Source organism: Phyllobates terribilis, unplaced genomic scaffold, assembly GCF_046119375.1.
Source record: "Phyllobates terribilis strain yellow unplaced genomic scaffold, ASM4611937v1 Scaffold_8__6_contigs__length_399053987, whole genome shotgun sequence".
NCBI classification, from domain to species: Eukaryota; Metazoa; Chordata; class Amphibia; order Anura; family Dendrobatidae; genus Phyllobates; species Phyllobates terribilis.
Window position 1 is genome coordinate 112,273,981 of NW_027362768.1, and position 72,089 is coordinate 112,346,069.

Sequence of the window (72,089 nt, forward strand, 5' to 3'; positions counted from 1 at the left end):
TGGCGACTTTGCCAATACTGGTGTTCTGTGGCAAACGCAAAGTGATCTGCACGGTGTTGGGCTGTGAGCACAACCCCCATCTGTGGATGTTGGGCCCTCATACCACCCTCATGGAGTTGGTTTCTAACCGTTTGTCCAGACACATGCACATTTGTGGCCTGCTGGAGGTCATTTTGCAGGGCTCTGGCAGTGCTCCTCCTGTTCCTCCTTGCACAAAGGCGGAGGTAGCGGTCCTGCTGCTGGTTTGTTGCCCTCCTACGGCTTCCTCCACGTCTCCTGGTGTACTGGCCTGTCTCCTGGTAGCGCCTCCAGCCTCTGGACACAACGTTGACAGACACAGCAAACCTTCTTGCCACAGCTCGCATTGTTGTGCCATCATGGATGAGCTTCTGTGTCACCCCTGCGGATGATTACCACAGGATCCATAGGTGCAGGGAGAGATGTACACTTGGGCACACACAACACCTTCCACCCCAGGTCTGAGGGGAGGAGTCAGTTTCCAGGGAGACAGCAAAAGCGGCAGTTAGTCTTGTGAGGGATGAAGGAGGAGAGAGACACAGAGAGCTATTGGCTAAGGACCAGTTAAGCCCTGAACTAGGAAACAGGTCTGTGTTGTGAAGCGCCCTAGAGAGAGGGACAGAGGCTAGAAGGAGAAAGAAAGAGATAAAACTATTATCCCTTTAGCTCACCCGGACTCCGGAGTCCGAGATTGCTATTAATTCAGGAATAGCATAGAAAACCCAGACAGATCAGGAGGATCTACTCCCCCTGAAGAAGAAGGGGAAAGAGTTGCCAAACTTGACCAAGTATAGGACCAGGGGCCCAGAAAGAGAATTGGTAGCCCCAAGGAAAGGTCCTCATTGTCAGTTGTGGAGAAGGACCCCAAAGAAAGTAAAAGGTGGCAGGTTCAGCTTAAGGCTGGACTGATCCCAAACAACGCACACATTGTTGGAGGAGGCCTCACAAATCTCCAGAGTGAATATCCCTACCTGCACCGAAAACCTGGTTGCCCTCCTGAACTGTACCTGTTACCGGACATCAGTAAAAGAAAGGTACTGAAACAAAGACTTAATGTGTGTGTGTGCCTACTTTGACATTACTGTCTATAGCGTTTGTACAAGCCGTATGCCGATCACCTCAGAAACCATACACAGCGCTGGTAACCGATTTTACCAGTGACAACAGGAGGTGTCAGGACACAATACTCCCATCATCCTGACCCCCATCCCTTTACTGATGGTCCAGGGCACGGAACCGGGAACCGACCAACCGTGATCCCCACAGAAGTAACCCAACCATCCCGGAATCCGAGTACCCCTACCCCTGTTGACCGAATCACTTCACTACCTGAGCAACTTCTGTGGGTTGTAGAGTCCATCTCATGCTACCACGAGTGTGAAAGCACAACCAACATTCAAAAGTGACCAAAACATCAGCCAGAAAGCATTGGTACTGAGATGTGGTCTGTGGTCCCCACCTGCAGAACCACTCCTTTATTGAGGGTGTCTTGATAATTGCCAATAATTTCCATCTATTGTCTATTCCATTTGCACAACAGCATGTGAAATTGATTGTCAATCAGTGTTGCTTCCTAAGTGGACAGTTTGATTTCACAGAAGTTTGATTTACTTGGAGTTATATTCTGTTGTTGAAGTGTTCCCTTTATTTTTTTGAGCAGTGTAAAACAAAACAGTAAAAAAAGGCAAATTGGACATAGTTTCACGCTAAACTCAAAAAATGAGCCGGACAAAATTATTGGCACTCTCCACATCAGGGCCGGCTCCAGGATTTTGTGGGCCCTCGGCGAAAGAGTGTCAGTGGGCCGCTTTAACACATACCATGATTCATGATGCACCCCTTCACTATGTAAGCCCCCCAACATGCTACCCTGTGCATGCAGCATCAGAGAAATTGCATGTGCAAGAGGAATGAAATGCAACATCACTCCCTTACAAATCCAAGGCCCCACAACATGCAACATTAACCCATTCCCTGTGCAAGCCCCCACAACATGCAGCACATGCATGTGACGCGCCCCTGGGCCTGTGTCGCGCTGCGTTGCGCAGGCGGGAGCTTACCCGGAGCCGGATCTGTTGAGGGTTGTAGTCTCGTGGCGGTGACCCGGTCCGTGCCCAGGGAGTCAGACTAAGTGGCGCTTTATCAGCGGTAGATGTTGGATGACTACGCCACCCGTTGAATGCAGCTTTGGAGCTGCTGCTGCAGAGCAGACCGCTGAGGCCGGTGGAAGGATGGTGCAGCGGGGATGGTATAACCCCCAACGGGAGGGGTATGGCCTCAGGGCTGCCGACGTGGATGATGGGGGTAGCAGGAACCACTCGGAGACGGTACGGTGTAGTTCAGGGTCTTTACTGGTGACAAAGATAGACCCTCCCGGAGTACTGGCTAGCGATTGGGGCCTGGTCAGTCCTTGAGCAGATGGGATCTCCCCTGGCCAGGCGGAGTTGTAGGCCTCCCAAACTAACTGTACTCTTCTGGCTACCTTGCTAGAGGCGGGTATAAGTAGCCCATGTCCCTGAGTGTACCGTGTGGTGCTCACCCGTATGGCCGGTGACTCGGGGCCTTCTAGTAGCTTCCACTCCACGACGGCGGTGCTGGTCCCATGCGTGTGACCGTGCCTTCAGGTTTCTTGGCCAGAGGACCTGAAATCCCCTGCCTGATGGATTCTGCTGCTGGGTAGGAGTTAGTCCCCACAGCCTCGGACTCCGGGTCCGGTAAGAAATCTTCTCAGTCAGGGCGAGCTCTGCAGCTGCCAGCCCCTGACTCCTTGTAACACTGCTCCCACAGAGCTCCTGTTGTTTCTTCTGCCACATTCCCCCGTAGTGAAATTTAGTACTCCGGGACTAAACATATTTTTCGAAAAACATAACAAGGTATAACAATAATAATACAATAAGAAAAACACATAAAGGTGGTCACGGCATGTCCGCAACCGGGTGCAGTCTTTGAAGGAAACAAAGGTGTCCATTTCACCAAAACAGGGAGACGTAACCAGGTAGGGGTCTGTCCTGCCCCGAGTCCTTAACAGTCTTTTAGTCCATCCTGGGTTACTCTCCACTAACTGTACAAAGGATTCCCGGTAAATCCACCAAGGACTCCTATAAATTACTAGAAACACATAATTATTTACAGGATATGGCCGCTCTCAGTCCTCGGCCAGTGGGGATAAGGATTGGCTGCTCACAGTCCTCAGCCTGGTAAGGGATAGGGGATGGCTGCTCACAGTCCTCAGCCTGGTAAGGGATAGGGACACACGGGGAACAATTCACTAATCCCAACGGGGACCATATTTTAATTAGCAGCTGTCCTTGTACCCTAACGGGTAACTATGTACAGCTCTTTATTCACGCTACTTCCCTTCAGTAGCTATGTCCTCTTTGTGCTCCCTCCTGAGGGTAGTCCTCAGACCCGTCCGGGTCCTCTTGGCTTTCCTCGCATTGGTAGTACTGCAGCTCCTCCTCGGTTAGCTGGGTTAGTATCTCTGCGACAGTCCTCCTCCCAGGTGGCCAGGACTTTACCCCCCTTTGGGCTGCCCCGGTTAATTGGGCCACCAGGATGCTCACTTTTTGCTCCTCTGTGAGGGGGTACACCTGGAAGAGGCTATCCAGCTTTTCTCTAAAGTCATGCAGGGTATGTGACTCCCCTGAGTACTGGGGTAGCCAGGCTGCCCCCGGGATATAGGGCATGGTGAAAGGCATGACCGCAACAGCGGTGGCGCTGGCGGGGGTTGAAGCGGTGAAGCTCTCCTCCGTATCCGACATCCTCCTCCCCCCTAGTGGACCGTGGCCTACCTTGCGATGATCCTCTTCCGTAGGCCGCGGCTCCGCAGTGGATCGTCAGGGTTGAGGACCTTCCGTCGCGCTCCTGTGACGTCAGCGTCTGCTGGGCTCCTTCCAGGACCTTACGCGACGTCTGGACGTGAGGCGGGGCTTCAGTTCTCGCACGCTTTTGGAGTCCACGCCCCTCTTCTTCCCGCGCGGCGTCCTCAAGATGGCGTCCAATGGCGGGAAAACTCCACGTGTGGCGGGAAGAAGGCTGAAGATGGCGCCGGATGGCGGGAAAACTCCACCGATGGCGGGAAGGAAGCGGAAGATGGCGCCGGATGGCGGGAATCTTCACCACAGGTAAGTTTGAACAGTCTTTTTCAGGCACGCAGTACCCGGTGGTTGCGGGCACGAAATCCTGCCGACTACGCCAAAAGTTGACGCGCCCCTGGGCCTGTGTCGCGCTGCGTTGCGCAGGCGGGAGCTTACCCGGAGCCGGATCTGTTGAGGGTTGTAGTCTCGTGGCGGTGACCCGGTCCGTGCCCAGGGAGTCAGACTAAGTGGCGCTGTATCAGCGGTAGATGTTGGATGACTACGCCACCCGTTGAATGCAGCTTTGGAGCTGCCGCTGCAGAGCAGACCGCTGAGGCCGGTGGAAGGATGGTGCAGTGGGGATGGTATAACCCCCAACGGGAGGGGTATGGCCTCAGGGCAGCCGACGTGGATGATGGGGGTAGCAGGAACCACTCGGAGACGGTACGGTGTAGTTCAGGGTCTTTACTGGTGACAAAGATAGACCCTCCCGGAGTACTGGCTAGCGATTGGGGCCTGGTCAGTCCTTGAGCAGATGGGATCTCCCCTGGCCAGGCGGAGTTGTAGGCCTCCCAAACTAACTGTACTCTTCTGGCTACCTTGCTAGAGGCGGGTATAAGTAGCCCATGTCCCTGAGTGTACCGTGTGGTGCTCACCCGTATGGCCGGTGACTCGGGGCCTTCTAGTAGCTTCCGCTCCACGACGGCGGTGCTGGTCCCATGCGTGTGACCGTGCCTTCGGGTTTCTTGGCCAGAGGACCTGAAATCCCCTGCCTGACGGATTCTGCTGCTGGGTAGGAGTTAGTCCCCACAGCCTCGGACTCCGGGTCCGGTAAGAAATCTTCTCAGTCAGGGCGAGCTCTGCAGCTGCCAGCCCCTGACTCCTTGTAACACTGCTCCCACAGAGCTCCTGTTGTTTCTTCCTATGCTGCTTCTTTTCTCTACTTCTGGCATGGCCCAGGAGCTGGGCCCAGCCGGAGCCACAGCTCCCTGTCAGCCCTCCTGGCTGAACTCTCCCTCTGAACTCTCTAACCCTGCCTCAGCCCCAGGTTTATATAGGGGAAGTCCTTCCCCTCCCAGGACTGGGCAGGAGGTGTGGCATGCATAGGATTCCTGACCAAGAGACCTCCCACCTGCTCTCAGACATAACATTGCATTACTGTGGAAACCAGACCCCTAGGGTGCCACACATGCATCACGCCCTTCCCTGTGCTAGACCCTCAACATCCCCCACTTACTTATTCAAGCCCCAACATGCAACATCACTCCCCTATGCAATTGCCCACAACATGAAGTACTATGGATGCATCACTCCCTTCACTGTGCAAGCCCCCTAACACTCAGCCCTCTGCATGAAGCATCAGCACATTTCCATGTGCAAGAGTAATGACATACATCACCCCCCTTCCCTGTGCAAGACCCACAACATGCTACATTAATCCCTTCTCTGTGAAAGGCCCCAGAACATGCAGCACCATGCATGCATCTTTACCTTCCCTGTACAAGACCCACAACATCACCCACTGACTTATGCAAAGCCCCAATGTACAACATTAACCCATTCCCTGTTCAAGCCCTCACAACATACAGCACATGCATGCATCACCTCCTTCCCTATGCAAGCATACAAAAACCACTGCAAGCCCCCAACATGCTACACTATCTCCTCCCCTGTACAAGCCCCCACAATATGCAGCACCATGCATGCATCAACCATTCCCTGTCCAAGACCTCCAACATCACCCCTTTACTCAGGGCCGGATCTAGGTTTTCGCGGGCCTCGGGCGAAAGAGTCTGTGGGCCCCTTTAACACATACCATGATTCATGGTGCACAGATATGGCAGAGAAATATAGGTATAGTAAAGTATAGAATAAATATGACCACCCATGCTGTGCCCTAAATAAGCCCTACATTGTGCACCAAAATAAATAATTGCCTCTCACTGTGCTCTTTGCACAAAAATAACCCACATTGTCTCTCTTATGTTATGTAGTGTCCACACTGTCCCCTATAAAATATTCCCATCATATTGTTCCACTTTTTTTACTATGAGTACCACCATACTGTACACCCTGGTGACCTACAACTGCCACGTTGTCCTCCATTATGAGATATACCCAAAATACCTTCCTTCTTTATGAACTATGACCTCCGCATTGTTTTGCCCCAATGCTGACCCCCCCACTAGGCCTTCACTACATATTGACCCCCCTCTTCACAGTGTCCCCCCACTCCTTAATGAGCCTCCTCTTTTAACTGTCCTTCTAATGCTGCCCCTTCTCAATTCTCATCCCCATATTGCCCCTCCTTCATAGACAGCCCCCCATACTGTCCCATCTCTAGTCACAGACTCCCCGAATTGACCCATCTGCACATCGAGCTCCCCCTATACTGCCCAATCTCCACACCGAATACTCACATACCTTCCCAACTCCTTTACAGAGCCATCCCCCCATTCTGTCCAATCTCCATACTGAGCCCCCCATACTATCTTATTTCCACACAGTGACTCCCAACTGTGCCCAATCTCCATATTGAGTCCCCTGTGCTGCCCCAACTCTATGCCTCAGCTCCACACAAATACCCCATCACTGACCCATCTTTATATAGAGCACCTTATACTGCCCAGTCGACATACTCAGCCCCCTATACTACCCTATCTCCACACAGAGTCCCCCTATACTTCCCACTCTCCATATAAAGCCCCCTATCCTGCTCCATCTCTATACATTGTCCCTCTATGCGGCCCCATCTTCATACATAGCAATGTATAATCCCCCATCTCCATACAGACCCCTCCTATGCTACCCCATCTCCATATAGAACCCCCTTACAGTGCCATTTCCATACAGAATACCTCTATACTGCCCCATCTTCATATTAAACTGCCCTATACTGCCATATCTCCATATTTATACTCTTATACTGCAACATCTTCATAAAGACCCAGCTGTACTACCTCATCCCCATAATAGCCCCTTTCCACATTAAGCCCCTCTGTGTATTATATGCCCATGTCTTCAGCTCTACGAGCACTTACCATCTCCTGGCTGCTGCACCCATAATGTTGGGTCCTTTGCGGCATTTTAATGACATCCGAAGCGTGATGAGATGACCTCATCACGCTGCACATCAGGCAGGGAGAAGATCCAGAAGTGTGCCGCTCGCATCTTCATTTGCATTCGTGTCCCCCCAATTTGTTCATTGTGGGGGCACTTGCTCAGGATCATTGGATGGTGACGCCGGCCCTGCAATTACTTATTAAAGACCCAAACATGCAACATCACCCCTTACTAATGCAAGCCCCTGCAACCTGCAGAACCGTGCATGCAGCTTCTGCACATTCCCTGTGCAAGATGAACGACACGCAACCCCCCATATAGTAACATGTTCCACTTTTTTGTGCCCCAAAAACTCAGTATCAGACCACAAATAAAATGTTAAAATACATAATTCCCATCTCCACACAGACCCATTATGCAGACCCTCAGTCCTTTAAGGATCATATGTAGAGAAGTCTCACCTCATCTCCGGCAGCCTCAGTCCGCACTGACTGGAGGATACCCCACCCCTTCCTGTTACATCATCCCCTCATAGGAAAAACTCGATTCTAGATGCTACCCAGAGGTGATACCAGGAAGCAGCATTGTACTGAGGCTGCTGGAGATTCCCCCAAGCAGGAACGGACCCAGCGGAAAATAGATGCCGGGACGAAACGACTAGAAAGCAATTTAATTATAAGTAAATTTAAATTGAATTATGAATTTAAAAATACACTGCAATTTAATTATTTAAAAATCATACAATGTGATTTTCTGGATTTGTTTTTAGATTCTGTCTCTCACAGTTGAAGTGTACCTACGATAAAAATTACAGACTTTTTTGTAGGTGGGAAAACTTGCAAAATCAGCAGTGTATCAAATACTTATTTTCACCACTATATATTAAAAAGTTTCTAATCTTCATGTTTACAAAAGATTTAATAAAATAAAAATGTTGGTTATTTTTAACACTAGCATATTTTTACAGTTGCCTACAGTCCTAGATATGCCATGATTGTCCTAAATGTTTGGGAACAAAGTTAGCAGATTTACCATATACCAGTCTTAAAAGGTGAGGTTAATGTATATTCCACCCCATTTATGGGCGGTCACGAGGTTAAAATATCACTACTAGCATATTACATATTGTAGAAGAACAGCAATATAACTATGCCGTGTGAATATGAGCCTAAATATTAGCTTCCTCAGTAAAAGTAATTGTTCTAGTGAAAAACCCCTTTAAATTATTGTACTTAGTGCTACCATGTTCTCCTGTAGATATTATTACTTGTGTTTTTTTAGTCAAATTATTGAATTTGTAGGAATAATTTTATTGTTTTACGTATACCTGCACCTTCTGCTCTGGGAACTTAATCTATACAATCTCCACCGTCCGCAAAGCAGCATCAGACACACAGAAAATTCTGTATTTTGCAGATTAACAATTCATGTAAAGATTAATCTCTTGCTGATTATTTCATTGTGTCGTACACTGAATTCTATGTATTGTATTTTTTTATTAATTCCTTCTGTGTCAGATAGCATCTTATGCAGCACTCAGCTGTGTCCTCTGGCAAAACTCCTTTTCAGTGTTTTCTTCTTGACTTCCAGACGTCCATATTTCCTTAAGACTGGTTCATGCAGTCATCACCCTAAATAGATGCCTTTATATTTTCTCTCTAAATATATTTTAGCACTGGATTAAATTCCATAACTTTAGTAGAAATATGACTCAAACATTGTTTTTTATGATGTTTTGACATATTTATCGTATTACTCATACCAAAGCAATTTTGGCAAAATTCTTCTCTGCGGTTCTGCTGGCAGGGCGTTTGACTTTAGCACACAAAGGTAGAAAGGTCACAAACAGGTCTATGAGCTGAAATAGTCTAAACTAGAAATTACTGATCCCACCACACTTCATGGCGAGCCAGGAAGAGGGGAGACTTCAACTACCGATCCCTTGTATTATTCTATCCAGAGGAACTTCCTGGTAATTGGACACCATATTTTTTAATAATTCGAAAACAGAGATCTGATTGACATGGAGAATTATTCCACGTTTTGCACTTTCTTTGATAGATCTCCCTCACTGCACCCATGTTGTTTCCTATACAGATAACTGCTTAGTCTGGAGGCATATCTATAATTGTCTATAGAAAAGGGCATAAGAAAAATGGATAGGTTTAAACAAGCCTATCTAACTTTGACTACACATGTGATAGAATATATCCATCATCTATCACTCCTGACTCCCCCGTACACACAAATGGTCAACTTACCCAAGTGATCATGTATTTTCAGTAGGAAGGGTAGAGGATTCTGCTGTCAATGAATGCTGATCAGCCATATTGGATTATTTTTGGCTGTTTGTTGTCATAAAGGGACTTACCGAGTTTCAGACACTAATCATCATCCATATCAAATTGTTGAGGGGGCTCAACACCCAGCAGGACCACCAATCAGCTTTTTTTTCATCCAGTGGTGGACGAATGGAAACAGTAAAAGGAGCTGCACAGCACGGCTCTATACACTGTGCAGTGGCCGTTGCAGAGTTGAGCTACTCTACCCAAAAACAGCCACTGCCGGGTGGCTCTGCTGTATTGGCTCTGCACTCTGCATACTTCTAGCTGACAACAGAGTTGACAACAGCTGATCAGTGACATTGCCGTTTGTGAAACCCCCACCGATCTGATGTTTATGACCTATTCTAAGGGCAGATGCAGACGACCGTACTTTCAGTCTGACTGCGATCTGAAAAAACATCGGATCACATTTGAATCAATGTTAGTTTATCGGGCTGTGCAAATGTATGATTTTTTTTTCCCTGACAGACACTGTCCAAAATCGCTGCATACTCTAGTTTGATTCAACCATGCAAGTCAATGAGGGCTTTGAAAACATTCGATCTCACTCGGGTGACATTTCAGTGCAGTTCGATTTACACAAACTGACTCAATGGTGAAGATGGAGAATTTTTTCACTCCATCTTCTCCTCATCCGAGAGAATCGGTTCACGCTATGATAACACTCTGAGCAAACTCAGAGTTTGATTATCTCGGATGAGAGAATCTACTTTCCTCTACACCTGACCTAAGGACAGGTCATCAATTTCTTAGGCCAATAAAACCCCTTTAATTATTAATGGTTACATTATTGTAGGGTCTTATTTGATACGTTGCAATTTATTGTCTGATCTTGAATGGATGAAAAAGTGATTTGTGAGGACTGTTATTATCTACTGTACATATAGTCAACCACGTGCTAAGTTATATTCAATCTAGTAGTGGGCCTAGCTAGGGTAAGTTGTACAATTAAAGTATAAAAATGAAATATAAAATTAAATTGTAAATCTAAAATTAAAGTGGATCAACAAGTAATAATAATAATAATAATAATAATAATAATAATAATAATAATATAAATTTCCCTAAACATGTATTTCTCTAAAAAATACTTGTTGGTCCACTTTAACTTTAGAATTAACATTTAACTTTTATTATTAATTGTAATACTTTAATTTTAATATATTACGTATGGCTTTCTTATGGAAAACTGTCAGCAGAATAACCAAGCATCTCACAACCAAGCACAGTTCTCCGGATAGATGCAATTTGAATCTCCTGGGCTCAAATGCAATATATATATATTAATATTATTATTATTATTATTAATAACAATTAACGGCCTTCGATTTGATCTAGAGCTATTTCAACTTAATGGATGAGCGATTTGTAGAAAGATTGATCTTGTGCAAGCCTAGATAGGTCCACCAGGGTATTCTCCACCGTTACCTACTGTATATAGTATCAAGCCATGAGGTTGCTGATCTTCCTCTTCGCCTTGTTCCTTCTCTTCTTCTGACCATGATGTCCTTCTCCAGTGATTGCTCTCTTCGTATGATGTGTCCAGAAAGTCGTAGCTTGGTGATCCTTGCTTCGAATGACATATCTGGCTTGATTTGCTCTAAAATTGATTTGTTTGTTCTTTTGCCATCCATGGTAGTGATAATATCCTTCTCCAGCCCCACATTTCGAAGGCGTTGATTCTTCTTCTGTCTATATCTATAATAGGACCTATTATAATATAAAATATATATAAACATATTAGACCTATTATAATATAAAATCTTTAATAGGACCTCCATTTTACCATGTGTCATTTATACTTTTGAAGTAGCAGAGAGATCTTAGACCTGGAGGAACTTCTGACCTCTGCTTACCCTATAGCTACACCCCTTGCGTCTTTACTAATATGTGGCCATTTTTTTTTATTTTGGGGGGAAACTTCTTATCATTTGCTGAACTTTTCTCCATGGCCACAAGAGTAAAAACAGCCATCCTCTAAATAATCTGCCTCAATATGGGTAAAGAAATGCAAACTTCTATTATTTCCTATTAGAGTTGGGAGGGTTATGCCTGTTATAACAAGCCTGTGAGAGTGTAACACTTGCATTGTTATCAGCTTTGCGTTGCAGCTGGAATAAGATTTAGGTCTAGGAGTCCAAATAAGGACAATCGCAAAAGCAGCTTCTGTACACCATCTGCGATGGGGAGGGCACCAGATAAGCCAAGAGAAAACAGAATGGAGGCGTCACTGACTCATTTATTTATTTTCTAAAATTTTGGAGCCGTTCGAGCTCCATTGATTAAATTCTAAGAGTGTGATCATAACAAAATTCTGCAGATCTCATGTTGAGTTGTCAATGTCACAGTATATAGAATATCACACTTCCAAGAAACACTGCTGATTATTTTCATCAAGAACATATCCCAGGTGTCACTGAGCGGGACATCCAGGCTTATACTACAAGTGTTCTTCTTTCACCTGGAAAGAAAATATATTGATTATTTTCAAAATGCAGATACATATACATCCCCATGTAATATAGCTAGTTAGTAGTACATAATGTTTTCACCATCCATCTGGGTAATTAAAACCCTGGGGATAAGACTGTACATTAGTGGTGAGCGAGTATGTTCTGTTAACCCTTTCGGCGAACATGCTCGGGTGCTCGCCGAGTATCTTCAGTGTGCTCATTAGAGATGAGCGGTGTTCGACTAGAACTGTTCGCCAATCTCAAATTCGAGCTGTTTTGGGTGGTGTTCGAGTTGTTCGACGAACCCGAACGATTTGCAAAAAATTCGGCTGTTCGAGGTTATGTTCGATAACTGTTCGTGCACCAAAAGCGTGTCCTGCATGTCTGGCGCTATTTAGAGCACCAATCATGCAGGGATTGTCTGCCACTCACTGTAATGCCACAGCCATGGTGGTTGTGGCATTACAGTGATTGCCCAAATCGATGGGAACAGTGCCAACAGTGAAACATGAAAAGCCGGCAATTCAGCAGCGGCATACACCGGTACCCGACAATTTAGAACCGAAAGAATAGAGCTTCACACATAGATTAGATAGATAGAAACATGTCAGCCACATATATATGAAGAACAGTGACAGTGTTGCTTACTGTACTTGTCATTTAGTGTAAAGGATTTATCAAAAAAAATAATAGTGTTTTCATGCACTGTCTCTTTAAAAAAGCCGGCCGGCAATTCAGCAGCGGTACCCGACAATTTGGAATAGAAAGAATAGAGAATCACACATAGATTAGATAGATAGAAACATGTCAGTCACATATATATGAAGTACAGTGACAGTGTTGCTTACTGTACTTGTCATTTAGTGTAAAGGATTTATTAAAAAAAATAATAGTGTTTTCATGCACTGTCTCTTTAAAAAAGCCGGCCGGCATTTCAGCAGCGGTACCCAACAATTTAGAATAGAAGGAATAGAGCATCACACATAGATTAGATAGAGAGAAACATGTCAGTCACATATATAAGAAGTACAGTGATAGTGTTGATTACTGTACTTGTCATTTAGTGTTAAAATAAAGGATTTATTTAAAAAAAAATTGGCGTGGGGTTCCCCGTAATTTTAGGCTCTAGCGGAGGTTAAGCAGACAGCTGGGGCAGATGTTTGAAGCCTGGGAAGGGGGTAGTACCCACGGAGCTTCCCAGGCTACTAATATCAGCCCCCAGCTGAATACCTAGCCTTTACTAACTATTAAAATGGGGGACCCCCCCAAAAAAAAATGACGTGGGGTCCCCCCTATTTTAATAGCTAGCAAAGGCTAGGCAGACAGCTGGGGGCTGATATTAATAGCCCAGGAAGGGTGCCATGAATATTGGCCCCCTCCCAGGCTAGAAACACCAGCCGTCAGCCGCCCCAGAAATGGCGCATTCATAGGATGCGCCAATTCTGGCACTTAGCCTCGCTCTTCCCACTGCCCTGTAGCGGTGGCAGTGGGGTAATAGGGCTGAGGTTGATGTCAGCTTATAATGCCAGCTGATATCAAGCCCAGGTTAGTAATGGAGAGGCGTCTATAAGACACCCCCATTACTAACCCCATAGTCAAAGTTAAAAGAAAACACAAACACCCAGAATAAAGTCCTTTAATTGAAATAAAGACACAATCCTTTATTGTTCTAAATTAAACCATACTTACCACCACGCCCATTCCAGCTGAAGCCAACGATCTCCTGCAATAAAAGTAAAATAATAAAGCAACATCATCCTTACCTTTCCATGGTTCCCACGACAGCTGCCATCCAGCCTGTCATCCCGCAGACACTGAGAAGCGCAGGCAATTTTTGCACTTCTCAGTGTCTCGCTGTGACGGCATCCAGATGAGCCGACAATGAACTCGGTTCACCTCATGCACGTCACTGACAGCGTGGGAGAATTCTCCTGCACTCAGTGCTTCAGCGTGAGAATTCTCCCACGCTGTCAGTGACGTACATGAGGTCAGCTGAGTTCAATGGACATGAATGAGCTCACCTCATGCACGTCACTGACAGCGTGGGAAAATTCTCACGCTGAAGCGCTGAGTGCAGGAGAATTTTCCCACGCTGTCAGTATCCCGACCAGCAGCGCCGCTCCCCGGTCCTCCCTTGACACCCTAGCCGCTGATGTCCTCACAGTATTCGCATGGTGTTACAAAGATCCGGACATTTGTGTTAAAAATCGCTGATTGGTCGCTGGCGCTGCCCGCGACCAATCACCGATTTGGGCGCCAAATTTAAATATCGTCCGCAACCAATCACCAATCTTGGCTCCACATTTAAACACCGCTGTGCTGATTGGTCGCCGACGCTGGGCGCGACCAATCACCGATTTTGGCGCCACATTTAAATAGCGTCCGCGACCAATCAGTACAGCGGTGTTTAAATGTGGAGCCAAGATGGGTGATTGGTCGCGGAGGATATTTAAATTTGGTGCCCAAATCGGTGATTGGTCGCGGCTGATATTTAAATTTGGCGCCCAAATCGGTGATTGGTCGCGGGCAGCGCCAGCGACCAATCAGCGATTTTTAACACAAATGTCCGGACCTTTGTAACACCATGCGGATACTGTGGGGACATCAGCGGCTAGGGTGTGAAGGGAGGACCGGGTAGCGGCGCTGCGGGTCGGGATACTTCTGCTGCGAGCGCCCGCTCATGTCCCGGCTTCTCGCAGCGGAAGTAGCCGCACAGGCAGCGCCGCTGACATCCATGCGGCTAGGGTGTCAAGGGAGGATCGGGGAGCAGCGCTGACATCCAATTGGTCGCGGCCGCTATTTAAATGTGCCGCACAAATCGGTGATTGGTCGCCGTCTTGACCGCGACCAATCACTGATCTTGCCGCCAAAGTTAAACACTACTGTGCTGATTGGTCGCGGACGCTGCCCGTGACCAATCACAGATTTGTGCGCCAAATTTAAATATCGGCCGCGACCAATCACCGATCTTGGATCCACATTTAAACAACGCTGTGCTGATTGGTCGCGGCTGATATTTAAATGTGGCGCCCAAATCGGTGATTGGTCGCGGACGCTGCCCGCGACCAATCACCGATTTGTGCGCCAAATTTAAATATCAGCCTCATGCACGTCACTGACAGCGTGGGAAAATTCTCCTGCACTCAGCGCTTCAGCGTGAGAATTCTACCACGCTGTCAGTGACGTACATGAGGTGAGCTGAGTTCATTGGACATGACCTCACCTTATGCACGTCACTGACAGCGTGGGAAAATTCTCACGCTGAAGCGCTGAGTGCAGGAGAATTCTCCCACGCTGTCAGTGACGTGCATGAGGTGAGCCGAGTTCATTGGACATGACCTCGGCTCATCTTTATGCCGTCACAGAGAGACACTGAGGAGCGCAAGCATGCCTGCGCTTCTCAGTGTCTGCGGGATGACAGGCTGGATGGCAGCGTTCTGCTGCGGTCCAGCCTGTCATCTCGATGTAGCAGAGCTGAAGCTGTCCTGGGAACCATGGAAAGGTAAGGATGAGGTTGCTTTATTATTTTATTTTTATTGCAGGAGATCGTTGGCTTCAGCTGGAATGGGCGTGATGGTAAGTATGGTTTAATTTAGAACAATAAAGGATTGTGTCTTTATTTCAATTAAAGTGCTTTATTCTGGGTGTTTGTGTTTTCTTTTAACTTTGACTATGGGGTTAGTAATGGGGGTGTCTTATAGACGTCTCTCCATTACTAACCTGGGCTTGATGTCAGCTGGCATTATAAGCTGACATCAACCCCAGCCCTATTACCCCACTGCCACCGCTACAGGGCAGTGGGAAGAGCGAGGCTAAGTGCCAGAATTGGCACATCCTATGGATGCGCCATTTCTGGGGCGGCTGACGGCTGGTGTTTTTAGCCTGGGAGGGGGCCAATATTCATGGCACCCTTCCTAGGCTGTTAATATCAGCCCCCAGCTGTCTGCCTAGCCTTTGCTAGCTATTAAAATAGGGGGGACCCCACGTCATTTTTTTTGGGGGGGGTCCCCCATTTTAATAGCCAGTAAAGGCTAGGTATTCCGCTGGGGGCTGATATTAGTAGCCTGGGAAGCTCCGTGGGTATTACCCCCTTCCCAGGCTTCAAACATCTGCCCCAGCTGTCTGCTTAACCTCCGCTAGAGCCTAAAATTACGGGGAACCCCATGCCAATTTTTTTTTAAACAAATCCTTTATTTTAACACTAAATGACAAGTACAGTAACCAACACTATCACTGTACTTCATATATATGTGACTGACATGTTTCTATCTATCTAATCTATGTGTGATGCTCTATCTTTCTGTTCTAAATTGTCGGGTACAGATGCTGAATTGCCGGCCGGCTTTTTTAAAGAGACGGTGCATGAAAACACTATTATTTTTTTTAATAAATCCTTTACACTAAATGACAAGTACAGTAAGCAACACTGTCACTGTACTTCATATATATGTGACTGACATGTTTCTATCTATCTAATCTATGTGTGATGCTCTATCTTTCTGTTCTAAATTGTCGGGTACAGATGCTGAATTGCCGGCCGGCTTTTTTAAAGAGACGGTGCATGAAAACACTATTATTTTTTTTAATAAATCCTTTACACTAAATGACAAGTACAGTAAGCAACACTGTCACTGTACTTCATATATATGTGACTGACATGTTTCTATCTATCTAATCTATGTGTGATTCTTTATTCTTTCTATTCTAAATTGTCGGGTACTAAATTGCCGGCCGGCTTTTTTAAAGAGATGGTGCATGAAAACACTATTATTTTTTTTAATAAATCCTTTACACTAAATGACAAGTACAGTAACCAACACTATCACTGTACTTATTATATATGTGATTGGCATGTTTATATCTATCTATGTGTGAAGCTCTATTCTTTCTGTTATAAATTGTCGGGTACCGCTGCTGAATTGCCGGCCGGCTTTTTTAAAGAGACGGTGCACGAAAACACTATTATTTTTTTAAATAAATCCTTTACACTAAATGACAAGTACAGTAAGCAACACTGTCACTGTGCTTCTTATATGTGTGACTGACATGTTTCTATCTATCTAATCTATGTGTGATGCTCTATTCCTTCTTGTCTAAATTGTCGGGTACCGGTGTATGCCGCTGCTGAATTGCCAACAGGCTTTTTTAAAGAGACGGTGCACGAAAACACTATTATTTTTTTAAATAAATCCTTTACACTAAATGACAAGTACAGTAAGCAACACTGTCATTGTGCTTCTTATATGTGTGACTGACATGTTTCTATCTATCTAATTTTTGTGTGATGCTCTATTCCTTCTTGTCTAAATTGTCGGGTACCGGTGTATGCCGCTGCTGAATTGCCGGCCGGCTTTTTTAAAGAGAGTGTCTTCTGAGCAGTTTGTCAGCTTTTGGACACCTTCTTGAAGGTGTTTTCTATGTGTTTCTATGTGTTTTTGTTTGCCTGCCATTGGTTTTAACGGTGTTCGACGGTGTTCTAAGGTGTTCGACGAACAGTTCGACGAACAGTTCCTCGAACATCCCGGTGTTCGACGAACCGAACCGAACCCGAACACTACGGGGGTGGCTCAACACTAGTGCTCGTGTGTTATATTTTAGTCATGCCGTGCGCATGTTTTGCGACTGTTTGACAGCTTTAATACATGTGAGGAATGACTAAGAAATAGCCATTCCTCACATGTATTAAAGCTGTCAAACAGTCGCAAATCATGTGCACCCGTGACTCAAACATAACACCCGAGCACGCTGAAGATACTCGGAAAACACCCGAGCATGCTCATAAATCTCGAGTAACGCGCATGCTCACTCATCACTACTGTACATATATTGGATAATTTACCATATTGGATTTGGAGATTTGATGCGCCTTGGGATGCTGAATAGCTCGTCCCAATAACTTCCATGGATTTTCCAGGAACAGGAAAAAGCATATTTATTTAAAAAAAGGATAAAAATATATATATAAAAGCAAAATATTGTTTTATTTATTTTACCTTAATAATTGGTTATGTCAGCCCTTCTCAAACGGAAGAAGAAAAATAAAATAGACGCTTGTAGGACACTAGACAGGCAGCTGCTCGTGGCTGCAGGAATCCATGAGCTTCTTCTTGACTCATGCTGTGAAGTCTTCTACATGAAGACACTGGCACAACATTGATGTCATTGCGCCGCCAAATTCATTCAGCCAACCATGAAGAGATTAGAGAGCTGAGCAGGAGCATCTTGTGCTGCAAGGGTTTATTTTATCTCCATTCTTTTTTATTTCAGACCCAGAGGGCGTAGAAGTCAAGGCCACTATATATGCAAAATATTTAGGTTCTGGATGCTCAGAGTTGTTTTTTTTTTTTTTCATTTTTCAAATATTCAGGGGGAGCAATTCATATTTTTTATTAAAAGCTCAGTGTTTGTTTAAAGGGAATCTATCACCAGGTTTTTGCTACCTCATCTGAGTGCATCATAATATAGGAAAAGAGACCCTGATTCCAGCGATGTGTCTCTTAGTTTACTGGGTGCAGCAGTTGTAACACAATCAGAATTTTTAGATGTAGCATGAAGCAAAGCTCAGAAAGCTGACCCCACCCACACCACAGCTTTCAGTGTACATTGTCAATAGATAGTGAGTTGCTTATTAGAGGAGGGGGCGTGGTCAGACTAAAGCTCATGTGCCATGTAGTCCAGGCCATGATAATCTCCTGGTGATAAAAAAGCCATTGTATTTAAACAACAGCACACAGCCTAATAAGTGACACATCCCTGAAATCAGTGTCCCTGCCCCTACCTCATGCTGTTCTCACATTGCATAGCAAAATCCTAATCACAGATTCCCTTTAATATTTAAGAGGTACAGTATTTTTTTTAATATTTAAGGATGAGAGTGAAATATTTTTAATATTTGGGGGCACGGTGTATTTTTTTATATTCAAGTGGCATGATATAGATTTTTATGTTAATGGGAAAATATATTTTGTATTCAGGGACTCATTATATTACTTGTATATTCTGGGGGCCCAGTATATTCATTTTATATTTTGAGACACGTTATACTATATATTCAAAGACTACAGAATATTGAAGGTAGAACAACAAGAGAAAAAATTGAGTTTTGTTGGAAAGATGGATAAAATCAATAATTTTAATAATCACATAAAAATTCATAAAAGTACAATATATGTAAATAACAGACATGTGTAGGGGGACGGGTAAGATAACCTGAGTATTGAACAGAAAACCCCCCACAGAGAGTTAATTAATATCTAAGCAAAATCCCATGGCCCAAGAGGGTAACAGTTAAGGTAAATGATATGCCGGGGTCTGGAATTGATGAGACATTTGAGAGGAAAGCCTGAAAGAATATCTCAAAATAGTGCAAAGGCTCACCCTGGGAGAGACTGAAGCCCACGATGGTGGGTAAGACCTGTGCCGCTTCCCGACGTGCGTGGAGCGTGTCCTTCTTTCTCAAGGGAAGATGAGAATATTAAAGGTAACCTGACACCAGAATATTGCTTCTTAAACTGATTCCAGGCTCCTGCGGGAAATAAAGTGATCGTGACAACGATGTTTTTATCTAAATTGTGTTTGTAGAGGGTGTGTTATAATTATCAAGTAAAAACTTGCCTCCGTGAGTGGAAAACTGTTACCTTGTGTCATCAAGGTGGTACAGTATACTGGCGGAGTCACCAAGTCATGGTTTGCAGAGACATCCCTTCCCTTTGATTGATCGCTCCACCCAGGTGACATCTTTGAAATCCAGCAAATAAACTTGAATGATCCGGGCTTAGAATGCCGCTGTGATCCCTGAATGATTTTTAATACTGTCGTGTGAACCTACCTAATGGTTTTCCTCTAACTTTGGGAAGTTCTTACTTAGAGGATATAGAACAACTTCTACAGTACACACAAAGTTTATCTAAAAACATCATTATGATGATCACAGAATATCCTGCATGGATTAGTTTAATTGGCAATTTTCTGATGTCAGGTTCCCTTTAGTTACATAATTAGGGGGCACACTATTTTAATGTTATATTCAGGGGGCACAGTATGTTAATTTCTGGTTTTCAAGTCAGACAGAATACCTTGCCATCATAGCAAACAAAGAAAATGTCTGCTTTCTGTTGAAGAAGAATCGAGAGGGCGTATTTCAAATATCAGGTCACAGACTCAAGTCTTATGCAAGAAGACGCAAGAACAGGTGTTACTGAGATGTTAGCTGCTTTTTTCCCAATTTTAAAGTAAAATTTCCTTCCAATACTGCTAATATATATTGTGTATTCATGTTTCTAGTCATTTTTGGACATTTGAAAAAAATTATTTGATATGGGTGACCCAAGGTAATATATTTTATCAGGGTGGCTTCCTTGCAGAAAAGGAGAAAAGGTTGGGAAACACTTTTAAATTTAGTGTAAATGCTGTTATTCTTAAGAATCTGTCATTGTTGTAACGGGTCTGGGAGGCGGAACCTCTGAGCAACTATACAAGGGGGCGGTCCTTGTAAGGAAGCGGGTGGCTCCCAGGGAAGACGGGCAGGTAATCACGGCAAGTGACAGGGACAGTCTCTGGGTAGAAGGGCAGGAAGTCACGGCAAGTGACAGGGACAGTCTCTGGGTAGAAGGGCAGGTAGTCACGGCAAGTGACAGGGACAGTCTCTGGGTAGAAGGACGGGTACTCACGGCAAGTGGCAGGGACAGTCTCTGGACAGGCAGGTGGTCACGGCTAGTGACGGCAGAGCCTCCAGGTAGGCTAGCAAGCAGGTAGCAGGTGAGCGCTCCTAGGTGATCAGGCGAGAGCCTCTGGACAGGCAGGTGGTCACGGCAAGTGACGGCGGAGCCTCCAGGTAGGCTAGCAGGCAGGTAGCAGATGAGCGCTCCCAGGTGAGCATACAAGAGTCTCTGGACAGGCAGGTGGTCACGGCAAGTGACGGCGGAGCCTCCAGGTAGGCTAGCAGGCAGGTAGCAGATGAGCGCTCCCAGGTGAGCAGACAAGAGTCTCTGGACAGGCAGGTGGTCACGGCAAGTGACGACGGAGCCTCCAGGTAGGCTACCAGGCAGGTAGCAGATGAGCGCTCCCAGGTGAGCAGACAAGAGTCTCTGGACAGGCAGGTGGTCACGGCAAGTGACGGCGGAGCCTCCAGGTAGGCTAGCAGGCAGGCAGCAGATGGGCACTCCCAGGTGAGCGGGCAGGCTGGTCCATAGACAGACTGACAGGTGTCGGAAGGCAGACCGTCGGACCGCAGGCTTGCAAGCAGGTAAACGGATATCTGGCAGGTATCAAGCAGGAATCTGGCAGGTGACTGGCAGGTGACAGGCAGGTAACTGGAAATGGGACCAGAGGGCTGAAGCAGAGTGAAGGCTTTGCAACAACATTGCTCGGGCTCCTCCATTTTGGAGGAGGTGCCTTATATACAGTGAAGTCCTCCGGCCATTGGCCGGGGACTCCTTAGGACGGCGCGCGCGGCCCCTTTAAGAGAGGGGGAGTGCGCACGCGCGCGCCCTAAGCACCGTGGCCGGGAAGCAGCGCGCGCTGCCAGCAGAGCGGGAGGAAGACGCCGGGCACAGAGCGGAGAGGTGAGGGGAACAGCGTCCCTGCCTAGCAGGAGGCAGGGACGCCGACGCTACAGTACCCCCCCCTTTAGGCCCCCCCTTCTTTAGGCCAGAGAGAAATTTATCAAGGATGAGAGGGGCATGGATGTTCTCCCGGGGCTCCCACGTTCTCTCCTCAGGACCAAACCCCTTCCAATCTACCAGAAAAAAGGTTTTTCCTCTTACCCTTTTGGTGGCCAGAATGTTCTCTACCTCAAACTCGTTCTCAGCGGAAACCGGAGCAGGAGGCGTACCTGTAGACTTGGAAAAAGAGTTAAGTACCACGGGTTTGAGGAGAGATACGTGGAAGGAGTTAGGGATCCATAAGTTGGCCGGGAGTTTTAATTTATAGGCCACCGGGTTGATCTGTTTGATAACTTCCAGTGGGCCGATGAACCGAGGCCCTAACTTGTAGGAGGGAATCTTGAGCCGGACATATTTGGACGAGAGCCAGACTTTATCTCCAGGACGGAATTGTGGAGGATCCAGGCGTTTCTTGTCAGCGTGTTTTTTCATCCGTTCGGACGACTGAAGGAGTGCGGATCGGGTACTCTCCCAAATGGAGGAGAATTCGCGAACGAGAGATTCCGCAGCCGGATTGTCCACCGAGGTGGAGACGGGAAATGGGATCCGAGGATGCTGACCGAAGACTACAAAAAACGGGGATTTGGAGGAAGATTCGCTCTCGTGATTATTGTAAGAGAACTCGGCCCATGGTAGGAGATCCACCCAGTCCGAATGGTGGGCATTAACGAAGTGCCGGAGGTAACTGGTCAGGTTCTGATTGATCCGCTCCACTTGACCTTTGGACTGTGGATGGTAAGCGGAGGAGAAGTCCAGAGTGACGTCAAGCAACTTTCATGTGGCTCTCCAGAAGCGTGAGGTGAACTGAACCTCACGATCTGACACGATGTGGAGGGGCAGGCCATGGAGACGGAAGATGTGGCGGAAAAAGTCTTTAGCCAGTTCGGGTGCAGACGGCTGGCAGGTGTCTCGGAACTTTGTTGCGGGCGCAGGACACACAGGCAGAAACAAAGTCTATTACATCCTTGTGCAGGGTAGGCCACCAGTAATGCCGGGTAATGAGCTGGAGGGTCTTTTTCTGACCGGCGTGGCCAGCTAGCTTAGATGAGTGACCCCAGTGTAGGACCTTCTTCCGATCAGGTACAGTTACAAACGTCTTACCGGGAGGGAGATGATTTAGATTCACGGGAGCCACTTGCATTACTCTGGCGGGATCAATGATGTGCTTAGGTTCCTCCTCTAGATCAGATACCAGGAAGGATCGGGACAAGGCGTCAGCTTTGATGTTTTTGTCTGCCGGGCGAAAATGAAGAACAAAATCAAAGCGGGCACAAAACAAGGACCACCGGGCTTGGCGCGGGTTAAGTCTCTGGGCGCTCTGAATGTAAGCCAAGTTCTTGTGGTCCGTGTAAATTATTACCGGGTGAAGAGCCCCCTCGAGCAGGTAACGCCACTCCTCGAGTGCCAGCTTAATGGCTAACAATTCACGGTCTCCAATAGAATAGTTGCGCTCAGAAGAGGAGAAGAGTTTGGAGAAAAAACCGCAGGTTACCATTCTTCCGGAAGATGACTTTTGGGTAAGTACCGCCCCGGCTCTGGAGGAGGAAGTGTCAACTTCTAGGAAGAATTGTTTGTTGCCGTCCGGACGATGCAGCACCGGAGCAGAGGAGAAGGCCTGTTTTAAGGAAAGAAAGGCCTGCTCAGCTTCGGGCGGCCATCTTCTGGGATTAGTACCCTTACGGGTGAGCGCAGAGATAGGGGCAGTCCGGGAAGAGAAGTGCGGTATGAAGAGGCGGTAATAGTTGGCGAAGCCCAGGAACCGCTGAATAGCCTTCAACGCCTCTGGTCGGGGCCACTTCTGGATGGCAGACAGTTTCTCAGGATCCATTTGCAGGCCGGTCTGAGAGATTATGTAGCCCAGAAATGGAAGAGGGGTCTGCTCAAAGATGCACTTCTCATATTTAGCGTAGAGGTGGTTCTGCCTGAGCCTGAGCAGGACCTGACGAACATCCCTCCGGTGAGTAGGAAGGTCCGGAGAGAAGACCAAGATGTCGTCCAGGTACACCACCACGCAGGAGTAGAGAAGGTCACGGAAGATGTCATTGACCAACTCTTGAAAGACGGCAGGAGCATTACAGAGACCGAAGGGCATTACCAGGTATTCATAGTGGCCGTCCCGGGTGTTGAATGCCGTCTTCCACTCATCCCCCTGACGGATACGGACCAGGTTATACTCCCCACGGAGATCCCGTTTGGTGAAGATTCTAGCCCCCCTCAGGCGGTCAAATAATTCAGGAATGAGCCGGAGGGGGTATTTATTCTTCACTGTAATCTGGTTAAGGCCTCTATAATCTATACATGGACGGAGTGAGCCGTCCTTCTTTTTGACGAAGAAGAAGCCTGCTCCCGCCGGGGAGGTAGATTTCCGGATAAATCCCCGGGCCAGATTCTCCTCAATATATTCTGACATGGACCGGGTCTCCGCTGCGGACAAAGGGTAGATACGCCAACGGGGAGGAGTAGAGCCGGGTATCAGGTCGATTAGACAATCGTATGGTCTATGAGGGGGTAATGTCTCTGCTTCTTTTTTATTGAAGACATCCGCATAAGACCAATAGGGAACCGGTAGACCGGGTAGACTGACTGGGGTAGGAGAAGGACGAGCAGGATGAACGGGAACTAGACAAGTCCTATGGCAGTCCTGTCCCCAGCGAAGGACTTCTCCGGTCTGCCAGTCAAGCACGGGTGCATGTTTTTGGAGCCAAGGTAGGCCTAACAAGAGTGCGTGAGAGAGTCCAGGCAGAACATGAAAGGAGATGCTCTCAGAATGCAGCATTCCCACCTGCAGAGTTATGGATTCGGTGATGAGTTGGATGGGATGTGGTAAGAGGCCCCCATCCACGGTGGCGACAGATAAAGGTACGGCCAGAGGTTTGGTGGGAATGCGGTATTTCTCTACCAGAGACTGAGAAATGAGATTTCCAGCAGCTCCTGAGTCAAGTTGAGCCAGTTCGAAATAGCGGTTCTCTCCGCAGGTGATAGAGACTGACAGCATCAGAGATGGAGAGGGTTTACTTTTGTCTAGGGCGACCTCTCTGAGCGATCCTAGACACAGGCGTTTCCCGACCTCTCTGGGCAGGAACGGATCCGGTGCACCTTACTGCCACAGTAGAAGCAGCTCCCCTCGGCACGGCGTAAGTCTTGACGGGTTTTGACCATCTTGGTCTGGTCGACCTGCATAGGGTCAGGTGAGTGTGCCTGGGGAGTAACGGAGGGAGTGACCGGTTTCTGGAAGGTGGGGGCTAGACGTGGAAACCTCCTCTCACGGGTGACCTCTTTGGCACGCTCCTGGAATCGGATGTCAATCCGGGTGGCAAGTGTTATTAAGTCGTCGAGAGTGGTAGGAATGTCCCGACCGGCGAGTTCATCTTTAATACGGCCGGACAGACCCTCCCAGAAGACAGACACCAGAGCGTCGTTATCCCAGGCCAGCTCCGAAGCAAGGGTACGGAACCATATGGCATATTGGCCCACGGTGAGATCTCCTTGACGGAGGCGTAGCAGAGACGATGCGGATGAGGTCTTCCGTCCGGGTTCGTCGAAGACTTTCCTGAAAGCCATGAGAAAGGCTGGCAGGTCGGACACCAGGGGATCTCCTCTCTCCCACAGAGGATTTAGCCAAGCCAGAGCCTCCCCCGTGAGGTGGGACATGATAAAGGCTACTTTGGACCGGTCGGAGATAAACTGGTGGGACAAGAGTTCAAAGTGCAGGGTGTACTGGTTTATGAAGCCCCAAGCTTGAGTGGAGTCACCTCCGAAACGAGGAGGTGCAGAAAGCCGGGGTCCGGGACAGGATACCATGGTATTGGTGGGCAGCGGTGCTGCCGGGTTGCGAGTCATGACACTAGCGGTGGTTGCAGGTGGAGCAGACAGAGTGTCCAGGCGAGAGTTGACACTCCGCAGGTGACTCAGGATGGACTCCTGTTGGGACCTCTGACGGGACAGTTCATGACATAGGTCCGAGAGCGAGGGAGCTTGGGAGTCACCGGATTCCATGGCCCGAGCAAACTGTAACGGGTCTGGGAGGCGGAACCTCTGAGCAACTATACAAGGGGGCGGTCCTTGTAAGTAAGCGGGTGGCTCCCAGGGAAGACGGGCAGGTAATCACGGCAAGTGACAGGGACAGTCTCTGGGTAGAAGGGCAGGAAGTCACAGCAAGTGACAGGGAAAGTCTCTGGGTAGAAGGGCAGGTAGTCACAGCAAATGACAGGGACAGTCTCTGGGTAGAAGGAAGGGTACTCACGGCAAGTGGCAGGAACAGTCTCTGGACAGGCAGGGCCTCTAGGTAGGCTAGCAAGCAGGTAGCAGGTGAGCGCTCCTAGGTGAGCAGGAGAGAGTCTCTGGACAGGCAGGTGGTCACGGCAAGTGACGGCGGAGCCTCCAGGTAGGCTAGCAGGCAGGTAGCAGATGAGCACTCCCAGGTGAGCAGACAAGAGTCTCTGGACAGGCAGGTGGTCACGGCAAGTGACGGCGGAGCCTCCAGGTAGGCTAGCAGGCAGGTAGCAGATGAACGCTCCCAGGTGAGCGGGCAGGCTGGTCCATAGACAGACTGACAGGTGTCGGAAGGCAGACCGTCGGACTGCAGGCTTGCAAGCAGGTAAACGGATATCTGGCAGGTATCAAGCAGGAATCTGGCAGGTGACTGGCAGGTAACAGGCAGGAATCTGGCAGGTGACTGGCAGGTAACAGGCAGGAATCTGGCAGGTGACTGGCAGGTAACTGGAAACGGGACCTGAGGGCTGAAGCAGAGTGAAGGCTTTGCAACAACATTGCTCGGGCACCTCCATTTTGGAGAAGGTGCCTTATATATGGTGAAGTCCTCCGGCCATTGGCCGGGGACTCCTTAGGACGGCGCGCGCGGCCCCTTTAAGAGAGGGGGAGCGTGCACGCGCGCGCCCTAAGCACCGTGGCCGGGAAGCAGCGCGCACTGCCAGCAGAGCGGGAGGAAGACGCCGGGCACAGAGCGGAGAGGTGAGGGGAACAGCGTCCCTGCCTAGCAGGAGGCAGGGATGCCGACGCTACAGTACCCCCCCCTTTAGGCCAGAGAGAAATTTATCAAGGATGAGAGGGGCATGGATGTTCTCCCGGGGCTCCCAAGCTCTCTCCTCAGGACCAAACCCCTTCCAATCTACCAGAAAAAAGGTTTTTCCTCTTACCCTTTTGGTGGCCAGAATGTTCTCTACCTCAAACTCGTTCTCAGCGGAAACCGGAGCAGGAGGCGTACCTGTAGACTTGGAAAAAGAATTAAGTACCACGGGTTTGAGGAGAGATACATGGAAGGAGTTAGGGATCCGTAAGTTGGCCGGGAGTTTTAATTTATAGGCCACCGGGTTGATGTGTTTGATAACTTCCAGTGGGCCGATGAACCGAGGCCCTAACTTGTAGGAGGGAATCTTGAGCCGGACATATTTGGACGAGAGCCAGACTTTATCTCCAGTACGGAATTGTGGAGGATCCAGGCGTTTCTTGTCAGCGTGTTTTTTCATCCGTTCGGACGACTGAAGGAGTGCGGATCGGGTACTCTCCCAAATGGAGGAGAATTCGCGAACGAGAGATTCCGCAGCCGGATTGTCCACCGAGGTGGAGACGGGAAATGGGATCCGAGGATGCTGACCGAAGACTACAAAAAACGGGGATTTGGAGGAAGATTCGCTCTCGTGATTATTGTAAGAGAACTCGGCCCATGGTAGGAGATCCACCCAGTCCGAATGGTGGGCATTAACGAAGTGCCGGAGGTAACTGGTCAGGTTCTGATTGATCCGCTCCACTTGACCATTGGACTGTGGATGGTAAGCGGAGGAGAAGTCCAGAGTGACGTCAAGCAACTTACATGTGGCTCTCCAGAAGCGTGAGGTGAACTGAACCCCACGATCTGACACGATGTGGAGGGGCAGGCCATGGAGACGGAAGATGTGGCGGATAAAGTCTTTAGCCAGTTCGGGTGCAGACGGGAGACCCGGCAGGGGAATGAAGTGCGCCATCTTGGAGAAGCGATCAGCGACCACCCAAATGACCGTACAACCGGCAGAGACAGGAAGATCCGTTATAAAGTCCATAGCAATATGCTGCCACGGGGCAGCAGGTACTGGAAGAGGAAGAAGGCGCCCGGCTGGCAGGTGTCTCGGAACTTTGTTGCGGGCGCAGGACACACAGGCAGAAACAAAGTCTATTAAATCCTTGTGCAGGGTAGGCCACCAGTAATGCCGGGTAATGAGCTGGAGGGTCTTTTTCTGACCGGCGTGGCCAGCTAGCTTAGACGAGTGACCCCAGTGTAGGACCTTCTTCCGATCAGGTACAGTTACAAACGTCTTACCGGGAGGGAGACGATTTAGATTCACGGGAGCCACTTGCATTACTCTGGCGGGATCAATGATGTGCTTAGGTTCCTCCTCTAGATCAGATACCAGGAAGGATCGGGACAAGGCGTCAGCTTTGATGTTTTTGTCTGCCGGGCGAAAATGAAGAACAAAATCAAAGCGGGCAAAAAACAAGGACCATCGGGCTTGGCGCGGGTTAAGTCTCTGGGCACTCTGAAGGTAAGCCAAGTTCTTGTGGTCCGTGTAAATTATTACCGGGTGAAGAGCCCCCTCGAGCAGGTAACGCCACTCCTCCAGTGCCAGCTTAATGGCTAACAATTCACGGTCTCCAATAGAATAGTTGCGCTCAGAAGAGGAGAAGAGTTTGGAGAAAAAAACGCAGGTTACCATTATTCCGAAAGATGACTTTTGGGTAAGTACCGCCCCGGCTCCGGAGGAGGAAGTGTCAACTTCTAGGAAGAATTGTTTGTTGCCGTCCGGAAGATGCAGCACCGGGGCGGAGGAGAAGGCCTGTTTTAAGGAAAGAAAGGCCTCCTCAGCTTCGGGCGGCCATCTTCTGGGATTAGTACCCTTACGGGTGAGCGCAGAGATAGGGGCAGTCCGGGAAGAGAAGTGCGGTATGAAGAGGCGGTAATAGTTGGCGAATCCCAGGAACCGCTGAATAGCCTTCAACCCCTCTGGTCGGGGCCACTTCTGGATGGCAGACAGTTTCTCAGGATCCATTTGCAGGCCGGTCTGAGAGATTATGTAGCCCAGAAATGGAAGAGAGGTCTGCTCAAAGATGCACTTCTCATATTTAGCGTAGAGGTGGTTCTGCCTGAGCCTGAGCAGGACCTGACGCACATCCCTCCGGTGAGTAGGAAGGTCCGGAGAGCAGACCAAGATGTCGTCCAGGTACACCACCACGCAGGAGTAGAGAAGGTCACGGAAGATGTCATTGACCAACTCTTGAAAGACGGCAGGAGCGTTACAGAGACCGAAGGGCATTACCAGGTATTCATAGTGGCCGTCCCGGGTGTTGAATGCCGTTTTCCACTCATCCCCCTGACGGATACGGACCAGGTTATACGCCCCACGGAGATCCCGTTTGGTGAAGATTCTAGCCCCCCTCAGGCGGTCAATTAATTCAGGAATGAGCGGGAGGGGGTATTTATTCTTCACTGTAATCTGGTTAAGGCCTCTATAATCTATACATGGACGGAGTGAGCCGTCCTTCTTTTTGACGAAGAAGAAGCCTGCTCCCGCCGGGGAGGTAGATTTCCGGATAAATCCCCGGGCCAGATTCTCCTCAATATATTCTGACATGGACCGGGTCTCCGCTGCGGACAAAGGGTAGATACGCCCACGGGGAGGAGTAGAGCCGGGTATCAGGTCAATTGGACTATCGTATGGTCTATGAGGGGGTAATGTCTCTGCTTCTTTTTTATTGAAGACATCCGCATAAGACCAATAGGGAACTGGTAGACCGGGTAGACTGACTGGGGTAGGAGAAGGACGAGCAGGATGAACGGGAACTAGACAAGTCCTATGGCAGTCCTGTCCCCAGCGAAGGACTTCTCCGGTCTGCCAGTCAAGCAAGGGTGCATGTTTCTGGAGCCAAGGTAGGCCTAACAAGAGTGCGTGAGAGAGTCCAGGCAGAACATGAAAGGAGATGCTCTCAGAATGCAGCATTCCCACCTGCAGAGTTATGGATTCGGTGATGAGTTGGATGGGATGTGGTAAGAGGCCCCCATCCACGGCGGCGACAGATAAAGGTACGGCCAGAGGTTTGGTGGGAATGCGGTATTTCTCTACCAGAGACTGAGAAATGAGATTTCCAGCAGCTCCTGAGTCAAGTTGAGCCAGTTCGAAATAGCGGTTCTCTCCACAGGTGATAGAGACTGACATCATCAGAGATGGAGAGGGTTTACTTTTGTCTAGGGCGACCTCTCTGAGCGATCCTAGACACAGGCGTTTCCCGACCTCTCTGGGCAGGAACGGATCCGGTGCTCCTTACTGCCACAGTAGAAGCAGCTCCCCTCAGCGCGGCGTAAGTCTTGACGGGTTTTGACCATCTTGGTCTGGTCGACCTGCATAGGCTCAGGTGAGTGTGCCTGGGGAGTAACGGAGGGAGTGATGGGTTTCTGGAAGGTGGGGGCTAGACGTGGAAACCTCCTCTCACGGGTGACCTCTTTGGCGCGCTCCTGGAATCGGATGTCAATCCGGGTGGCAAGTGTTATTAAGTCGTTGAGAGTGGTAGGAATGTCCCGACCGGCGAGTTCATCTTTAATACGGCCGGACAGACCCTCCCAGAAGACAGACACCAGAGCGTCGTTATCCCAGGCCAGCTCCGAAGCAAGGGTACGGAACCGTATGGCATATTGGCCCACGGTGAGATCTCCTTGACGGAGGCGTAGCAGAGACGATGCGGATGAGGTCTTCCGTCCTGGTCCGTCGAAGACTTTCCGGAAAGCCGTGAGAAAGGCTGGCAGGTCGGACACCAGGGGATCTCCTCTCTCCCACAGAGGATTTAGCCAAGCCAGAGCCTCCCCCGTGAGGTGGGACATGATAAAGGCTACTTTGGACCGGTCGGAGATAAACTGGTGGGACAAGAGTTCAAAGTGCAGGGTGCACTGGTTTATGAAGCCCCGAGCTTGAGCGGAGTCACCTCCGAAACGAGGAGGTGCAGAAAACCGGGGTCCGGGACAGGATACCATGGTATTGGTGGGCAGCGGTGCTGCCGGGTTGCGAGTCATGACACTAGTGGTGGTTGCAGGTGGAGCAGACAGAGTGTCCAGGCGAGAGTTGACACTCCGCAGGTGACTCAGGATGGACTCCTGTTGGGACCTCTGACGGGACAGTTCATGACATAGGTCCGAGAGCGAGGGAGCTTGGGAGCCACCGGATTCCATGGCCCGAGCAAACTGTAACGGGTCTGGGAGGCGGAACCTCTGAGCAACTATACAAGGGGGCGGTCCTTGTAAGGAAGCGGGTGGCTCCCAGGGAAGACGGGCAGGTAATCACGGCAAGTGACAGGGACAGTCTCTGGGTAGAAGGGCAGGAAGTCACGGCAAGTGACAGCGACAGTCTCTGGGTAGAAGGGCAGGTAGTCATGGCAAGTGACAGGGACAGTCTCTGGGTAGAAGGACGGGTACTCACGGCAAGTGGCAGGGACAGTCTCTGGACAGGCAGGTGGTCACGGCTAGTGACGGCAGAGCCTCCAGGTAGGCTAGCAAGCAGTTAGCAGGTGAGCGCTCCTAGGTGAGCAGGCGAGAGTCTCTGGACAGGCAGGTGGTCACGGCAAGTGACGGCGGAGCCTCCAGGTAGGCTAGCAGGCATGTAGCAGATGAGCGCTCCCAGGTGAGCAGACAAGAATCTCTGGACAGGCAGGTGGTCACGGCAAGTGACGGCGGAGCCTCCAGGTAGGCTAGCAGGCAGGTAGCAGATGAGTGCTCCCAGGTGAGCAGACAAGAGTCTCTGGACAGGCAGGTGGTCACGGCAAGTGACGGCGGAGCCTCCAGGTAGGCAAGCAGGCAGGTAGCAGATGAGCGCTCCCAGGTGAGCAGACAAGAGTCTCTGGACAGGCAGGTGGTCACGGCAAGTGACGGCGGAGCCTCCAGGTAGGCTAGCAGGCAGGCAGCAGATGGGCGCTCCCAGGTGAGCGGGCAGGCTGGTCCATAGACAGACTGACAGGTGTCGGAAGGCAGACCGTCGGACCGCAGGCTTGCAAGCAGGTAAACGGATATCTGGCAGGTATCAAGCAGGAATCTGGCAGGTGACTGGCAGGTAACAGGCAGGAATCTGGCAGGTGACTGGCAGGTAACAGGCAGGAATCTGGCAGGTGACTGGCAGGTAACTGGAAACGGGACCTGAGGGCTGAAGCAGAGTGAAGGCTTTGCAACAACATTGCTCGGGCACCTCCATTTTGGAGGAGGTGCCTTATATATGGTGAAGTCCTCCGGCCATTGGCCGGGGACTTCTTAGGACGGCGCGCGCGGCCCCTCTAAGCGAGGGGGAGCGCGCGCGCGCGCCCTAAGCACCGTTGCCGGGAAGCAGCGCGCGCTGCCAGCAGAGCGGGAGGAAGACGCCGGGCACATAGCGGAGAGGTGAGGGGAACAGCGTCCCTGCCTAGCAGGAGGCAGGGACGCCGACGCTACAATTGTTTACTTTTTTAATCCTGCATTGTTTCTTTTTTTATTTCTGGACCTTTCGGTTCCTAAGATATGACCTCCCATTTCCCTATATTTAAATCTAGTTTTTTATCCAACTGGGTGTGGTCCTGATAAAGACACCAATAGAGAAGAGCTGAGGACCATGCCCACTTGGATAAAAAGACTACATTTACAAACAAGGGAGTGGCAACCATATCTCATGAAGGGAGAGGTGTAGAAACAAGATTAAAACAATGCCAGAATCAGGAGAACAGCGGAATTTACTCAAGATTAAAATTTTGCATATTTATGACAAGTGACAGATACTCTTTAAAGGGGTTGTCCACTACTAGGAAAACCCCTTCTCATACCTCACTCTTGGGCACGATAAAATAAAAAAGCTTATACTCACCTAACGTGCTGGCTCCATTCCAGCGGTGTCGGCACTCACAGTCCCGGGTTTCCCGTGCAGTTGTTGTGACACATGAGCCCGGAGCCCAATCAGCGCTGGCGTCACTGCCCCCGCCTTCTGTCGAATTAAACATGAAGAGGAAGTCCGGGTTGCAGCTGATCTCTGACTTCCTCTTCATGTTCAATTTGTCCGAAGGTGGAGACAGTGACGCCAGCTCTGATTGGGCGCCTGGCTCACGCGTCACAACAACCGCACGGGAGACCTAGGACCGCGAGTGCTGACACCACTGGAATGGCGCCGTCACGGGAGGTGAATATAAGCTTTTTTATTTTATAGGGGCCTACCAAGGGGTAAGAGAAGGGAGTTGCCCACGCTGTGGACAACTCATCTATCTATATAATTGTCTTATCCCGTCTGTCTGTCTGTCTTTCTGTCTGTCTGTCCAGGAAATCCCGCGTCGCTGATTGGTCCGGCTGCGGCCAATCAGCGACGCGGCATTTCACAAAAAGATGGCGGCCGTTAGTGGCTGATCTGCCGCACGGAGGTGAGCGGCGATGCAGCCGGGAGATGAAGCCTGCTGCTGGCAGCATACGTCCCCCGACCGGAAGCGCCGCTGACCCCCATGCGGCTACTGTCGGGAGATCAGCGGCTACGGCCGCTTATCTCCGGACGGTAAAAGTGACGCCCCTCCCCTCTCCTCCCCTCCTCTACTCTCTTCTCCCCTCCTCTCCTCCCCTCTCCTCCTGTCCCTCCCCCCGCTCGCTCAGGACCCCGGCACCCGGTGCCATACTTACCCCTCCCCTCTCCTCCTCTCCCCCTCTCCCCTCCCCTCTCCCCCCCCGCTCGCTCAGGACCCCGGCACCCGGCGTCATACACTTACCCCTCCCCGTGCCTGCGCAGCAGCTCCTATGTCTTCCGCTGCTGCTGTGTGACGTGTCAGGTCAGAGAGCGCGGTGACGTCTTTACACCGCGCTCTCTCCTGACCGGTCACAGCGCACAGCGGGAACATGCGGGCTACGCTGGAGTCCAGAGGAGCAGCTGACAAGTGAGGTGAGTATTGGATTTTTTTTTTTTTATTGTATGGGGCCATAGGGCATTAAATGGTGGGGTGGGGAAGTGTGACATCGTGGAGGGGCCATTATAAGGGAAGGGAGATGTGACATCCTCCATGGGGCACTATGGGGGGGATGTGACATCCTTCATGGGGTATTATATAGGGGGGATGTGACATCCTGCATGGGGCATTATAAGGGAGGGGGGATGTCACATCCTGCATGGGGCACTATGGGGTGGATGTGACATCCTGCATGGGGTATTATAAGGGAGGGGGGGATGTCACATCCAGCATGGGGCATTATAACGGACGGAGGATGTGACATCCTGCATGGCGCATTATAAGGGGGGGGGAGTCACATCCTGCATGGGGCATATTCTAGAATACCCGATGCGTTAGAATCGGGCAACCATCTAGTTTAAGTATAAGCCCTCATTTTATAACCCATCTCATAGTTGTCAGTTTTCAAGTAACTTCCTCCTGAGACAACTAAAACATTTTCATCAGCCCATTAAGAAGACATCGTACAATGAACTAGATGTAGCTCTTTTATTTTTCTGCATAAATTCTGCCAATGCACTTCATCAAACTGAGAGTCCTATCTAATCCCATCATACTTATTTATACTATATGTGCACAGCTCAAGGTTTATTTTTAGCATAATTATGCATCAGGAGCTACAAATACAAGGTAAGCTTGACAGCTAGAAGCACAAATAACTCAACTAATTTGAGCGTACAGGTAATTACTGATTAATTCTCCAAAAAGGTGTGTAAATGTTTGCAGTAGAACTGTCTTCCAAGATTGTAAATATGTTTGAATCATTCATTAATGCCAACTCTATCCTTAAAATAAGGGAGCATTTACACTGCACGATTATCGGGAACAAGCGTTCCTAGGAGGCTCGCTCTACATAATTGTGCAGTAGACACAGACTGTCGATCACACGACGAACAGCATTTGTTCAATGGATGAATTTATCTTTTCATCTTGCTTAAAAAAAATGCTTAACAGCACAGCGGCCCATGTAAACAGGACATGTGCTACTAAGAACGATGACAGATTAGCTGTGTCGCGCCCCCAGGGCAATGGGGTACTTGGAGTCCGGGCCAATAGATGCTGAGAGGAAAGGGATATGTCACAGTGGCTGGCCCGATCCGTGGCCTAGGGCGGTCAACAAAAAGGGGGGAAAGTTTATATGGGGTTTATAGTTCGATTGTGACGCCACCTGTGGTTTCTGGTAATTTGTACCAGCGCTGCTGCAGACCTCTGTGGCAGTTGATAAGGCAGCTGGGATGGAACGGCTCCCCACAGGTGGAGCAGGCCTCAGGGCAGGGTAGAGTTTGATTGTGGGTGGTGATTCTGGGACCTGTAGTGCAGGCGGAATGGCGCAGCAGGAGTAACTGACAGAGACAGGGGATTCGCTTCAATACCTTTACTGGTGTGGATGTCAGGTACGGTCCAGGGTACTCAGTAGGATGGGTGCACTTCAGGACTTCTCCCCAGTGAGTGGGTATAAGGCCTCCTGGTCCATGTCTAACTCTCTGTATGCTCCTGGCCAGCCTGCAACTGGGCCTAGCTTATGTATCGTGCTGTTCCTTCACCTGTCGCTTGGTAGTAGGACCTTCTGCTGGCAACCACTATCCCTGGTAACGCTGGGGCCTTCGTGGTTCCTGATCCTGTTAAGGGTTTAGCTTCAGGTCGGCCAGGGATCTGTAGTCCTCCTGGTATGCCGGTGATCCCTTCTGGGTATAAAGGACCCTGTAGGCGCGGACCTGGTGTCCGGTTTGTATATTCAAGGTGAGCCTATGATGCTCCTCTGCCCCCTCAACTCCTGTCTCCTCTCCTCCTCGCCATCGGCCACACTCGGGGCCCTCAGAACACAGCAGCAGATGTGCTGCATCTTCGCTGCTCTCAGCGTCAGAACGCTCTCAGACTCTTTGACTCTGTCTGACTGCCTTTTTGGTGTAATCCTTTATGAACCTCCTGTAGTACCCGACGAGTCCCAGGAATTGCCGTACTCCTTTGATGCTTCTTGGTTCAGGCCACTTCTGGATGGCAGTGATCTTCTCCGGGTCTGGTGTTACTCCCTCTGAGCTGACTACATGTCCCAGATATTGAACCTTCTGCTTGAGCAGGTGGCACTTAGAAGGTTTTTGTTTCATCCCATACCGGGACAATGCTTGAAATACCTCCGCCAGGTGCTTCAGATGGTCTTCATACGTTCTCGAGTACACGATAACGTCATCCAGGTACAGCAGCACTGTCTCAAAGTTCCGGTGTCCCAAGCAACACTCCATCAGCCTCTGGAACGTTCCGGATGCATTGCAGAGTCCAAACGGCATACTGTTGAACTCGCACAGTCCCATCGGGGTGGTGAAGGCCGTCTTCTCCCGGTCTTCCTCAGCAACAGAGACTTGCCAGTACCCGCTAGTGAGATCCAGTGTAGAGAAGTAATTGGCAGATTTTAGTGCAGCCAGGGATTCCTCTATACGGGGCAAAGGGTATGCATCTTTATGTGTTATGCGATTAATCTGTCTATAATCTACACACATCCTCATGCTACCGTCCTTTTTTCAGACCAGGACCAGGGGAGCTGCCCAAGGGCTACAGCTATCCCTTACTACCCATGCCTTTTTCATATCATGCAACATTTCCTTGGCTTTTTGGTAATGTGCTGGTGGTACGGGTCTGTAACGATCTTTAATGGGTGGATGGTTACCGGTGGGTATGTGATGTTGTACCCCTTTAACCCTTCCAAAATCAAGTGGGTGTTTACTAAACACTTGTTCATATTCCTGAACCACTCTGTGGACACCGTGTTTTTGATGGATAGGAGTGGCGTCAGTTCCAACATGGAGCTGTTGACACCAATCCTCCAGCTGAGCTTCGGAGTCATTGTCCTCCACTGTATCTGGTGGGGTCAAGGATTCCACTATGTGTATAGCATCATTACCCACAGTATACAATCTGGCAACAGTGGCATATCTTGGCAATTTAACTTCCTCCTCCCCACAATTTAGGAGACGTATGAGTACCCTCCCATTGCGTACATCAACTACCCCTCTAGCAGTTAAGAGTGCAGGTCTGTGCTCTGAGCTAATGGGCTCCACTACCACCTGGTAGTTCTGTCTCTTGAGACCTATTGCTGCCCTACACCAAATCAGCATCTCACTCATTGGGGGAATCACAATGGGTATCGGGTCTGTCACCCGTACATTACCAATCTCACCACCTGTTAGCTTTACATGTTGCTGGTACAGGAGGGTTCGAATCTCTCTCTGGAGCACCTTCCTCTGCCCTGGTTTGGCAGTGTCAGCAATCTGTTGGAGTAAAAACAACACTTCTCCCAAACAGTTACCAACAATATTTGCACCAAGTATCATATATGGCTTGGTATCACCAGGGTTAGATTCTATGACAATTAGTCCTTGGTCCTTTAGTTCCACTCTCCCCACCTTCACTGTCACATTCTTAACCCCTACTAGGTTAAGAGGAAGGCCGTTAGAGGCATACACAGAGAGGTTCGGGGCTGGCGGGTGGAGTTCATCTAAGGACCAGTACCTTTTGTAGAAGACATCAGGTATGATGGTTACCTGTGAGCCGGTGTCCAGTAACGCAGGTGTTGCTATGCCGCCCAGCACGATGGACAGGAAAGGCCTTCCTCCTACGAACCGGTCGTACCAGCTTGATGGGCCTGGTTGAGTTACTCCTGGGTGTCGGCCCTCGGCCCCAGAGTTTGCCCGTTTAAAGGACAGTTCTGCGCTGTGTGGCCTGCCTTGTGGCAGCGGTAGCAGATGAAGTCTCCTGGAGGGCGACGTTGGTCGTTGGTCCTCCCACGGGGTGGCGTAGTCCACCTACGGGGTAGCATTGTCCTCTTTCTTCTCCTCATCCGGGGGACATCCTCAGGACTGTCAGCGAGTAGGATCCTTCCTTCCGGCTCAGGCTCCGTCTGTAGCTGCAGGGTGCTCAGGACAGTGGCCAGGGTTTTACTTAGCTGACGCACTTCAGAGCGCAGACTGTCCAGCTCACTAGGGGGCACTGTTTGCATTTTTGTTTCAGCTGTTAATGAAGGAGCAGTGGGTGCTGCGGGCACTGGGGTGGCCCCACCCTGATAACCCTGGATAGCAGTCCCTGATGTTTCCAGGGGCTGAAGGCCCTTAATAGCCATGTCCTTCAGAGTGTCAAAGGTGCCATTTGGATAATCTAAGGCCCACCACCCTACAGGTCTGCTCTCCTCCTGGGACCTCAACCCCCGGATGAATTGTTCTGTCAGCATTTTATTCTCATCTTGTATGCTGGCTGGACTAACCTGTTTCAGGGCCCACAAGGCTTCCTGTAAGCGCCAGGCATAGTCCCGGATACTGTCCTCAGGTTTCTGGGTGCAGTGGTAGAACCTCATCAGGAGATCTGTCTCAGTGCGGTTTTCAAAGACAGTTTGCAGTCTCTTAAAGATAATGGATACTGATTTCTGGTCTGCGGCTGGCCAGGTTTCAACTTCCCGCTCTGCGGCACCAGTCAATTGTCCCAGCACAACAGCGGCTCTCTGTTTACCAGTCATTGAGTACATATCCAGTACACCGCATATTTACCTTTTGAATCCAGACAGGGTATCTGGTTTGCCATCATACTGGTGAAGCCATTTTGCTCCAGGGATATACGGCAGGGCCATGGGTATCAACGGAGTCACGACCCCTGCTGGTGGGGCGGCCGCTCCGGCCTGTGCAGCGCCAGGCGCAAGTTGATCATCGAGAGCGTTATCCGGTGCTCCGGCGTCTTGTTGGTCGTCGGCCATGGTTGCGCCCCCCTAGTGAACCGTAGCCTACCTCCTGTTTCTTTAATCGGGTAGGCCGCAGCTACGGAGACGACGGTCTCCTTTCCAGGACCTGACGCTTCCAGGAGTTGTGTCAGAGTGCGAGGCAGGGCTTAAGTTTTGCGCGCTTCCAACAGTCACGCCTCTCTGGTTCCCGTGGTTACGCCTCTCTTCTTCCCGCGCAGCGATGCGGTAATGGCGGCGATGTTCACCACAGTTTAAAACACAGTTCAATACGGCACACAGTACCCGGTGGCAACGGGCACGAAATCCTGTTCGTGACGCCAGAAGTTGTCGCGCCCCCACGGCAATGGGGTACTCGGAGTCCGGGCCGATAGATGCTGGGGGAAAGGGATATGTCACAGTGGCTGGCCTGGTCCGTGGCCCAGGGCGGTCAACAAAAAGGGGGGAAAGTTTATATGGGGTTTATAGTCCTGTTTGTGATGCCAGGAAGAGATGACGCGCCCAAGGGATGGGGATGACTCGGTACCCGGGCCTTTGCCTGGTTTGGGGATGTCGCGGTGGTCGGCTCCCGGGCCCGTACCCTGGGGTCACTCTTGAAAAAGGGGATTGGAACTTGGATAGAAATAAAAATAAAGTAAATAGTTTATGATGCCACCTGTGGTACCTGGTATGGATTACCAGCGCTGCTGCAGACCTCCGGGGGGTGATGGGATGGCAGCTGGGATGTTTCTGCTCCCCACAGGTGGAGCGGGCCCCCGGGGCAGCGTGGAGTTTGATGGTGGGTGGTGATGCTGGGGCTTGTAGTGCAGTCGGGATGGCGCAGCAGGAGTAACTGACAGAGATGGGATTCGCTTCAATACCTTTACTGGTGCGAATGTCAGGTACGGTGCAGGGTACTCGGTAGGATGGGTGCACTTCAGGACTTCTCCCCAGTGAGCGGGTATAAGGCCTCCTGGGCAGTGTCTGCCTCTCTGTAAGCTCCTGGCCAGCCTGCAACTGGGCCTAGCTTATGTGTCGTGCTGTTCCTTCACCTGTCGCTTGTTAGTGGGACCTTCTGCTGGCAACCACTATCCCTGGTCGCCGGGGCCTTCGTGGTTCCTTGTCCTGTAATAGGTCTAGCTTCAGGTCTGCCAGGGACTTGTAGTCCTCCTGGAATGCTGGTGGTCCCTACTGGGTATAAAGGACCCTGTAGGCGCGGGCCCGGTGTCCGGTTTGTATATTCGGGGTGAGCCTATGATGCTCCTCTGCCCATTTCAACTCCTCTCTCCTTCCTCCTCCTTGCCGTTGGCCACACTCGGGGCCCTCAGAACTCAGCAGCAGACATGCTGCGTCTTCGCTGCTCTCAGAGTCAGCACGCTCTCAGACTGTCTGACTCTGGCTGACTGACTAACTTCCTGGCTCCACCCTCCATATATATATCCCTAACGGGCTCCCTCTGGTGGTATGAGGTGGAAGGGTGGAGGTGTTTGTATGTAATGAGGGCCTCTAGTGGAGAAGTCCGTCTGTGCACCCTGGGTCCTGTGGTACATGTGAATAGCATGGTCCAACATCTGCACAGAACGTTCTCTTCCTGATTGTTTTCTGTGCATCGCAGGTACCTTCAGGCTATACAAACAGGCTATTAAAAGATCGCTGATCGGCAAACAACAGTCATTTAGCAATGTCAATTGTATAGTGCAAACCCAGCCTTAAGCTAAATTTACAATGAAGGATCATCGTGAACAAGCATTCTTAAGAATGCTAGTTCATGATAATCTTGTCACGGTACTGTTGCAGGATTTCTAGGGGAAATGGGCTCCTTCCCTATCCCTCATGATAGGGGGCACCTTAGTCTATTACTGTTCTCCGGATTACCACGGAAGGTGGAGATGCCGGGGTCACATGCCTTGCTATGTTCCTGACTTATCCTTATCTGTTCCCTCCCCCACCCAGGAAGGTGTGAGGCCGAAGTGTATAGGATTACACTAACCAGTCAGACAAAGGAAGACAGACAAGGATAAATTAAAACTGCAATCATACAAAATTCATATATAGCAGAAGGGAGTGGCCAATGTTAAACTGCTGAGTCAATCCATGATGGAGAGCTTCAGGAGATCAACTGAACTGATTAATTCTAGCAGTGCCAGAGCAAAGAAAACAAAAACTGTTTAGAATTATGATGAAGCAGTTGACATCAGTGCAGGAGTTTGGGTAACCAGACGCTGCGATCTTCTGGCCCCTCTCTGTTGCAGTATCCCCGTGACAAATCTTTCAGTATAAACAGGTTGCCGATCACCTGATGAATGAGTAAATGCTCGTTCATCAGGTGAAAAGATATTTTGTGCAGCGCAAATGATCATCGTTCTCTGCGGTCTATCATCCTCTGTAAACAGGACTCATGCTTCCGAGAACAATGGCAGCCTATGTTCACTGAGCAATCTATGACACATCGCTCAGTGAGCATCATTTACTGTGGACTGCCAGTGTAAACAGGCTATTAAACCACTGATGTTCAGTAAATACTTTCTGATTGGCGGTTGTTTAGTGCCGCTGGTCGGTCCGTGAAAAAGGACCCTTAGTGTCTTCATTTGTTATATGCTGTTATACAAGTTTTGAGGTTCATCAGGAAAGTCCAACTTTTATTTTTATGTTTCAGATGTGGCCTTCTTGCTCATGCACAGGAGCGCTTATTTGGCCAAGCGCTCCTGTGTTCTCTAAGAGAGCTGCAGCCAGTCCTGGCTTACATCCAGGAGATCAAAGTGACCGACAGTCTAAAATCAGTCATGGCTGATTGCCATCTCTTACAAAATCAGTTGCTCGGGGCCCCCATACATATTAGACTGTCGTCTTAACTCGTTAATATTGGTGGGTTTGGTATACATTATTCTAATGTGTATAGAGGATTTTAGCCTCCCTTCAGTGTCTGTTAACCTGTTCCAGCAAATACATGGTGTGTCAACACATAAGAGCTCTTCTGAGGTCATCACTGTGGCAAGTGATTGGCTGCAGTGGTTACATGCTTAGTCATGTGAATTGCCGCCACTAGGGGTGCTTAGTGAACATTGTTTTATTTTTCAATATAATGTATTACCAGCATACCGTAAGTTTAGAAGTTAGGGCCAATTAAGGCAGATGTTGGTTCTAGTGGAAGGAGGACGATGACAAAGGTGATGAACAGAGTCCTTGAGTTAAAACTAGTGTTGAGCCACCCCCGTAGTGTTCGAGTTCGGTTCGGTTCGTCGAACACCCGTGTGTTCGCCGAACTGTTCGTCGAACTGTTCGTCGAACACCTTCGAACACCATTAAAACCAATGGCAGGCAAACAAAAACACATAGAAACACATAGAAAACACCTTCAAAGGTGTCCAAAAGCTGACAAACTGCTCTGAAGACACAACTAACACATGGAAAAGTGACAAGTACATATAGTCATACGAAAAGAAAAGAGGTGGAGGAGTAAAAGGAGGGGGAGACACAGATATAGGCATGTCATGCCCTTCTAAAATCCAAAAAGTGAGAAGCCGACACGTTCAGTCCGCTCCTGCCCGTGCCACCTCCGTGTCGCCGGGTTTGTGCCAGAGCCGCGGTGAACCCTGACGGCCAGCCCCCCTCTCCCAATACGGGTGCCTGTCCGCTGGTGGGTCGAGCGAGCCCCCCTGTGGTGGAGGCAGCTCTAAGCTTTTTCATTTAAATTGTCTCTCTAATTTGAATGAATACACTTTAAATCCATTTACAAGGATCTATTGGAGGGCAAGTCTCATGCCAGCAGCCGCGTAATTCCAGCTCCAGTAGCGTCCACTAAAGCTGCTGCAGTTAAAAAGCTTTTATAAGGATCGAGCTCGGCTGTCCACCGCAAGGCATCCTACTGCCAGTCCCAGCCCCTATGCCTTGGGGTGCCTCCTGATGCTCTTCACTGAGTATCCCGTGGTCCCAAAGCATTTCCTTTGAAAAAATTAAGTGTCAAAACTACAGGTGGTGTAGCTTGCTTAACAGCTCACTGGTCTATTCGGGTGCTCTGAAGAAAAGAGTAATCTCAATTGCAAAAAGAACTTCGGCACTTCATACATGAATATATAAGAAATATTGTATCTAGACTAATGTCACTTTGAAAAATGAAGGTTTTTTTGCGCATAATTTGGCCAATTTATGTGTGCCCATCAACCACGACAAGGTCACCTTCGTATGATGGGAAACTACGCTACGCTACCACTGGATATGCCACTCTTGGGCTGTAAGCCTGTATGGACAATATGTCTCTGCTTGGGCTTTTAACCTACAATGTATGGGCTGGTAGAGCTAGTTAAAACCACCTGTGACTGAATGGGAGGGACACATGGTCAGAAAAAAGGCTGTCCTGGACTGCATCACTGACTCCGTGTCGTTACTGCTGCTGCCCTGCACCATCACCCCCATCCTCCGCATACACTGCCCTGAGGCTATACTCCTCCCGAGGGGAGTTATGCTACGCTCTGCTGCACCCACAACACCAGCCTCAGCGGTCTGCCCTGGAGCGGCGGTTCACTCTGACCGCAATCCACGGGTGGCGTAGTCGGACATTTAAACATCAAAACCACATAAATAGTTCCGCCACTGGTTTGACCGCCCTGAGCCACGGAACCGGGTCGCCGCCACGGAGACTACAACCACCAGCATCCACCAAAAAGGGTCCGGCTCCGGGTGTCCCAAGGCCCAGGGGGCGCGTCATAACATTTTCATCACCTTTCACAATCACCAATGGGACAAGGCAGGGATGTTCTCTGTCCCCTCTCTTATACATCCTAGTGACGGAGCACCTGCTCTCATCAATTCGCCATAACCCCAATATTAGGTGGATTGAGGTGGGAGGCACCGAGTACAAGTGCTCTTTATTTGCTGATGATGTCCTAGTATATATCACTCAATCACATATATCCATCCATGCTGTTATGGCTGAAATAGATCACTTTGTTACATGGTCAAATTTTAAAATCAATGCAGCGAAGTCTGAGGCCCTCGATGTCTCCCTCCCCAAATCCATATAGGATTCCATCCAGTCCAACTTTCCCTTTGCCTGGCCCTCACAGGGTATCAAATACTTAGGAATTCCTATTCATAGAGACCTCTCCCATCTATGTTATCTTAATTTTGGGCCCTTTATTGAACAACTCCATACAGACCACGGTTGGCAAGTTAGAACTGTAAGATTCACTACGTGAACCACTGGTATTTCTCTACCAGAGACTGAGAAATGAGATTTCCAGCAGCTCCTGAGTCAAGTTGAGCCAGTTCGAAATAGCGGTTCTCTCCACAGGTGATAGAGACTGACATCATCAGAGATGGAGAGGGTTTACTTTTGTCTAGGGTGACCTCTCTGAGCGATCCTAGACACAGGCGTTTCCCGACCTCTCTGGGCAGGAACGGATCCGGTGCTCCTTACTGCCACAGTAGAAGCAGCTCCCCTCAGCGCGGCGTAAGTCTTGACGGGTTTTGACCATCTTGGTCTGGTCGACCTGCATAGGCTCAGGTGAGTGTGCCTGGGGAGTAACGGAGGGAGTGATGGGTTTCTGGAAGGTGGGGGCTAGACGTGGAAACCTCCTCTCACGGGTGACCTCTTTGGCGCGCTCCTGGAATCGGATGTCAATCCGGGTGGCAAGTGTTATTAAGTCGTTGAGAGTGGTAGGAATGTCCCGACCGGCGAGTTCATCTTTAATACGGCCGGACAGACCCTCCCAGAAGACAGACACCAGAGCGTCGTTATCCCAGGCCAGCTCCGAAGCAAGGGTACGGAACCGTATGGCATATTGGCCCACGGTGAGATCTCCTTGACGGAGGCGTAGCAGAGACGATGCGGATGAGGTCTTCCGTCCTGGTCCGTCGAAGACTTTCCGGAAAGCCGTGAGAAAGGCTGGCAGGTCGGAGACCAGGGGATCTCCTCTCTCCCACAGAGGATTTAGCCAAGCCAGAGCCTCCCCCGTGAGGTGGGACATGATAAAGGCTACTTTGGACCGGTCGGAGATAAACTGGTGGGACAAGAGTTCAAAGTGCAGGGTGCACTGGTTTATGAAGCCCCGAGCTTGAGCGGAGTCACCTCCGAAACGAGGAGGTGCAGAAAACCGGGGTCCGGGACAGGATACCATGGTATTGGTGGGCAGCGGTGCTGCCGGGTTGCGAGTCATGACACTAGTGGTGGTTGCAGGTGGAGCAGACAGAGTGTCCAGGCGAGAGTTGACACTCCGCAGGTGACTCAGGATGGACTCCTGTTGGGACCTCTGACGGGACAGTTCATGACATAGGTCCGAGAGCGAGGGAGCTTGGGAGCCACCGGATTCCATGGCCCGAGCAAACTGTAACGGGTCTGGGAGGCGGAACCTCTGAGCAACTATACAAGGGGGCGGTCCTTGTAAGGAAGCGGGTGGCTCCCAGGGAAGACGGGCAGGTAATCACGGCAAGTGACAGGGACAGTCTCTGGGTAGAAGGGCAGGAAGTCACGGCAAGTGACAGCGACAGTCTCTGGGTAGAAGGGCAGGTAGTCATGGCAAGTGACAGGGACAGTCTCTGGGTAGAAGGACGGGTACTCACGGCAAGTGGCAGGGACAGTCTCTGGACAGGCAGGTGGTCACGGCTAGTGACGGCAGAGCCTCCAGGTAGGCTAGCAAGCAGTTAGCAGGTGAGCGCTCCTAGGTGAGCATGCGAGAGTCTCTGGACAGGCAGGTGGTCACGGCAAGTGACGGCGGAGCCTCCAGGTAGGCTAGCAGGCATGTAGCAGATGAGCGCTCCCAGGTGAGCAGACAAGAATCTCTGGACAGGCAGGTGGTCACGGCAAGTGACGGCGGAGCCTCCAGGTAGGCTAGCAGGCAGGTAGCAGATGAGTGCTCCCAGGTGAGCAGACAAGAGTCTCTGGACAGGCAGGTGGTCACGGCAAGTGACGGCGGAGCCTCCAGGTAGGCAAGCAGGCAGGTAGCAGATGAGCGCTCCCAGGTGAGCAGACAAGAGTCTCTGGACAGGCAGGTGGTCACGGCAAGTGACGGCGGAGCCTCCAGGTAGGCTAGCAGGCAGGCAGCAGATGGGCGCTCCCAGGTGAGCGGGCAGGCTGGTCCATAGACAGACTGACAGGTGTCGGAAGGCAGACCGTCGGACCGCAGGCTTGCAAGCAGGTAAACGGATATCTGGCAGGTATCAAGCAGGAATCTGGCAGGTGACTGGCAGGTAACAGGCAGGAATCTGGCAGGTGACTGGCAGGTAACAGGCAGGAATCTGGCAGGTGACTGGCAGGTAACTGGAAACGGGACCTGAGGGCTGAAGCAGAGTGAAGGCTTTGCAACAACATTGCTCGGGCACCTCCATTTTGGAGGAGGTGCCTTATATATGGTGAAGTCCTCCGGCCATTGGCCGGGGACTTCTTAGGACGGCGCGCGCGGCCCCTCTAAGCGAGGGGGAGCGCGCGCGCGCGCCCTAAGCACCGTTGCCGGGAAGCAGCGCGCGCTGCCAGCAGAGCGGGAGGAAGACGCCGGGCACATAGCGGAGAGGTGAGGGGAACAGCGTCCCTGCCTAGCAGGAGGCAGGGACGCCGACGCTACAATTGTTTACTTTTTTAATCCTGCATTGTTTCTTTTTTTATTTCTGGACCTTTCGGTTCCTAAGATATGACCTCCCATTTCCCTATATTTAAATCTAGTTTTTTATCCAACTGGGTGTGGTCCTGATAAAGACACCAATAGAGAAGAGCTGAGGACCATGCCCACTTGGATAAAAAGACTACATTTACAAACAAGGGAGTGGCAACCATATCTCATGAAGGGAGAGGTGTAGAAACAAGATTAAAACAATGCCAGAATCAGGAGAACAGCGGAATTTACTCAAGATTAAAATTTTGCATATTTATGACAAGTGACAGATACTCTTTAAAGGGGTTGTCCACTACTAGGAAAACCCCTTCTCATACCTCACTCTTGGGCACGATAAAATAAAAAAGCTTATACTCACCTAACGTGCTGGCTCCATTCCAGCGGTGTCGGCACTCACAGTCCCGGGTTTCCCGTGCAGTTGTTGTGACACATGAGCCCGGAGCCCAATCAGCGCTGGCGTCACTGCCCCCGCCTTCTGTCGAATTAAACATGAAGAGGAAGTCCGGGTTGCAGCTGATCTCTGACTTCCTCTTCATGTTCAATTTGTCCGAAGGTGGAGACAGTGACGCCAGCTCTGATTGGGCGCCTGGCTCACGCGTCACAACAACCGCACGGGAGACCTAGGACCGCGAGTGCTGACACCACTGGAATGGCGCCGTCACGGGAGGTGAATATAAGCTTTTTTATTTTATAGGGGCCTACCAAGGGGTAAGAGAAGGGAGTTGCCCACGCTGTGGACAACTCATCTATCTATATAATTGTCTTATCCCGTCTGTCTGTCTGTCTTTCTGTCTGTCTGTCCAGGAAATCCCGCGTCGCTGATTGGTCCGGCTGCGGCCAATCAGCGACGCGGCATTTCACAAAAAGATGGCGGCCGTTAGTGGCTGATCTGCCGCACGGAGGTGAGCGGCGATGCAGCCGGGAGATGAAGCCTGCTGCTGGCAGCATACGTCCCCCGACCGGAAGCGCCGCTGACCCCCATGCGGCTACTGTCGGGAGATCAGCGGCTACGGCCGCTTATCTCCGGACGGTAAAAGTGACGCCCCTCCCCTCTCCTCCCCTCCTCTACTCTCTTCTCCCCTCCTCTCCTCCCCTCTCCTCCTGTCCCTCCCCCCGCTCGCTCAGGACCCCGGCACCCGGTGCCATACTTACCCCTCCCCTCTCCTCCTGTCCCCCTCTCCCCTCCCCTCTCCCCCCCCGCTCGCTCAGGACCCCGGCACCCGGCGTCATACACTTACCCCTCCCCGTGCCTGCGCAGCAGCTCCTATGTCTTCCGCTGCTGCTGTGTGACGTGTCAGGTCAGAGAGCGCGGTGACGTCTTTACACCGCGCTCTCTCCTGACCGGTCACAGCGCACAGCGGGAACATGCGGGCTACGCTGGAGTCCAGAGGAGCAGCTGACAAGTGAGGTGAGTATTGGATTTTTTTTTTTTTATTGTATGGGGCCATAGGGCATTAAATGGTGGGGTGGGGAAGTGTGACATCGTGGAGGGGCCATTATAAGGGAAGGGAGATGTGACATCCTCCATGGGGCACTATGGGGGGGATGTGACATCCTTCATGGGGTATTATATAGGGGGGATGTGACATCCTGCATGGGGCATTATAAGGGAGGGGGGATGTCACATCCTGCATGGGGCACTATGGGGTGGATGTGACATCCTGCATGGGGTATTATAAGGGAGGGGGGGATGTCACATCCAGCATGGGGCATTATAACGGACGGAGGATGTGACATCCTGCATGGCGCATTATAAGGGGGGGGGAGTCACATCCTGCATGGGGCATATTCTAGAATACCCGATGCGTTAGAATCGGGCAACCATCTAGTTTAAATATAAGCCCTCATTTTATAACCCATCTCATAGTTGTCAGTTTTCAAGTAACTTCCTCCTGAGACAACTAAAACATTTTCATCAGCCCATTAAGAAGACATCGTACAATGAACTAGATGTAGCTCTTTTATTTTTCTGCATAAATTCTGCCAATGCACTTCATCAAACTGAAAGTCCTATCTAATCCCATCATACTTATTTATACTATATGTGCACAGCTCAAGGTTTATTTTTAGCATAATTATGCATCAGGAGCTACAAATACAAGGTAAGCTTGACAGCTAGAAGCACAAATAACTCAACTAATTTGAGCGTACAGGTAATTACTGATTAATTCTCCAAAAAGGTGTGTAAATGTTTGCAGTAGAACTGTCTTCCAAGATTGTAAATATGTTTGAATCATTCATTAATGCCAACTCTATCCTTAAAATAAGGGAGCATTTACACTGCACGATTATCGGGAACAAGCGTTCCTAGGAGGCTCGCTCTACATAATTGTGCAGTAGACACAGACTGTCGATCACACGACGAACAGCATTTGTTCAATGGATGAATTTATCTTTTCATCTTGCTTAAAAAAAATGCTTAACAGCACAGCGGCCCATGTAAACAGGACATGTGCTACTAAGAACGATGACAGATTAGCTGTGTCGCGCCCCCAGGGCAATGGGGTACTTGGAGTCCGGGCCAATAGATGCTGAGAGGAAAGGGATATGTCACAGTGGCTGGCCCGATCCGTGGCCTAGGGCGGTCAACAAAAAGGGGGGAAAGTTTATATGGGGTTTATAGTTCGATTGTGACGCCACCTGTGGTTTCTGGTAATTTGTACCAGCGCTGCTGCAGACCTCTGTGGCAGTTGATAAGGCAGCTGGGATGGAACGGCTCCCCACAGGTGGAGCAGGCCTCAGGGCAGGGTAGAGTTTGATTGTGGGTGGTGATTCTGGGACCTGTAGTGCAGGCGGAATGGCGCAGCAGGAGTAACTGACAGAGACAGGGGATTCGCTTCAATACCTTTACTGGTGTGGATGTCAGGTACGGTCCAGGGTACTCAGTAGGATGGGTGCACTTCAGGACTTCTCCCCAGTGAGTGGGTATAAGGCCTCCTGGTCCATGTCTAACTCTCTGTATGCTCCTGGCCAGCCTGCAACTGGGCCTAGCTTATGTATCGTGCTGTTCCTTCACCTGTCGCTTGGTAGTAGGACCTTCTGCTGGCAACCACTATCCCTGGTAACGCTGGGGCCTTCGTGGTTCCTGATCCTGTTAAGGGTTTAGCTTCAGGTCGGCCAGGGATCTGTAGTCCTCCTGGTATGCCGGTGATCCCTTCTGGGTATAAAGGACCCTGTAGGCGCGGACCTGGTGTCCGGTTTGTATATTCAAGGTGAGCCTATGATGCTCCTCTGCCCCCTCAACTCCTGTCTCCTCTCCTCCTCGCCATCGGCCACACTCGGGGCCCTCAGAACACAGCAGCAGATGTGCTGCATCTTCGCTGCTCTCAGCGTCAGAACGCTCTCAGACTCTTTGACTCTGTCTGACTGCCTTTTTGGTGTAATCCTTTATGAACCTCCTGTAGTACCCGACGAGTCCCAGGAATTGCCGTACTCCTTTGATGCTTCTTGGTTCAGGCCACTTCTGGATGGCAGTGATCTTCTCCGGGTCTGGTGTTACTCCCTCTGAGCTGACTACATGTCCCAGATATTGAACCTTCTGCTTGAGCAGGTGGCACTTAGAAGGTTTTTGTTTCATCCCATACCGGGACAATGCTTGAAATACCTCCGCCAGGTGCTTCAGATGGTCTTCATACGTTCTCGAGTACACGATAACGTCATCCAGGTACAGCAGCACTGTCTCAAAGTTCCGGTGTCCCAAGCAACACTCCATCAGCCTCTGGAACGTTCCGGATGCATTGCAGAGTCCAAACGGCATACTGTTGAACTCGCACAGTCCCATCGGGGTGGTGAAGGCCGTCTTCTCCCGGTCTTCCTCAGCAACAGAGACTTGCCAGTACCCGCTAGTGAGATCCAGTGTAGAGAAGTAATTGGCAGATTTTAGTGCAGCCAGGGATTCCTCTATACGGGGCAAAGGGTATGCATCTTTATGTGTTATGCGATTAATCTGTCTATAATCTACACACATCCTCATGCTACCGTCCTTTTTTCAGACCAGGACCAGGGGAGCTGCCCAAGGGCTACAGCTATCCCTTACTACCCATGCCTTTTTCATATCATGCAACATTTCCTTGGCTTTTTGGTAATGTGCTGGTGGTACGGGTCTGTAACGATCTTTAATGGGTGGATGGTTACCGGTGGGTATGTGATGTTGTACCCCTTTAACCCTTCCAAAATCAAGTGGGTGTTTACTAAACACTTGTTCATATTCCTGAACCACTCTGTGGACACCGTGTTTTTGATGGATAGGAGTGGCGTCAGTTCCAACATGGAGCTGTTGACACCAATCCTCCAGCTGAGCTTCGGAGTCATTGTCCTCCACTGTATCTGGTGGGGTCAAGGATTCCACTATGTGTATAGCATCATTACCCACAGTATACAATCTGGCAACAGTGGCATATCTTGGCAATTTAACTTCCTCCTCCCCACAATTTAGGAGACGTATGAGTACCCTCCCATTGCGTACATCAACTACCCCTCTAGCAGTTAAGAGTGCAGGTCTGTGCTCTGAGCTAATGGGCTCCACTACCACCTGGTAGTTCTGTCTCTTGAGACCTATTGCTGCCCTACACCAAATCAGCATCTCACTCATTGGGGGAATCACAATGGGTATCGGGTCTGTCACCCGTACATTACCAATCTCACCACCTGTTAGCTTTACATGTTGCTGGTACAGGAGGGTTCGAATCTCTCTCTGGAGCACCTTCCTCTGCCCTGGTTTGGCAGTGTCAGCAATCTGTTGGAGTAAAAACAACACTTCTCCCAAACAGTTACCAACAATATTTGCACCAAGTATCATATATGGCTTGGTATCACCAGGGTTAGATTCTATGACAATTAGTCCTTGGTCCTTTAGTTCCACTCTCCCCACCTTCACTGTCACATTCTTAACCCCTACTAGGTTAAGAGGAAGGCCGTTAGAGGCATACACAGAGAGGTTCGGGGCTGGCGGGTGGAGTTCATCTAAGGACCAGTACCTTTTGTAGAAGACATCAGGTATGATGGTTACCTGTGAGCCGGTGTCCAGTAACGCAGGTGTTGCTATGCCGCCCAGCACGATGGACAGGAAAGGCCTTCCTCCTACGAACCGGTCGTACCAGCTTGATGGGCCTGGTTGAGTTACTCCTGGGTGTCGGCCCTCGGCCCCAGAGTTTGCCCGTTTAAAGGACAGTTCTGCGCTGTGTGGCCTGCCTTGTGGCAGCGGTAGCAGATGAAGTCTCCTGGAGGGCGACGTTGGTCGTTGGTCCTCCCACGGGGTGGCGTAGTCCACCTACGGGGTAGCATTGTCCTCTTTCTTCTCCTCATCCGGGGGACATCCTCAGGACTGTCAGCGAGTAGGATCCTTCCTTCCGGCTCAGGCTCCGTCTGTAGCTGCAGGGTGCTCAGGACAGTGGCCAGGGTTTTACTTAGCTGACGCACTTCAGAGCGCAGACTGTCCAGCTCACTAGGGGGCACTGTTTGCATTTTTGTTTCAGCTGTTAATGAAGGAGCAGTGGGTGCTGCGGGCACTGGGGTGGCCCCACCCTGATAACCCTGGATAGCAGTCCCTGATGTTTCCAGGGGCTGAAGGCCCTTAATAGCCATGTCCTTCAGAGTGTCAAAGGTGCCATTTGGATAATCTAAGGCCCACCACCCTACAGGTCTGCTCTCCTCCTGGGACCTCAACCCCCGGATGAATTGTTCTGTCAGCATTTTATTCTCATCTTGTATGCTGGCTGGACTAACCTGTTTCAGGGCCCACAAGGCTTCCTGTAAGCGCCAGGCATAGTCCCGGATACTGTCCTCAGGTTTCTGGGTGCAGTGGTAGAACCTCATCAGGAGATCTGTCTCAGTGCGGTTTTCAAAGACAGTTTGCAGTCTCTTAAAGATAATGGATACTGATTTCTGGTCTGCGGCTGGCCAGGTTTCAACTTCCCGCTCTGCGGCACCAGTCAATTGTCCCAGCACAACAGCGGCTCTCTGTTTACCAGTCATTGAGTACATATCCAGTACACCGCATATTTACCTTTTGAATCCAGACAGGGTATCTGGTTTGCCATCATACTGGTGAAGCCATTTTGCTCCAGGGATATACGGCAGGGCCATGGGTATCAACGGAGTCACGACCCCTGCTGGTGGGGCGGCCGCTCCGGCCTGTGCAGCGCCAGGCGCAAGTTGATCATCGAGAGCGTTATCCGGTGCTCCGGCGTCTTGTTGGTCGTCGGCCATGGTTGCGCCCCCCTAGTGAACCGTAGCCTACCTCCTGTTTCTTTAATCGGGTAGGCCGCAGCTACGGAGACGACGGTCTCCTTTCCAGGACCTGACGCTTCCAGGAGTTGTGTCAGAGTGCGAGGCAGGGCTTAAGTTTTGCGCGCTTCCAACAGTCACGCCTCTCTGGTTCCCGTGGTTACGCCTCTCTTCTTCCCGCGCAGCGATGCGGTAATGGCGGCGATGTTCACCACAGTTTAAAACACAGTTCAATACGGCACACAGTACCCGGTGGCAACGGGCACGAAATCCTGTTCGTGACGCCAGAAGTTGTCGCGCCCCCACGGCAATGGGGTACTCGGAGTCCGGGCCGATAGATGCTGGGGGAAAGGGATATGTCACAGTGGCTGGCCTGGTCCGTGGCCCAGGGCGGTCAACAAAAAGGGGGGAAAGTTTATATGGGGTTTATAGTCCTGTTTGTGATGCCAGGAAGAGATGACGCGCCCAAGGGATGGGGATGACTCGGTACCCGGGCCTTTGCCTGGTTTGGGGATGTCGCGGTGGTCGGCTCCCGGGCCCGTACCCTGGGGTCACTCTTGAAAAAGGGGATTGGAACTTGGATAGAAATAAAAATAAAGTAAATAGTTTATGATGCCACCTGTGGTACCTGGTATGGATTACCAGCGCTGCTGCAGACCTCCGGGGGGTGATGGGATGGCAGCTGGGATGTTTCTGCTCCCCACAGGTGGAGCGGGCCCCCGGGGCAGCGTGGAGTTTGATGGTGGGTGGTGATGCTGGGGCTTGTAGTGCAGTCGGGATGGCGCAGCAGGAGTAACTGACAGAGATGGGATTCGCTTCAATACCTTTACTGGTGCGAATGTCAGGTACGGTGCAGGGTACTCGGTAGGATGGGTGCACTTCAGGACTTCTCCCCAGTGAGCGGGTATAAGGCCTCCTGGGCAGTGTCTGCCTCTCTGTAAGCTCCTGGCCAGCCTGCAACTGGGCCTAGCTTATGTGTCGTGCTGTTCCTTCACCTGTCGCTTGTTAGTGGGACCTTCTGCTGGCAACCACTATCCCTGGTCGCCGGGGCCTTCGTGGTTCCTTGTCCTGTAATAGGTCTAGCTTCAGGTCTGCCAGGGACTTGTAGTCCTCCTGGAATGCTGGTGGTCCCTACTGGGTATAAAGGACCCTGTAGGCGCGGGCCCGGTGTCCGGTTTGTATATTCGGGGTGAGCCTATGATGCTCCTCTGCCCATTTCAACTCCTCTCTCCTTCCTCCTCCTTGCCGTTGGCCACACTCGGGGCCCTCAGAACTCAGCAGCAGACATGCTGCGTCTTCGCTGCTCTCAGAGTCAGCACGCTCTCAGACTGTCTGACTCTGGCTGACTGACTAACTTCCTGGCTCCACCCTCCATATATATATCCCTAACGGGCTCCCTCTGGTGGTATGAGGTGGAAGGGTGGAGGTGTTTGTATGTAATGAGGGCCTCTAGTGGAGAAGTCCGTCTGTGCACCCTGGGTCCTGTGGTACATGTGAATAGCATGGTCCAACATCTGCACAGAACGTTCTCTTCCTGATTGTTTTCTGTGCATCGCAGGTACCTTCAGGCTATACAAACAGGCTATTAAAAGATCGCTGATCGGCAAACAACAGTCATTTAGCAATGTCAATTGTATAGTGCAAACCCAGCCTTAAGCTAAATTTACAATGAAGGATCATCGTGAACAAGCATTCTTAAGAATGCTAGTTCATGATAATCTTGTCACGGTACTGTTGCAGGATTTCTAGGGGAAATGGGCTCCTTCCCTATCCCTCATGATAGGGGGCACCTTAGTCTATTACTGTTCTCCGGATTACCACGGAAGGTGGAGATGCCGGGGTCACATGCCTTGCTATGTTCCTGACTTATCCTTATCTGTTCCCTCCCCCACCCAGGAAGGTGTGAGGCCGAAGTGTATAGGATTACACTAACCAGTCAGACAAAGGAAGACAGACAAGGATAAATTAAAACTGCAATCATACAAAATTCATATATAGCAGAAGGGAGTGGCCAATGTTAAACTGCTGAGTCAATCCATGATGGAGAGCTTCAGGAGATCAACTGAACTGATTAATTCTAGCAGTGCCAGAGCAAAGAAAACAAAAACTGTTTAGAATTATGATGAAGCAGTTGACATCAGTGCAGGAGTTTGGGTAACCAGACGCTGCGATCTTCTGGCCCCTCTCTGTTGCAGTATCCCCGTGACAAATCTTTCAGTATAAACAGGTTGCCGATCACCTGATGAATGAGTAAATGCTCGTTCATCAGGTGAAAAGATATTTTGTGCAGCGCAAATGATCATCGTTCTCTGCGGTCTATCATCCTCTGTAAACAGGACTCATGCTTCCGAGAACAATGGCAGCCTATGTTCACTGAGCAATCTATGACACATCGCTCAGTGAGCATCATTTACTGTGGACTGCCAGTGTAAACAGGCTATTAAACCACTGATGTTCAGTAAATACTTTCTGATTGGCGGTTGTTTAGTGCCGCTGGTCGGTCCGTGAAAAAGGACCCTTAGTGTCTTCATTTGTTATATGCTGTTATACAAGTTTTGAGGTTCATCAGGAAAGTCCAACTTTTATTTTTATGTTTCAGATGTGGCCTTCTTGCTCATGCACAGGAGCGCTTATTTGGCCAAGCGCTCCTGTGTTCTCTAAGAGAGCTGCAGCCAGTCCTGGCTTACATCCAGGAGATCAAAGTGACCGACAGTCTAAAATCAGTCATGGCTGATTGCCATCTCTTACAAAATCAGTTGCTCGGGGCCCCCATACATATTAGACTGTCGTCTTAACTCGTTAATATTGGTGGGTTTGGTATACATTATTCTAATGTGTATAGAGGATTTTAGCCTCCCTTCAGTGTCTGTTAACCTGTTCCAGCAAATACATGGTGTGTCAACACATAAGAGCTCTTCTGAGGTCATCACTGTGGCAAGTGATTGGCTGCAGTGGTTACATGCTTAGTCATGTGAATTGCCGCCACTAGGGGTGCTTAGTGAACATTGTTTTATTTTTCAATATAATGTATTACCAGCATACCGTAAGTTTAGAAGTTAGGGCCAATTAAGGCAGATGTTGGTTCTAGTGGAAGGAGGACGATGACAAAGGTGATGAACAGAGTCCTTGAGTTAAAACTAGTGTTGAGCCACCCCCGTAGTGTTCGAGTTCGGTTCGGTTCGTCGAACACCCGTGTGTTCGCCGAACTGTTCGTCGAACTGTTCGTCGAACACCTTCGAACACCATTAAAACCAATGGCAGGCAAACAAAAACACATAGAAACACATAGAAAACACCTTCAAAGGTGTCCAAAAGCTGACAAACTGCTCTGAAGACACAACTAACACATGGAAAAGTGACAAGTACATATAGTCATACGAAAAGAAAAGAGGTGGAGGAGTAAAAGGAGGGGGAGACACAGATATAGGCATGTCATGCCCTTCTAAAATCCAAAAAGTGAGAAGCCGACACGTTCAGTCCGCTCCTGCCCGTGCCACCTCCGTGTCGCCGGGTTTGTGCCAGAGCCGCGGTGAACCCTGACGGCCAGCCCCCCTCTCCCAATACGGGTGCCTGTCCGCTGGTGGGTCGAGCGAGCCCCCCTGTGGTGGAGGCAGCTCTAAGCTTTTTCATTTAAATTGTCTCTCTAATTTGAATGAATACACTTTAAATCCATTTACAAGGATCTATTGGAGGGCAAGTCTCATGCCAGCAGCCGCGTAATTCCAGCTCCAGTAGCGTCCACTAAAGCTGCTGCAGTTAAAAAGCTTTTATAAGGATCGAGCTCGGCTGTCCACCGCAAGGCATCCTACTGCCAGTCCCAGCCCCTATGCCTTGGGGTGCCTCCTGATGCTCTTCACTGAGTATCCCGTGGTCCCAAAGCATTTCCTTTGAAAAAATTAAGTGTCAAAACTACAGGTGGTGTAGCTTGCTTAACAGCTCACTGGTCTATTCGGGTGCTCTGAAGAAAAGAGTAATCTCAATTGCAAAAAGAACTTCGGCACTCCATACATGAATATATAAGAAATATTGTATCTAGACTAATGTCACTTTGAAAAATGAAGGTTTTTTTGCGCATAATTTGGCCAATTTATGTGTGCCCATCAACCACGACAAGGTCACCTTCGTATGATGGGAAACTACGCTACGCTACCACTGGATATGCCACTCTTGGGCAGTAAGCCTGTATGGACAATATGTCTCTGCTTGGGCTTTTAACCTACAATGTATGGGCTGGTAGAGCTAGTTAAAACCACCTGTGACTGAATGGGAGGGACACATGGTCAGAAAAAAGGCTGTCAAACTTCTAATAGTGTGAACAGCCCAAGAGTGGCATATCCAGTGGTAGCGTAGCGTAGTTTCCCATCATACGAAGGTGACCTTGTCGTGGTTGATGGGCACACATAAATTGGCCAAATTATGCGCAAAAAACCTTCATTTTTCAAAGTGACATTAGTCTAGATACAATATTTCTTATATATTCATGTATGGAGTGCCGAAGTTCTTTTTGCAATTGAGATTACTCTTTTCTTCAGAGCACCCAAATAGACCAGTGAGCGACCCCTCTCTTTTTTCTATTAATCATTTTTGGGATCCCGCTCCTGGAGCATTGCAGCAGGTACGTGTTCACACTATTAGAAGTTTGACAGCCTTTTTTCTGACCATGTGTCCCTCCCATTCAGTCACAGGTGGTTTTAACTAGCTCTACCAGCCCATACATTGTAGGTTAAAAGCCCAAGCAGAGACATATTGTCCATACAGGCTTACAGCCCAAGAGTGGCATATCCAGTGGTAGCATAGCATAGTTTCCCATCATACGAAGGTAACCTTGTCGTGAAGGATGGAGTGTGGATCAGGACCCGACACCTGCATGCATTACACCACATTGCCGTGGGGCAGGGCGACCAATATGCCCCTGAGATGGGCACGACAGTCCCTGTCCCTGGCTGGAGTGGGGGGAGGGAACACTGAGGAAGGGGAACCCTGTAGTGCAGGAGCAGGGAGGAAGCAGTTCCTGGGTGCATTGAGAAGGGAGTATAAAAGGTGGGCACCATCTTAGTTCAGTGCAGAGAAGTCTGAGCAGAAGTGGCAGGGAGCAGGGGCTCTGCATGAGCTCTGCTCCGGAGGCGGGCCTAGTAACAGAGGCCCAGGCCTGGAAGAGGGAGAAGGAAGGAAGAGGAGCGGAGAAGGCTCCAGGAACGAGGAATGAAGGGATCCCAGGGGTGCGGACGGGCGAGTCGCCACCGCACGCCCGAATCCACCTGCGTGGAGGGGTCAGGCCAAAGGGGGAGACCGGTCCCCGAAACTAGTGGAGGCAGGAGACGACCCTCAGCTAGAAACCGGAGGCTGTGACATTTTATGTGGCGCAGCCCCTCGCTACACCCGCTAGGAAGGCACCACATAGGGTCAGGGAAACTGGCGCCAAGTTTACCAAGAGGAGGCCCGAGGCAGCCGGACAGAAGGGTTGGTAAGAAAGGCCAGACAAAGGACACACAAATGGGGTCCTGTGAAGCGCTCCAAAGTTATCTAGGAGTTGTCTGAGCCCCTCACCTGCTGAGCACAGTACGATGTGGGCAGCCGTTACCTGCAGACGTGGTCTGGATAATAAGAACTGTGAGTAAAGGCCCTGGACTGCATCACTGACTCCGTGTCGTTACTGCTGCTGCCCTGCACCATCACCCCCATCCTCCGCATACACTGCCCTGAGGCTATACTCCTCCCGAGGGGAGTTATGCTACGCTCTGCTGCACCCACAACACCAGCCTCAGCGGTCTGCCCTGGAGCGGCGGTTCACTCTGACCGCAATCCACGGGTGGCGTAGTCGGACATTTAAACATCAAAACCACATAAATAGTTCCGCCACTGGTTTGACCGCCCTGAGCCACGGAACCGGGTCGCCGCCACGGAGACTACAACCACCAGCATCCACCAAAAAGGGTCCGGCTCCGGGTGTCCCAAGGCCCAGGGGGCGCGTCATAACATTTTCATCACCTTTCACAATCACCAATGGGACAAGGCAGGGATGTTCTCTGTCCCCTCTCTTATACATCCTAGTGACGGAGCACCTGCTCTCATCAATTCGCCATAACCCCAATATTAGGTGGATTGAGGTGGGAGGCACCGAGTACAAGTGCTCTTTATTTGCTGATGATGTCCTAGTATATATCACTCAATCACATATATCCATCCATGCTGTTATGGCTGAAATAGATCACTTTGTTACATGGTCAAATTTTAAAATCAATGCAGCGAAGTCTGAGGCCCTCGATGTCTCCCTCCCCAAATCCATATAGGATTCCATCCAGTCCAACTTTCCCTTTGCCTGGCCCTCACAGGGTATCAAATACTTAGGAATTCCTATTCATAGAGACCTCTCCCATCTATGTTATCTTAATTTTGGGCCCTTTATTGAACAACTCCATACAGACCACGGTTGGCAAGTTAGAACTGTAAGATTCACTACGTGAACCACTGGTGTTTTGTGGAAAAGCACATGTACACTGTGTTCCAAATTATTATGCAAAAAGTGTTTAGGAGTGATAAGGGAAGAATTTGTTTGTTTGTCAGTTAAACTCATTGATGGTGATGTGTGTCAGGGCTCTTTATATCACTGTAAGCAATTGCAGACACCTGTGCTAATTAGTTTGGCAGGTGTGTCCAATGAAAGGCAAGACTACTTAAGAAGGCTGTCTCACATTATTAAGCAGCCTACATTTTCTGCCAAAATGGGAAAGAAAAAGGATGTGTCGGCTGCTGAGAAGCAACAAATTGTGGAGTGTTTAGGTCAAGGCATGACTACAATCAACATTGTGCGATGATCAGGATGAAGTGTCTTGGCAATCAAGAAGTATGTAGCTGATTCACAGTACACACGTGTGCGTGCTGATAAGGGCAAATTGAGGACTCTTTCCTACAGGCAATTACGTCAGGTTGAAAGAGCAGCGGCAAAAAAGCCTTGTCATAGCAGCAGACAAGTTTTTGAAGCGGCTGGTGCCTCCAACGTCCCCCGAACAACAAGATGCAGGGTACTTCAGAGGTTTGCAGCTGTGCATACGCCATCCTGTCGACCTCCTCTATCCACTTCACTTAAGCAGAAACGGCTCCAGTGGGCCAAACATTACATGAAGACTGATTTCAAAACTGTTTTGTTCACGGATGAGTGCCGTGCAGCGCTCGATGGTCCAGATGGATGGAGTGGAGGATGGCTGGTTGATGGACACCACACGCAAACACGGCTACAGCGCCAACAAGGAGGAGGTGGAGTAATGTTTTGGGCTGTAATCATGGGGAGAGAGATTGTCGGCCCCTTTAGGATCCCTGAAGGCGCTAAAGATGAACTCCATAATGTATGTGGATTTTCTCAAACAGCACTTCCTGCCATGGTTCAAGAAGAAGAACCGTGCATTTCACAGCAAGATCATTTTTTTGCATGATAATGCACCATCTCATGCTGCACATAAAACATCTGCATCTCTGGCTGATATGGGCATAAAAGGGGACAAACTTATGGTGTGACCCCCATGCTCCCCTGACCTCTACCCCATTCAGAACCTCTGGAGCATCATCAAAAGGAGTGTCTATGATGGCGGGAGGCAGTTCACATCTAAGCAACAGCTCTGGGAGGGTATTCTGTCCTCATGCAAAACAATTGAAGCAGAAACCATCCAAAACCTGACAAATTCAATGGACGAGAGAGTTCAGAAGCTCCTTTCGAACAAGGGGTCCTATGTGAAAATGTAACATCACCTAGAAAAAAGTTTTGAGTTGAAAACTGTTTGATTTCAGTTTCTAATAACCTGCTAATGCTTATAATTTCAAAAATGACCATTTTTTTGGTCTTTATTAAAATGAAAAGGTTGATCGAAAAGTTTGGGGGATCTAAGAGTGTGGCAACCCAGTAGTCATGATTACTTCGAATTCTGACAATATGAGGGTCATGTTGCAGGTAGTGCAGCAAGAAGGCACTTATGTGTCTTGCGCATCTCGGAGCCCCAAAATTATTTTCCGGGCTAGATGCAGCTAAAAATTATTATTAATTTTAAATCTGGTGGAGCTTAGTATAGATGGCCTAATAGGATCAGTGCTGCACACTGCTACAAAGCCCAAATTATTTTCCAGCCAAGATACAGATAAACATGATTAGTAATTTGAAAGCTTAAAACGGTTGGTAGGGTGATTTTAACCAATCATCCATCTTTTACTCTCCCCAGGATGACACAGGGGTAGAAAAGTCGTTTCGGATCCATGATTTGTTCATCTTTATGAACGTGAGTCTGTCTACATTATCAGTGGAGAGCCGCGTGCGCTTATCTGTCAGCACACCACCAGCAGCGCTGAACACACGTTCAGACAGAACGCTGGCTGCGGGGCATGACAAGATCTCCAAGGCGTAAGTGGCTAGCTCCGGCCATTTATCCAGATTGGAAGCCCAAAAAGAGCAAGGGTCCAGTGACACAGTGATGGCTTCAATGTTTACTTGGAGATACTCCTGTACCATCGTCTCTAGGCGTTGACTAAGTGTCAGACTTCTTGTCTCCTGTGGCCTTGCAAAGGATGGGCTAAAAAAGTGGTGAAATGATTGCGCAAAATTGATGTTACCAGCAGATACTGTGGTTCTGTTATGGTTTGAGTGCTGAACACTTGACGGTCCCACGGTTGGCAAGTTGGAACTGTGAGATTCACTACGTGCACCACTGGTATTTTGTGGAAAAGCACATGTAAGATTCTGCAACAGTCTCTGCTGATACTCCTGCATGCGTGCATCCGTTTCTATGGCAGGAATAATTTCTGCAAATTTACTTTTGTACCGGGGATCTAACAGTGTGGCAACCCAGTAGTCAGGATTATTTCTAATTCTCCCAATTAGAGGGTCATGTTGCAGGTAGTGCAGCAAGAAGGCACTCATGTGTGTTGCGCATCCAGGAGCACCAAGTCCCTGTTGTGTTGGTGGCGAGGTAACAATCATGCTTCCTTCCTCTGTCCTCTCCCCCCAACCTCGCACAACAGAAATGTGATCAAGGTCTCCCTCATCTGATGAGTCTTCCATCAGTTTGTCCTCCACTTCTTCCTGGGCTCCTGCACCTTCCTCACTAGTTTGGCTGCTACCATGCTCCCTGGTAAAACCATCTCCCCCACCCTCACATGCCTGCCGCCTTGGTGCTGCCGACCGTCTGGACCTTGCAGATGTTAGCCCTTCCACATACAACTCCTCCTCCTCTACTTCCTCCACCTCCTCTTGTGCCACCACCTGACTCCGAATTGTGTTTAACATGTGCTCCAGCATGTAAATCACCGGAATAGTCATGCTGATAATGGCATCGTCAGCACTAAACATCTTCGTCGCCATTTCAAAACTGTGCAGAAGGGTGCATAGGTCCCTGATCTGAGACCACTCCTCCAGCGTGATTTGCCCCACGTCTGGATCTCGTTGGCCCAGGCTATACGTCAGAACGTATTGCACCAGGGCTTGTCGGTGCTGCCACAGTCGCTGCAACATGTGCAGAGTTGAATTCCACCGGGTAGGCACATCGCATTTTAGCCGGTGAAGTGGCAGGCCCAACGACTTCTGTAGAGATGTAAGTCGCTGATCTGCGGGATGCGAACGGCGGAAGTGAGCACACAGCGACCGTGCCCTCTGCAGAAGGCCATCTAGTCTGGGATAGTGGGCTAAAAATTGCTGGACAACCAGGTTCAACACGTGAGCCATACAAGGCACGTGTGTGACATTGCCCCGGCGAAGGGCCGCACCCAGGTTTGCAGCATTGTCGCACACGGCCTTCCCTGGTTTCAGGTCCAGTGGAGACAACCATTCATGAAATTGGTTCTCCAGAGCTGACCACAACTCCTCAGCTGTGTGACTCACATTTCCCAGACATTTCAAAGTAAAAACCGCCTGATGATGTTGAGCCCTACTGCCAGCATAGTAAGGAGGTGTGCAGGATCCCTTCTGCCCAGTTAGAAAGCTTGTGGCATGACCAGACAGGCTTTGGGTGCAGGTGGAAGACCGAGAGGAGGTTGAGGAGGCAGAAGCAGTGGAGGAACTTTGACATAAAGAGGATTGACGCACAACTCGTGGGGACGGCAAGACTTGGACAGCAGCCCCTTGTCCTGCTGTCACCATAGTTACCCAGTGCCCAGTCAGCGACATGTAACGCCCCTGTCCATGCCTACTCGTCCAAGTGTCTGTGGTGAAATGCACCCTGTCACACACATAGTTTCTCAAAGAAGCGGTGATGTTGTGTGCGACATGCTGGTGGAGAGCAGGCACACCTTTCTTTGAGAAGTAGTGCCGACTGGGCATCTGGTACTGGGGCACTGCGACAGACATAAGGTCTCGAAAATCCTCTGTGTCCACCAGGCGGAAAGGCAGCATTTCTGTAGCCAAGAGCTTGCAGATGGTGAAATTCAACCTCTTAGCTTTCTCATGGCTAGGAGGAAATGGTCTTTTACTTGTCCACATCTGAAGGACCGAGGGCTGGCTATTGTGCTTAGACGGGGTTGATAAGGGTGTCCCCGGCAAACTGCCGCTCTGTGAGGAAGATGCAGGCGGACATGTTAGGTTGCCTTGATCCAAAGGTGGTGCTATCGATGTCGGACAGCGCTCAACACCAGCTGGTGTTACCACCTCCAAAGAAAATGATGACCTGCCAATCACACTGGCTGTTGCGGGTAAAGAGGTGGCAGGTCTGCGCCCAAAAACAGGTGTGACTGCTGTCCCCCCAGTCACAGAGGATGAAGAGGCCGCGGATGCACAAGATATGGCAGACGGTGGTTGGCCCGGCCGGCTAGGCCGCATTGTAGCACACTGAGCTTCCCACTGCAACTTATGCTTCATGTCCATGTGCCGGTTCATGCATGAAGTACTCAAACTATGTATTTTTTGGCCTCTACTTAGCTTTTGCTGACAAATGTTACAGATAACACGAGTTGGGTCATCTTTATCGATCTGAAAAAATGCCCAGGCTATGCAAGGCTTAGCACCCATGCGACCTGAAGAGCCACCACGACTTGTGGTGAGAGGCAGAGTTGTGTTTGAGGATGCAGTTGTTGACGTGCTTCCAGTACTACGTCTCTGTCCAGGAAGGCGCAACCTGACCTCGTCGTCACTAGCATCTTCCTCCACCTCCTCTGCTGACCTCATCTCTTGGCTGACTGGGGGTTGACAGTAAGTGGGATCTCCAACCTCATCATCATCACCCTGTGCGTTATCACACCCGTCGTCCTCAGAGCCAACCTGTTCCTGCCCTGACAAAAAACTAAAGTTGTCGCTCCAATCAGGTGTTTGAGTCTCATCATCGTATTCCTCATTGTCTCCACCAACAGGAGTTACAGTTTGGGAATGAGGGTCTACATTATGGTCAGAACCTTCTGCGTCTGGTCCTGGATCCGACTCATAAAGATTCTGGGCATCAGTGCAGATCATTTCCTCGTCTGGATTCACAGAAGCGCTGGAGTCGACCTCTGATTCCCAGGCTATAGTATGAGTAAACAGCTCTGCAGACTCAACCATCTGTTCCACCTCATACTCAGACGGGCAGCTGGAGATTTGGGAGCTGTGAGGAAGCAAGTGCGATTGGGGTGACACCTTTGAGGACTGGAGTATTTGTGATGTTGAAGTTGATGTGGAGGAGAGCCCACTTAAAGGAGCACTTGATATCCGTTGAAGCACCTGCTGTTTTTGTGCCTCATCTGGAATTTGTAGCGATTGGCGTGGCCGTAAGAAAGGGATCTTATCACATTGTCCGCTAAAAGAAGTAGACATTTTAGTTTGGCTGGAAGATGGTCTTTCTTCTGCAGATGTTACTGTTGCTTTAACACCTACCCCACGGACACAACCTTTTTTTCCCTTCCCAACACGCCTATTCCCCTTTCCACCAGCAGCAGGCCTTTTTCCACTCATTTTGGTGGTTAACTAATTCACAACTCTGGAGTTGTTTGAACAAAAAAACAATGAATGGGAACCGAGCAGAGCTGAGTGGCCAAACTGTGGTATTAGGCCAAAACTATTGGCTGGGTTAGATGCAGAAAAAAATTATATTCAATTTGCAACCTGATGGAGGTCAGTATAGATGGACTAATAGAACAAGTCCCACACACAGCTAGAAGCCCAAATATTTTTTCAGAGGTAGATGCAGAAAAAAAAATATTCAGTTTGCAACCTGATGGAGGTCAGTATAGATGGACTAATAGAGAAAGTCCCACACACTGCTAGAAGGCCAAATATTTTTTCAGAGCTAGATGCAGAAAAAAAATTATTTTGAATTTGCAACCTGATGGAGGTCAGTATAGGTGGACTAATAGAACAAGTCCCACACACTGCTAGAAGGCCAAATATTTTTTCAGAGCTAGATTCAGAAAAAAATTATATTCAGTTTGCAACCTGATGGAGGTCAGTATAGATGGACTAATAGAGAAAGTCCCACACACTGCTAGGAGGCCAAATATTTTTTCAGAGCTAGATGCAGAAAAAAATTATATTCAGTTTGCAACATGATGGAGGTCAGTATAGATGGACTAATAGAGAAAGTCCCACACACTGCTAGAAGGCCAAATATTTTTTCAGAGCTAGATGCAGAAAAAAATTATATTCAGTTTGCAACCTGATGGAGGTCTGTAAAGATGGATTAATAGAACAAGTCCCACACACTGCTAGAAGCCCAAAATTTTTTCAGAGGTAGATGCAGAAAAAAATATATTCAGTTTGCAACCTGATGGAGGTCAGTATAGATGGACTAATACAACAAGTCCCACACACAGCTAGAAGCCCAATATTTTTTCAGAGCTAGATGCAGAAAAAAATTATATTCAATTTGCAACCTGATGGAGGTCAGTATAGATGGAGTAATAGAACAAGTCCCACACACAGCTAGAAGCCCAAATATTTTTTCAGAGGTAGATGCAGATAAAAATTATTTTTAATTTGCAACCTGATGGAGGTCAGTATAGATGGACTAATAGAGAAAGTCCCACACACTGCTAGAAGGCCAAATATTTTTTCAGAGCTAGATGCAGAAAAAAATTATATTCAGTTTGCAACCTGATGGAGGTCTGTATAGATGGATTAATAGAACAAGTCCCACACACAGCTAGAAGCCCAATATTTTTTCAGAGGTAGATGCAGAAAAAAATATATTCAGTTTGCAACCTGATGGAGGTCAGTATAGATGGACTAATACAACAAGTCCCACACACAGCTAGAAGCCCAATATTTATTCAGAGCTAGATGCAGAAAAAAATTATATTCAATTTGCAACCTGATGGAGGTCAGTATAGATCGAGTAATAGAACAAGTCCCACACACAGCTAGAAGCCCAAATATTTTTTCAGAGCTAGATGCAGATAAAAATTATTTTTAATTTGCAACCTGATGGAGGTCAGTATAGATGGACTAATAGAGAAAGTCCCACACACTGCTAGAAGGCCAAATATTTTTTCAGAGCTAGATGCAGAAAAAAATTATATTCAGTTTGCAACCTGATGGAGGTCTGTATAGATGGATTAATAGAACAAGTCCCACACACAGCTAGAAGCCCAATATTTTTAAGAGGTAGATGCAGAAAAAAATATATTCAGTTTGCAACCTGATGGAGGTCAGTATAGATGGACTAATACAACAAGTCCCACACACAGCTAGAAGCCCAATATTTTTTCAGAGCTAGATGCAGAAAAAAATTATATTCAATTTGCAACCTGATGGAGGTCAGTATAGATGGAGTAATAGAACAAGTCCCACACACAGCTAGAAGCCCAAATATTTTTTCAGAGCTAGATGCAGATAAAAATTATTTTTAATTTGCAACCTGATGGAGGTCAGTATAGATGGACTAATAGAGAAAGTCCCACACACTGCTAGAAGGCCAAATATTTTTTCAGAGCTAGATGCAGAAAAAAATTATATTCAGTTTGCAACCTGATGGAGGTCTGTATAGATGGATTAATAGAACAAGTCCCACACACAGCTAGAAGCCCAATATTTTTAAGAGGTAGATGCAGAAAAAAATATATTCAGTTTGCAACCTGATGGAGGTCAGTATAGATGGACTAATACAACAAGTCCCACACACAGCTAGAAGCCCAATATTTTTTCAGAGCTAGATGCAGAAAAAAATTATATTCAATTTGCAACCTGATGGAGGTCAGTATAGATGGAGTAATAGAACAAGTCCCACACACAGCTAGAAGCCCAAATATTTTTTCAGAGCTAGATGCAGATAAAAATTATTTTTAATTTGCAACCTGATGGAGGTCAGTATAGATGGAGTAATAGAACAAGTCCCACACACAGCTAGAAGCCCAAATATTTTTTCAGATTTAGATGCAGAAAAAAATTATATTCAGTTTGCAACCTGATGGAGGTCAGTATAGATGGACTAATAGAGAAAGTCCCACACACTGCTAGAAGGCCAAATATTTTTTCAGAGCTAGATGCAGAAAAAAATTATATTCAATTTGCAACCTGATGGAGGTCAGTATAGATGGACTAATAGAATGATGCTATGCCCAAAAGATTTTACTTCACTAGGTGCAGTAAAAAAATTGGTATTCTATACACAGGTGGTATATCTTGCAACACAGATAGGCTACTCCACTGACTAACACACTCTGCAATAGGCCAAAAAGGATTAGCTTTGCTAGATTCAGCCAAATGCTGTGAAAAAAACTTGCACAGCACTGGCACAGACCTGCCTGGCAAAAACTGATTGGAACTGATGTAACCTAGTCCTGAATAGGACTCCAATTACAATTAGTCTTTACTCCCACAACCTATCTATTTAAGAGCACAGACCTGCCTGATAAAAGTCGTAGGAAATGCTGTAACCTAGTCCTTAAAAGGACTGCAATCACAACTATTCCCTACTCCCAAGCTATCTGTAGATTTGTGCGAAAATTGGCTTGAAATTAACAAGGTATAGCGCACACAGCAACAGCGGTGCCGTCTAACACGTAGCTGCAGCAGTGAGAAAATGGTGGCGACGGGGAAAATGGCTTGGTCTTATAGGGCAAGGACATGTGACATACACTGCCAATGACACATGCCCTTGCTTGTGTGAAAAAAAGCACTTCGCTCCGTGTGTGCGCTGCTGATAGGCTGACAGATTGCACCTCCCCACTGTAAATGCGGGAAAGAGAAAAAAAATGGAGATCTTCATTATTCCTGCAGAGATCCATCCCCTGCCCCTCCCCCCACCCCGCTGTACACTCAAACTGCGTATTAACATTAATTTTCATCATTACTGAGAAAAAATCCAGTTATGATTTTGGTGCACGAACAGTTATCGAACATAACCTCGAACGGCCGAATTTTTCTCAAATCGTTCGTGTTCGCCGAACGGCTCGAACACCGCCCAAAACAGCTCGAATTTGAGATTGGCGAACAGTTCGAGTAGAACAACGCTCATCTCTAGTTATAACCCTCTCTCCTATTACATTATCTCAAGAAGAGAACGCCAGTTTTTATGTTATCAGGAAAAGTGATATAGAGAATTATGAGATTTCAAAATTCAGACCATTGGAATTTGAAAAGAAGTTTTTTTTACCCCTACTGGAAGAACAGTGAGCATGGCACAGCTATAGCGGGGGCAGAGGTACAGTAGAAATTGCTCATGAGAGACCCCGTCTCTCTCATCATTAAGCTTCTGTAACAGATTTTAAATTGGAGCTCAGGACATCCCAGTTACATTTCTGATAGTTGTTACATGATATTTCATCATGAATTATGGTTGTTATCATATAACATGTAAAAAAATTCTGAAAAAACTAGGTAAAGTGTAAGGGCACAGAACAGTTTAATGGAAACAGCCTCAAATTTCTTCACAGTTGATTTTAACGCAAGTTATTGTAATCTTTTCAGATAAGAATGATAAGGCAAATACGTGGAGCGACAAAAAGAAATTATACCATCATTCACTGCTTTTTCTTTGTGGAGGTAGGTAACATGTGGAATGCAATTGTGTGGTTTTTCATTATTTCATATCAAAACTCTGGTGTTTTAGTTTTTAGAACTGATTTAGATATGAGACACGTGTTCCACTATCTATCTATCTATCTATCTATCTATCTATCTACAAGTGCTTCTCACGAAATTAGAATATCATCAAAAAATTTATTTATTTCAGTTTTTCAATCCAAAAAGTGAAACTAATATAATATATAGAGTCATTACATACAGAGTGATCAATTTCGCGTGTTTATTTCTGTTAATGTTGATGATTATGCCTTACAGCCAATGAAAACACAAAAGTCATTATCTCAGTAAATTAGAATAATTAACAAAAATCACTTACAAAGGCTTCCTACTAGTGATGAGCGAGCATGCTCGCTACTGCTCGGTGCTCTCCCGAGCATCTCACTGCTCAAAATGCTTGGCGCTCGCCGAGCATTTCCGGGGTTGCTCGGCAGGAGCTCGGATACCCTCCCTGCATGATTGGTGCACTTTAGAGCACCAATGAACATGCAGGGATTGTCTGCCACACACTGTAATGCCACAGCCATGTTGGTTGTGGCATTACAGTGATTGGCTGGCCGCACAGCGTCATCAGGTCTATATCAGACCTGGCGCCGCCATGCTCGTCACAGTCACTCCGGAGTCAGACAGTGTAGGGAGAGCTACTGCTCAGCTAGGGAGAGATTTTCTTGTTTCTAATTAGTGTAGGTATACCAGACTTTATTAGAGACATATTTCCATCTCAACTAACAGTCCTTCTGAGGACAAATCCAGCTGCAGAGATATCAGTGCTAGGCTGGCAGGCAGGGTATATAGCAGACTGCAGTGCACATAGCAAAAGGGTCCAGTCCAGTTCTGTCTGCTGGTGCTTTTACAGATATTTGTAGAAATAGGCCCAGGTGTCAGGGGCCAGGAATCTTTTTTTTTTAATCCTGATTATTTGCTTAAAAAGCAATCCAGAGAACACCGTTTATCTGCTCCATTTGCTTGATGGCACTGCAGAATACAGCCAGGTCCTTTCCATATTACAGCGCTAAAAATGCAGCTATTTCAAACTGTGGTTTGTCCGTCACACGGATCACATATAGTTGGGCTGAAAATATTGCCATTTCTGGCCTCCATTAAAAAAAAAATTCAGTGTGTCAGTGAACTGATTGACACCGGTTTGCTGTTAAAAATAGTTACTTACAGGCCAGCTATTTAAAACTGTGGTTTGTCCGTCATACGGATCACATATAGTTGGGCTGAAAATATTGCCATTTCTGGCCTCCATTAAAAAAAAATTTCAGTGTGTCAGTGAACTGATTGACACCGGTTTGCTGTTAAAAATAGTTACTTACAGGCCAGCTATTTAAAACTGTGGTTTGTCTGTCACACGGATCACATATAATTGCGCTGAAAATATTGCCATTTCTGGCCATATAAGTTCGCTCCAAATTCAGCCATTTGTAGTGAGCGTAGAAGATATTGTCCTCCATTTAAAATGGGCAAGGGACGGGGAACTGGATGTGATGGTGATGGAGATGGTGCATGCAGAGGAAGTGGGCAAGCTGAAATTGTGCCACAATAAACACCCACATCTTCTCGCTCGACCTTCCTGTTCCAATTAATAGGGGACAACAGAACACCACTATTGAACACAGAGCAGTGTGAAAAGGTTATTGGTTGAATAGGAGAAAATGCTTCCAGTCACTTAGCCACCACCACCACCTTGTCTTCCACATGGTCAACTCTCTGTAGCTGTGAGTCTGGACCGCATATTCCTCACCCTGAACCTCCTTCCTCCCACCATGCCGAGTGCCCGGAGACAACTGATCCCACACTTGAACACTCCGAAGAGCTGTTCACTTTTCCATTTATAGATTCCACTTGAAGCGGGGCAAGAGGAGATTGCATGTAGCGATGCCCAAATATTTGAGCAGCCACGGTCACACAAAGGCGACATTGGCAAAGTGTCACAAGAGGTGGACGATGATGAGGCACAATTGCCAGAAAGTCAGGAGGAATCATAGAATCATAGAATGGTAGAGTTGGAAGGGACCTCCTGGGTCATCTGGTCCAACCCCCTGCTCAAAGCAGGATTCACTAGATCATCTCAGACAGATGTCTGTCCAGCCTCTGTTTGAAGACGTCCATTGAAGGGGAACTCACCACCTCTCGTGGCAGCCTGTTCCACTCATTAATCACCCTAACTGTCAAAAAGTTTTTTCTAATATCTAATCTGTGTCTCCTCCCATTTAGTTTCATCCCATTGCTTCTAGTCTTTCCTTGTGCAAATGAGAATAAAGATGATCCTTCTACAATGTGACAGCCCTTGACATATTTGTAGACAGCTATTAAGTCTCCTCTCAGTCTTCTTTTTTGCAAGCTAAACATTCCCAAATCCTGCAACCGTTCCTCATAGGACATGGTTTGCAGACCAGTCACCATTCTGGTCGCTCTTCTCTGAACTTGCTCCAGTTTGTCTATGTCTTTTTTAAAATGTGGTGCCCAAAACTGTACACAGTATTCCAGATGAGGTCTGACCAAAGAGGAGTAAAGACCGATAATGACTTCACGTGATCTAGATTGTATGCTTCTGTTAATACATCCCAGAATTGTATTTGCCTTTTTTGCTGCTGCATCACACTGTTGACTCATGTTCAGTCTATGATCTATTAGTATACCTAAGTCTTTTTCACATGTACTGTTGCTTAGCTCTATTCCTCCCATTCTGTATATGCTTTTTTCATTTTTATTGCCCAGATGTAGTACTTTGAATTTTTCCCTGTTAAAAACCATTCTGTTGGTTGCTGCCCACTGCTCCAGTTTATTTAGGTCTTTTTGAATCCTCTCTCTCTCTTCTCTAGTATTAGCTATCCCTCCTAGCTTTGTGTCATCAGCAAATTTAATCAGTTTACCCTCAATTCCTTCATCTAAATCATTGATAAAGATGTTGAACAATACAGGTCCCAGGACGGAGCCCTGTGGTACCCCACTTGAGACATTCATCCAGCTGGATGTGAAGCCATTTACAACCACCCTTTGAGTCCGATTACTAAGCCAGTTATGAATCCACCTAACAGTTGCCTGGTCCATTGCATACTTGGTCATTTTTTCAATAAGGATGGTGTGAGATACTTTGTCAAATGCTTTGCTGAAGTCAAGATATACTATATCTACAGCATTTCCCTGATCCACCCAGTCAGTGATTCTGTCATAGAAGGAAATTAAGTTAGTCTGACATGACTTGTTAGTTACAAACCCATGCTGACTTTGGTTAATCACTTCATTCTTATCCATGTACTTACATACATGTTGTTTAATAATTTGTTCAAAGATCTTTCCTGGTATAGAAGTCAGACTCACCGGCCTATAGTTCCCTGGGTCCACCTTCTTCCCCTTTTTGAAGATAGGAACAACATTTGCTCTTCTCCAGTCTTCTGGGACTTCTCCTGTTCTCCAAGAATTTTCAAAGATTATGGAGAGTGGTTCTAAAATTTCTTCTACGATCTCCTTCAGTACTCTGGGGTGTAATTCATCTGGACCTGGAGACTTGAACTCATTTATGTTAGCTAAATATTCATAGAATCATAGAATGGTAGAGTTGGAAGGGACCTCCTGGGTCATCTGGTCCAACCCCCTGCTCAAAGCAGGATTCACTAGATCATCTCAGACAGATGTCTGTCCAGCCTCTGTTTGAAGACGTCCATTGAAGGGGAACTCACCACCTCTCGTGGCAGCCTGTTCCACTCATTAATCACCCTAACTGTCAAAAAGTTTTTTCTAATATCTAATCTGTGTCTCCTCCCATTTAGTTTCATTCCATTGCTTCTAGTCTTTCCTTGTGCAAATGAGAATAAAGATGATCCTTCTACAATGTGACAGCCCTTGACATATTTGTAGACAGCTATTAAGTCTCCTCTCAGTCTTCTTTTTTGCAAGCTAAACATTCCCAAATCCTGCAACCGTTCCTCATAGGACATGGTTTGCAGACCAGTCACCATTCTGGTCGCTCTTCTCTGAACTTGCTCCAGTTTGTCGATGTCTTTTTT